This window comes from Ascaphus truei, chromosome 12, assembly GCF_040206685.1.
Source record: "Ascaphus truei isolate aAscTru1 chromosome 12, aAscTru1.hap1, whole genome shotgun sequence".
Taxonomy (NCBI): Eukaryota; Metazoa; Chordata; class Amphibia; order Anura; family Ascaphidae; genus Ascaphus; species Ascaphus truei.
The window spans coordinates 18,112,881-18,184,969 of NC_134494.1; the positions used below are offsets into that span (position 1 = coordinate 18,112,881).

General features: G+C 41.8%; 1 protein-coding gene across 1 annotated transcript; it reads right to left on the bottom strand.

Annotated features, from left to right (window-relative positions):
- Window positions 1-36,693: 36,693 nt before the first annotated feature.
- On the bottom strand, window positions 36,694-42,224 carry LOC142463956 (uncharacterized). Its single transcript, XM_075566872.1, has 3 exons — window positions 41,311-42,224; window positions 41,120-41,215; window positions 36,694-39,681 (listed from the first exon to the last, which is right to left on the bottom strand). Exon 3 carries the CDS (start codon window positions 38,292-38,294, stop codon window positions 37,014-37,016), a length of 1,281 nt encoding a protein of 426 aa, XP_075422987.1. The 5' UTR covers window positions 38,295-39,681; window positions 41,120-41,215; window positions 41,311-42,224; the 3' UTR covers window positions 36,694-37,013.
- Window positions 42,225-72,089: the final 29,865 nt, after the last annotated feature.

Genomic DNA, 72,089 nt, shown 5'->3' on the forward strand with positions numbered 1-72,089 from the left:
GATGATATGTGCAGGGTAAAGCCAGATGACTAATTCAACCACTGGGGTCTGTGTCAGCTATTTTCAAGCTACAGATATAGGAACCTGTCACAAGTATATTGTCACAAAGACAGGTAACAATGAGTGGTGTATGTTGCCTGCTCATATAGGATAACAAGATGGATAATCCAGGTAAGTATCCGCAGTGGTGTACTAACACAGGAACATAAATCAATGTTATTAATAGCCAGTAGTAAGGCAAAACAGATAGGTTGATCACTGCTAATATCCCCAAAAGGAAGGGGACTGCTGCTATGGAGGAACACGGTTACAGCAGTGAACAGGTTACACACACTCAATCAGCTTGGCAGCGAAGTAGATACCCTGGAGGGGTGTATCCACTCTGCATACACAGACCAGATGTCTGCTATTCCCTTGAATTGCAAAAATAGGACAGTGGTACACAAGTAGTGTCCACTTACACTTGAAAAATGATAAAAACAGCATGAGAGCCTGGTAGAATAAAAATGGCAGGAACCGTGGTGGTGCTTAATAGCCCTACACCTACTTGCTAATGCCTGGTGTAACAGATATAGCCACAGTTGCTGCTCGAGATACTAGTTGCAAGCTTAATGCTTGTATCTGGCTCCGTGTAAGGTAGCTAGTGTGGGCCGGGACGCGCTCCGATCACGAGCGTTGGTCCCGCCCCCTTGACGTAATGACGTCACTGCCGACGTACGTTTCGCTATGGCAAAGCTTTCTCAAGGCTGGGCGGGGCATGTGTACTGCCCCCACCTTTTATGGAGGAGCGTGAGCTCTGATAGGTTAGTCAGTTCCCTATTCTTGTACTCTGGTTAAGTAATTAGCGTGCGTGTGGTATAAGGTAAGATCATAATGCTAAGTAAAGGCATGCCTGAGCCCCTGGTGTCCAATCTCAGTGCTGTCATTGGTCAGAGTGAATACTAGCCACAGTACTATGCGTGCTCAACGCATAGGGAAGGCACAACACTGATAGTGATGCATAGTAAGAAATGGGCAGATAATATATATATACCCATCTCAGTGCTGCAATAAATACACATGATTACATTAATTACAATGGACTGCGTGGGTAGCGCATAGGGATGGCATGGTACTGATAATAAATGCACAATAGGGAATGGGCAGATAATATGTAAGCATACAGAGAGGGAAATGTTAATAGTAATTAACGGAGTGGGTAAACCCAAGGTCAAATGGATGCTTAACTGAGGTATGTGATATGGCTACAATAGCGGGCTAAATAAAGGGACTGAAGACAAAGCCTTCATTCAGACCTTTTGGGCTCAGGGTTTGCAGTGTATATATCCACCGGGACTCTATTTTTAGTAGTTCCTGGTCCCAGTTACCCTTCCTGATGGCCCATGGAAAGCTGGTCTATGCCCTTGAAGGTAAGTACTGTGTGGTCACCCCGGTTGTGTTCGTTGATGTGCCTAGCCACCGGAGTGTCCACACCATTCCTGATGTTTCCCAGGTGTTCAAGGACCTGAACCCTAAAGGGTCGCCTGGTTTTCCCTATGTATTTGATGGTGCATACACATTCTGTCATGTAGATGACTCCTGGGGTTTTGCAGTTAATAAACTTTCGTATATTAAACGTGCGTGTGTTGTCCCAGTTATTAAACGTTTTCGCGTTTATTATGACAGAGCATGCTTTGCAGTTTTTACAGCTAAAACTGCCTGATGGTCTATTGGGAAGCCAGGTTTTGTTGACGGGGGCCTCAAAGTGTCTCTTAACCAACCGATCTCGTAGGTTCTTGGACCTACGGCTGGTCATTTCTGGATACCGTTTGAGCAATTCATTGAGGTCCTCGTCAGCCCTAAGGATGTGCCAGTGTTTGTTAAAGGCACTCCTTGCTTGGTTCCATTGCTCATTGTATGTGCCTATGAACCTAATAGTGTGAGTGGATCTGTTCTCCATTTTATTTTTTAATAGGTCCAGCCTTGGTGTGTTTTTGGCTCTCTTGTATGCTTTTTGAACCATATTTCTTGAGTACCCACATTCCAAGAATCTCTCATCAGTGAGGCTTGTTTCTCGAACTCTGTGTTGTCTGTGCAGTTCCGTTTAATTCGTAGGAACTGTCCTACAGGGATACCTTTAATAAGGTTGGGTGGATGGTGACTGGTAGCCCTCAGAATACTGTTTGTCGCAGTACTCTTTCTGTAAATGGTGCTACTAATCGTCCCTGTTTCTCGAATTTGTACAGTGAGGTCGAGAAAATTAATTCTATCTGGACCAATTTCATAAGTGAGTTTCAAGTTATTCGAGTTCTGGTTCAGTCCATCGATGAATGTCTTGAGGAGGTCAGTGGATCCCCTCCACATCATCGATGAATCTGTACCACATCTCGATATGGTCCGTGAATGCCTCATTAGACTCACCAAAAACCACTTCTGCCTCCAACCAGCCCAGGTACAGATTGGCATAGGATGGGGCACATTTAGTCCCCATCGCTGTGCCCTGGGTCTGGTGGTACAGTTTGTTGTTGAATAGGAAGTAGTTCTTGGTGAGTACAAAATCTAGGAGTGTGACCAGAAAGGTGCTGTGATCCTTAAATGACCCCCCCCCCCCCCTTGCTCTCAGAAAGTACGATACAGCCTCTAAACCTTTGGAGTGTGGAATAGAGGTGTACAGTCCCTCCACATCAAGTGACACTAAGATAGTGTCTGCCGTCACCGTGATGTCATTGAGTTTATTAAGGATATCCTTCGTATCCCTAAGGTGAGATGGGAGGGCTGTTACAAACGGTCTTAGTATTTGGTCAATGTAATTGCTGGCATTTTCTGTAAGGTTCCCAATGCAAGAGACAATGGGACGTCCCGGGGGGTACCTGTTTTTTATGTATTTTGGGTAGCGAGTAGAAGGTCGCAATTTTGGGGAACTGAACATAGATGAAATCCATCTCACTTTTAGTGATAAGGTTACCATGGAAAGCATCTGAGAGAGTGCTGTGAAGTATTTTCTGATACTCTAGAGTGGGATCACTCGTAAGGACCTCGTAACAGGCCCTGTCGGAGAGAAGGCGTATGTTTTCTGCCACATAGTCCACACTCCTCAGGATAACAAGGTTACCCCCCTTATCCGAGGGTTTGATGGTTATTTCCCTGTCTTGTTCAAGTTCCTTGAGGGCTATTTCCTCAGCTTTTGTCAAATTGCGATGGTCAGTATTCTGGGTATGTCTGAATGACTCTAATTCTCTCGTCACTAAATTGACGAATACCGCTATGTTAGAATTTGCTTGTAAAGGTGGCATGAATCTAGATTTAGGTCTAAGGGAGGTAAAAGGCCCCTCACCCTCTATCCTTTCAGATTCTTCTGCTAGGTCTGTAAGTAATCTCAAATTTTCCACATCAAGTTCAGTCAAGGGGTCTATGCCCAAATTGGTTGTAATGCTAAGATCCCGTCTCTTGAATAGTTTGTGTAGTAATAATTTCCTTGCGAAAAGGTTCAGATCTTTAACCCATTCAAAGGTGTCTAGTTTTGATGTGGGAGAGAATGACAGGCCTTTTAGCAATACACTGATATGATCTGTGTTGAATGAACGATTGGATAGGTTAATAATCTGGCCTTGGTTCATGCCGCCTGTCATGTTACTTGCGGTGTCAGACTGATGGGTAGGGGTTAATTGCATTTGTACCCTCTCGATCTCCTGTACTCCCCAGCGCTTCTTCCTCTTCCCTGACCTCTTTTTGCCCCTTCTGGTCGGCCTCTTCCTCCCTGATAATACGCTGTCCTTTGTTCCTCTAAAAAAGGAAGTGGAGGTCCCTGAGTGCGCGTAAGCATGTGATGTTTCTTGTGAGTTTTTGTCTGTTCCTCCTCTAAGTCTGAGTTTTCATACTCTGTTGAAGACTCAATAACCTTCTGTTGTAGATTAGGTTTTCTGAGGTGAAATTTGTATATTTTGCCCTCATCAAAGTCTTTTCTATCTCTAAGGTATTTACGATGCTTTCGTTCCTTGAGTTCCTTTTTAAATTTATTGATGTTAGTTTGTAGGAGGGTTTCTAAATTTTGAAATTCAGTCTATTCCACTTCTCCACTTCAATCAAAAGTACATCAATGTTATCACTCTGTAATTGGCAGTGAGTGGTCTGATAATCAGATGTTTCATTAGGTCCCTGGAGCACTGGCTGATTATATTTTCCCAGGTTTTAATAAACCCCTCATCTAGGATGTTATGAACTGGGGCTAGGTTGCTCCTAAGGCCACGTGGGATTAATTTTTCTTTCGTGTAGGTTTCTAGACTAAAGACTTCCCAATACAGTTTGATACTGTATATTTTTATAATTGGCATTAAGGTCATTAAAAAAAAGTCCTGTACTTTAATTGTAGGTGCTACATCAGTTATCAGTGTGATTGCGCTGTTGGTAAAACATTCCTGGGCTTCAGTTTGCCAGTCATCTAAATTAGGCTTTCTACTGTAGATAGAAAGCTGACCATCATATGGTAGCGTGCAGAGGGTAGCAGGAGCAGGAGACACTCCAATTAGGCACAACAAACTCTAGGGAAAAAAGGGAGGGGGGACAGGGAGGGGAGGGGGAGGGAAGGAGAGTACCCTCGCGACTGCTATACAATAAGGTCTGTGGTGCTACTATCTGGGGTGAACAAGAACTAGCACTGGGAGAGAGAAAGAACCCACGCAGTCCATTGTAATTAATGTAATCATGTGTATTTATTGCAGTACTGAGATGGGTATATATTATCTGCCCATTTCTTACTATGCATCACTATCAGTGTTGTGCCATCCCTATGCGTTGAGCACGCAGTCTACTGTGGCTAGTATTCACTCTGACCAATGACAGCACTGAGATTGGACACCAGGGGCTCAGGCATGCCTTTACTTAGCATTATGATTTTACCTTATACCACACGCACGCTAATTACTTAACCAGAGTACAAGAATAGGGAACTGACTAACCTATCAGAGCTCAGCTCACGCTCCTCCATAAAAGGTGGGGGCAGTACATATGCCCCGCCCAGCCTTGAGAAAGCTTTGCCATAGCGAAACGTACGTCGGCAGTGACGTCATTACGTCAAGGGGGCGGGACCAACGCTCGTGATCGGAGCGCGTCCCGGCCCACACTAGCTACCTTACACGGAGCCAGATACAAGCATTAAGCTTGCAACTAGTATCTCGAGCAGCAACTGTGGCTATATCTGTTACACCAGGCATTAGCAAGTAGGTGTAGGGCTATTAAGCACCACCACGGTTCCTGCCATTTTTATTCTACCAGGCTCTCATGCTGTTTTTATCATTTTTCAAGTGTAAGTGGACACTACTTGTGTACTACTGTCCTATTTTTGCAATTCAAGGGAATAGCAGACATCTGGTCTGTGTATGCAGAGTGGATACATCCCTCCAGGGTATCTACTTCGCTGCCAAGCTGATTGAGTGTGTGTAACCTGTTCACTGCTGTAACCGTGTTCCTCCATAGCAGCAGTCCCCTTCCTTTTGGGGATATTAGCAGTGATCAACCTATCTGTTTTGCCTTACTACTGGCTATTAATAAGATTGATTTATGTTCCTGTGTTAGTACACCACTGCGGATACTTACCTGGATTATCCATCTTGTTATCCTATATGAGCAGGCAACATACACCACTCATTATTACCTGTCTTTGTGACAATATACTTGTGACAGGTTGCTATATCTGTAGCTTGAAAATAGCTGACACAAACCCCAGTGGTTGAATTAGTCATCTGGCTTTACCCTGCACATATCATCAAGGGTATTAGCGAACACTCTACACATGAGATCTGGTATATTTTATTTTTGCTGCACTTTTTGGCTCACTATGAGTCTAATTCACTCTGGCAACCTAGCGTTCCATTTATTTTAGTTGAGTTAATACTCCAAATAAACTATTATTTTAAACACATTCACTCCTCATATCATTGCATTTATTCCCCTTCCAATTAAATTGTGTATTGTGCATCTGTTTGAGTGCTCTCCATTGGGGTTCTTTCTCTCTCCCAGTGCTAGTTCTTGTTCACCCCAGATAGTAGCACCACAGACCTTATTGTATAGCAGTCGCGAGGGTACTCTCCTTCCCTCCCCCTCCCCTCCCTGTCCCCCCTCCCTGTCCCCCCTCCCTTTTTTCCCTAGAGTTCTTAGAGCCCAAAGCCTTGTTTTTAGCATTGATGGCCACAAGAGAGAGTGTCTGTGTTGTCGACTACTGGAACTATATTCTGGTATAGAAAATGTAGACCAAAAAACAATTCTGCATTCACCATGTTTTTACCCCCTTGTTCAACTCCTAAGTAAACAATGTTTCTTTTTATTGGATTAAGGCGATTACCCCAAAATAACTGAAAGAACACACTGCTAACCTGTGTCATTATTCTATCTGTTGGTGGGAATACCACATTGACGTAAACAAAAAGTGGTAATAAAAAGGTCTTTAAGGCTCGCACTCTATTTTCAAAGCTCATTTTCCACTTCTTCCACCTTTGGACTTTCCAATTACAAATATCCAGTTTTGGCTGCCAGTTTTGCTCACTCATGTCCTCTTTCCCCAATGTCATTTTGCGGTTCAGGAAACCCACCAGCTAACTGGAAATCAGGATCAGGAGACCCTAATCAACAGGAGACACATTTCAGCCTATCTCTGTGGTTAATCACAGTATACAGGCTGGTCACATCACAAGTGACCAGTATGTATCCTTCTTTCCATTCGATCCCTTCATGTATGCTGAGAATCTGTGTAGTATCTCTGATAGGATAGGATCTCATGACAGTCACATTCCTCTGCAGAAACACATCTACAGTATGTATTTATGAATCTTGGGCAGATAATAGAATACTGTCACGATTGAATGTGCAACATTGAGGTATTTGTATTCCTTCATTTCCAGGATACCTTGGTCTCTCCCCCTCATGAGGAAGATATTCAGTTCTTCTTTAAATTTAGCATTATGATTGGTATTCAAATTCTCTTAAGCTTTTTGATCTGATAACATCCTATCCGCCTCTAGTAGATATGATGTGGTGTCTAAAACCACTACCACCCCACCTTTATCGGCCTGTTTAATGGTGATAGTATGATCATCCATTAACGATTTTAACGCCTCCTTTTCTTTGATACTCAGGTTATGGTTAAATTTGTTGTTAGTATTACTGATACAGTACGATCCAAATCCTTCATAATCGCCTGTTGGTACACTTCTAGGAATTGTCCCTTTGCCCCACTAGGGTAAAATGTAGACTTCTTCAGATTTGAGTGTCTGAACTCGCTACTTTGTGTATTGTTAATTTGTGATTCTAGGTTAGTTCCTGTAGTCATCTGTATAAGATTGTTCTCTATACTCAAGGCATCTTTGTTAATAAAGAACCTTTTTAGTGTAAGTTGTCTTATAAATTTACTAGCATCGATAAATTAATTAAAACCATTTGCTCCCAATGTTGGTGCAAAATTTAGGCCTTTCGCAATCAGTGTATTTTCTGAGGGTGTTAAAATAATTTTGCTCAAATTAAAAACTGTGTTTACAGGTGTCTTTTGGCTCGCCTGTTTTCTCCTTCCTCTTTTTCCTCTCTTTGTCTTTTCTTGCTTCCTGTGTATGACCCCTCCTCGTCTACTGTGTCTTTCAGGATGGTGAAGCGATTGTGTGTATGGATTGGAGGAGGGCCCTTCTCTAAAAAAAAAAATAGAGACCGTGTTTTGATTATGAGTATGTCTGCTCCTGGAAGGGCTGTCTCTACGAGGACTTATTCTCAAACCTGGACTATGTTCCCTTCTGGTCTGATTCCTTTCTTTAGGGCTCCTATCCCTCCTTCTAGGGCTTCTCTGTTTCCTATCGTATGATGTGGAACGGTGTCTATCCCTCCAATCCTCTTTGTTGGGGTTTCTGATAACCGCTCCTGTCCCCACCATTGTATCTTCTATCACTTCTATGTGTATCATAAGAGCATTTTGGTTGTTCTCGGTCATTAAGTTTAGTGTTGTGTGAATCTGTTTTGTTCTGCTGGGAATGTACCTTTTCTGTTTGTTGATGCCGTGGTGTGTCCCTGTGCCGTGGTGTATCAGTATAAATCTTATCATCAACCTCATTGATACTAGAGGTGGATGTCTTCCTGTTGATGTTTGGATTAATGTTATAATTAAATCTGTTGACTTTTTGCTGTGTAAATCTATTGTTTGTGTTTTTCTGCCACTTGCGATGGTTGCCCTCTCTATAGTCCTGTTCGTCTCGTCGAAACGTTTTATTTTTTGTTTCTTTGATATTACTTTCTAATGAGTCTAGTTCCTCTGTCAGGGTTTTATCACGTGGGGTGAATGTAGGTTAATCCATAAATGGTTCAAGTTTGTCTTTGATGGCATTGACCTCTATATCTGTGCCCACTAGTGTCATAGTGTGGTGTTGTATAATTAAATGAATTAATTCATTCGAGCAAGCATCTAGAACTCATTCCCAAGCTATATTGAATTCTATTTCCTCTAAATCGAAGGTTGCCTTTTTAAATACCCTTAGGCCTCTAGATATCCTCTTGCTAGAAATATATTTCTCCAGATACATTTGGTTTAGCAGTTTTTTTAGTTTCTCTTTTCAATAATTTCTCTAGTTTATCGAATTCAAGATTAATAATCTCGGTATCATCAAGGGGAGGAATGTTGTGGATCATCGTAGTGATTTCCGAATCTTTTTCTCTTTGCAACATTCTAATTGTCACGGGTTCTCACCACAAACCAGGACCGGACCGCGAGGCTGAAGTGGGGATATGAAAACACCGACCTGGGCCGCGAAGCCGGGTCCGGGTTGCGCAGCTCGTGGTCGTGGGTTGCTGGGTCAGGGCAGGAGAGGGTAGGATCGTAGGAAGTACTTGCCGTATCAGGGTTGGAGATTTCGTGAGTAGTCAGAGTCCGAAGCCAGGGTCGTGGGCAGGAGAGAGTAGAAGTCCGATGGGAGAGCCGAGATCCAAGGATGCCAGAGGTCAGGAGTCTGGATACAATGCCAGTGAGGAGCCAATGGGGATGGTAGGAGGTAGGAGTGGATGGTAGGAGGTGAGGTCACAAGTAAGTGAACCGCTGATAGGCCGAGGTTGGGTGCCGGGCAGGTGCTGAGGATTCCAAGAGATTGGTATGGGCAGCCATATATATGCTCGCGCGTGACTGGGGCTCAGAGCTGGAGCGGCTGCCGGCAGGTGCTGGTGTGCGTGGCGGTATGCCCCGGCGGTGCACGCAACCCATAGCTGGAGAGCAGGTCACCCCTGAGCAGGAGGAGATGGCGTTCCGGGCGTTCACGCGCCTCTGCAATGGGAAGTGCCGGCATGCAAGGAGCGCAGGACGAGAGGAGTAACGTGGAAGGTAAGGGACGCGGCACCTTTACAGTAACCCCCCTTTCAGGGTCGACCTCCGGGCGATCCATACAAGGCTTAAGAGGAAATTTCAGATGAAATGCTCGGGTCAACCTGGGAGCATGTACCTGGTCTTGCGGAATCCAAAACCCCTGCAATGCACCAAATATTGGAGTCCTCCTCTCGAGAAACGAGAGTCCAAGATGGACTGAACCTCGGCTAATTTAGGAGCACTGGGTAAACCCTTGAGGGGAATAAAGGGTGCCTGTTTAGTGCAGGCACTACTAATATCGTATCCATCACCTTGGATTTAGGAAGGTCGACTATAAAGTCCATCGCGAGGTGTTCCCATGTTCGATCAGGAATGGGAAGAGGTTGCAGAAGTCCCGGAATCTTACTGCGCGGTGCTTTATTTTGTGTGCAGATGGAACATGCTTCGACAAAGTCCCGACTGTATTTGCGTATGCCAGGCCACCAGAAGGTTCACTGTAAGAGATCTATCGTCCTTTTAGTCCCTGGGTGACCTGCAGTCTTGGAGGCATGCCTCCACTGCATAACCTTGTGGTGAAGAGTCGGGGATGTATTGTATTGTATGTCTTTATTTATATAGCGCCAAAAGTGTACTCAGCGCTTCACAAAGAATACAGTACAGGGAATTATAATTATACAATAAGTGCAGCAAAATCAGACAATAGGAAAGGAAATCCCTGTGTGAATAAGGATCCGTCTGGCACCCTAAGACCTTGAGAGATCTGGTCTTGAACCTTGGCAATCTCTGACAGGGCGTCGAAGGTGTTGGCCAAAAGGACACAGTTGGGGGGAAGGATATTGAAGTCTCTTGGTGGTCCTCAGTTATATCCTCCACTGCAAACTGCCGTGAAAGTCCATCCGCTTTCACATTTTTAGAGCCTGGGAGATAGGATATGAGAAAATTGAACCGGGTAAAGAAGAGAGACCAACGTGCTTGCCGGGAATTTAAGCGACGGGCAGTCTCAATATACAGCAGGTTCTTATGATCCGTAAGAATGGTGATGGGGATCTCCGCTCCTTCCAGGAGATGACGCCATTCCTCCAAGGTCATCTTGATTGCGAGAAGCTCATGGTTACCTGCATCATAATTACGTTCTGCCGCTGAGAATTTTCTAGAGAAGAATGCACACGGATGCAGTCTGGCCTGTGGGTTCCTCCTCTGGGACAAAATAGCTCCAGCTCCTACATCCGAAGCATCCACCTCAAGAGTGAAGGGCAGTTCGGGATCAGGATGCACTAAGATAGGAGCTGAGACAAAAGATTTCTTAAGGACTTCGAACGCCATGATAGCTTCGGAGGACCATTGTGCTGGGTTAGCTTTCTTCTGGGTAAGGGCTGTGATGGGCGAGACTACGGCAGAGAAATTCTTTAGAAACCTGCGATAATAATTGGGTAAGCCTAAGAACCTCTATACCGCTCTCAGGGAGGCAGGACAGGGCCAGTTTATGACTGCTTCTACTTTAGCTGGGTCCATGGCAAGGCCTGTGTCCGAGATGATGTATCCCAAAAATGAAGTAGATGACTGGTGGAACTGGCACTTTTCCAGCTTTGCAAACAAATGGTTCCTTCGCAACCTCTGAAGTATCTGTGTGCCTTGTGTGTTCCAGGGTGTTCTTGGAGAAAATGAGGTCAAGGTAGACCACCACGTGCTGATCTAGCAGATCTCTGAAGAAGTCATTCACAAAGTCTTGGAAGACTGCGGGGGCATTACAAAGACCGAAGGGCATTACCAGATACTCATAGTGCCCATCTTGCGTGTTGAAAGCCGTCTTCCATTCATCCCCCTGATGAATCCGAACTAGGTTGTAGGCCCCCCCCCCAAAGGTCGAGCTTGGAGAAGATAGTGGCTCCTTGTAACCTGTCAAAGTTCTGCAATCAGGGGTAGTGGGTACCGGTTCTTAATGGTCACCTTGTTCAGTCTGCGGTAATTGATACATGGACGCAAAGTACCATCCTTCTTTTTCACAAAAAAAACCCCTGCCCCTGCTAGAGATGAGGACTTGCGAATGAAGCCCCTCTGTAAATTTTCTTGTATATAATCTCTCATGGCCTTGGTCTCGGGAAGGGACAGAGGGTAACATCAGCCTCTGGGAGGGATAGCATCTGGGAGAAGATCTATGGGCAATCGTAGGCGCGATGGGGTGGCAACTCTTCGGCTTGGGTCTTGTCAAAGACGTCCCTGAAGTCACTATAGATCTCCGGAAGTTGGGACTTACTTGGTTCCGGAACCAAGGCCCCTACTAGAGCTTTGGGAGCATCTAGACAAGTCTCTTGACATCGATCTCCCCAAGTGATGGGCTGTGACTGGAGCCAATCAATCTGGGGGTTGTGGAGCTGGAGCCAGGGGAGACCCAAGATCACATCTACCGCTGGCGTGTGGATGGCGTCTAACTGTATCCATTCGGAATGGCCACCGATCATCTTGAGACGGAGAGTGACGGTCTGAACGGATATGAAAGTGGGCTGTAAAGGGCCTACCGTCAATGGCCTCGAGGGCTATGGGACAATCCTTGGTTATCAGCGGAATATGATTCCTTCCTGCAAACCCCTGATTGATAAAGTTTCCGCCGGAGCCTGAATCCAGGAAGGCCTGTGTGATGGTGTTTCCGAAGTCTCCCGCTAATGTGATGGGGATGGGAGAAGACGGAGAGGTGACCATGTCCAGTGTAGTCCTCCCGATACTCACTCACTGAAAAGGAAAGGAGAATACACTCCAATAGAACCCAGATCAGAATATACAAAGCAAAACACAGGTAGTGAGAGATAATGCAATGAATGCAGCTATGCACGAAGAGCCAGCAGTGAATGGATATACTCAGCTCAGACAGGTGAATGTCAGTAGATGGATGAAATGTCCTGCTTTGGGTCAGCAATAACAAAGTGCAACTAATGGAAAAAATCCAACAGCAAAGTCCTGATAATATCTGAAGTCCAAAAAAAACCAGTGGTACGGCAGTCAGATTGAAACCACTGATGCGTTTCGGCCCGACAGCCTTCTTCCCTGAGTGGTAAAAGTGCTAATGAACAGTCCTGTCTTTAAAGAGGCTCCTTCCCATGACGTCAACTTCGCGCCAAAAAGCCCTCCAATCATCAGATGAAGCACGTAGTTGCGCATGCTCGCAGAGGGGAGCGCATCACTCAATATCTCCTCTGCACAGCTGAAAGCCTGCGGTAAATACAGCTATGCTTGTTGTAGATGCGCATTATTCCTTTGTCTCCGTGACATGCGCAGTTCTGTGCAGCAACAATAATTGCAAATTGCAATGATGAGAGTAGTAAACCCACATGATACTGTACTTCAGAAGGCAACTGTGTATCACAGGCAAAAGAAGCAAAATAACATTTTAAGATGATTATCCTGCACAGCTACAGTGCTCATCGGATATTATTCATAACAAAGAATATGAAGGCTTCTCCCTCGTGACAGATGGATCTAGAGCCATTTCCAGGAGCACCACACTCCCTCTTTGCATACAGATGTCCTCTTAATCAAAAATCAAACAGATTAGATGTATTTCTTACAGAGAATATTAGCAGAGTAATGACCAAAAAAAAACCCCTATAATGAGAGCACTGAACGGCTGATGATACTGCTGACCTGAGAACCTGATGGAGACGAGTGGATCAAATTCTAACATGTAATGATGAATTACTTAAAATCAATTTTAATCGGAGAAATCCTCAAATAAAATATAATTATATGGATAACCCTCTATATGAGGTAACCCTATACAAATGGCGAAAATTAAAAAGGAGCATGGGGGTAGGGATAAATAGTCCTATTAAATGCAATATGTACTCTCTAAACCCCTACACTTGCCAAAATAAGTAAACATATGTTCAGTGACAGGATCTGCTGGTAATCCCAAAAGCTGATGGGATGTTATATGTGTAAGTGATAATGCTGTAGTTGAGCCTTAAAACCTTAGCTGCAGACAATAGATGAGGTCTACATGAACATACACAGCAAAAGGAGGTATAGGAGACTCAAAAGCCAGACAGGATTGTCCGGACCGTACAGACTGCACACAATAAGAATTACCAGTTGGTAAAGGACCCTAGAGCTATGTGTATTCTATAATTCCAGAGCTGCGAGTCCGACAAGTTGGCAGGCTAGTAGTGTCTGTCAAGGTGTCTTAATGACAACGTCTTGTGCCCGGAGCCCTATCTGGTACTAATGGTACAAAATTTGTGAGTTTAAAGTTGAACTAAATATACTCCTTTCAAAGGTAAATGAACCTGTGTAATCTTAGTTGAGATTCAGTTATTTCCCCTGATTGTAGCACCTGTGTCCAGGCAGTAGCGAGGGTTACCTCTTCCCTTTCCCCTCCCCTCCCCCTTACCCTGGTTATATACGATTTTGGAGTGTCTTTTGCTCCTTCTTCCCTCTGCACGCCCAATTACTATGACAGGCTTCTTATCCACTAAACTGAATCTGACTAGTTGGTAAACTGAGACCAAAGATTTTTTCAACACCCATTCAGGTGATACTGATGTTCCAGGCCAGACTCCTGTAGTAAATATTAAAGATTTCTTCCAAGATCTAGATTTCCATTTTAAAAAACAAATTAAACTGTGGTGGGACGTCTTCAGTTTTGAGACATAAATCTCAGAAGATCTGATTCCACATGGACTTAGAAGTAACTTAGCACCAGCAAACAACATCATAGATGAACACTTTATGAAAGAATGGGATACCATTCTGAGTAAATGTTCTATATCACTCATGCAGTTACTTATAGATTATCAAACAACACAATTACAACAACAGAACACGAAAGTTGATTTATTGTTGGTTGAAGCTGAACAGTGGACGACACATTTGGAATTCATAGATTTGGAGAAAAAACTACAATTTAATGTAGACAAATTTACACGGGACCTGAAAGAGAGAAAATATAAAAATATCAGAGGGACAAAAAAGATTTCAAGGAAGGACATGTTTATAAATATCATTCCAAAAAAACAAACACCGTTACCACACCTCAAGATACAGTAGAAACCTCAACTGAGTACGAGATCTCAGACATTGAAGAAACCCCCAAACATACTAAACATCATATGCAAATTCAGGAATCGAATCCTTTTTTTAGAGGCAATTGGGCCTCAGAGCTCTTACAGAGGCCGAGGAAGACCAGGAGGGGGCACAAGAGGCCAAGGAAAAAACAGAGGAGACTGGCAAACCAGGAAGTACAGGAGCAGGAGACGTTACTAATTGAGCCAGATATGATAAGAGCTGACCGTATATCTGATGAAAGCCAAATTATTAATCTTTCAGACTTCAAGCTAAACACAAACCATCTCAGTGGTTTATCAAAGGGATTATCATTTTCACCCTCAGGTCGCTTTGATATATTTGAATGGGTCAAAGACCTAAATTTATTCGCAAGAAAGCTACTCTTGCATAAGATGTTTAGCGAAGAGATAATAGAATCACAGATGATCTACTGTAGGTCTTGACCCAATGGACCTGATGAGCAGGCAAAACTTAGATACCCTGATGGAACTTATGGCAATGTCAGATATACCACTAGGTGAGGGCCCTTTCACAACTTTACAACCGAAATCTAAATTCATGCCCTCCCTCGATTCAAGCTTGAGTATAGCAGTATTTGTTAACTTGGTCACCAAAGACCTTGAACTTCTTAACAAGCCTGCTCGAATCATATATGACAACCTTGATAACTGTGAAAGATTGGCCCTCAAAGAACTCAGACAGGATAAAACTATCACCATCATGCCCTCAGACAAAGGGGGAAACGTGGTTATCCTTAAGAGCAAAGATTAGGTTACCGAAAATGAGAGGATATTATCAGGCAGGGCTTGTTACTCAATCCTCAAAACTGACCCCACTGCCAGTTACAACCTGGAACTCAATGAGATACATAATAACGGTATACTAGACAAAGTGATTACTGACTGTCAAACATCCCAAAATTGCCACTTTGTACAGTCTACCCAAAATACATAAGGGGAAGACACCACCACCGGGACGACCCATTGTCTCGGGCATAGGGAGTTTGACTGAAAATGCCAGTGATTACATCGACTGTATATTAAGACCATTTGTCGTAGCCCTCCCATCGCATCTTAGGGACACCAAAGATATCCTCTGTAAAATAGAGGATATCAATGTTACTGCAGATACTATCTTGGTGTCCCTAGATATTGAAGGGCTATATACAAGCATACTCCATACAGTCGGTATATCAGCAGTATCATACTTTCTTAAAACTCGAGGTACTCATCTCTCAAAACACAATGAGTTTGTTCTTAAGCTGTTACATTTTGTTTTAACCAAGAACTACTTCTGGTTTAACAAAATACTCTACCACCAGACCCAGGGTACAGCAATGGGCACTAAATGTGTCCCATCATATGCTGATTTGTAGAATACACAAAAACACAGCGCACAACGCTCATAGTGCATTAAAAGATATATTAATAATAACAAACAGTAATGGTAAGTATTGTGCGTACATCAAAAAGAAAATAAACAGGCATGTCAGGGGTTAATGTTACCCATGCACCAGACAGATCGCCAGATAGGATGTCATCAGTGGTGGTACAGTACAAGCAGTTCCCCGTCTCTAGATCTTTCGGTCCCAAGCCAGAGTATAAGGATCCTGGATAGTCCCACACCTATAGGTGGAATGTCCAGAAAACTCGTGATAGACACGGATAGTGTCGTTGTATCAGGTAAGTTCTTACAGCGGCTGGATACACGCTCACAGCCCTCCGATCCTGCACTTCCGGGTCTGTGACGTCACTGGGAAGCGACACCGCAGCTTGCGTCGCGATCTTATCTCCAGTAGCCGAGTGAGCCCGCAATAGTGGGGTGAAAAGTTCAATAGAAAATAGCACATAGAACCTTTCCAACGCGTTTCGAAACCTCACGGTTTCTTCATCAGGGAATAATGAAAGGTTAAAGCATACGGCATTGAAATACCCCACGCTATCATCTGATTGACCCACCAATCGGGTCCTCCAGCCAATACAGAGAAAGCGGGGAGGAGTCAATAACCCCAAGTATCACAACATACTGTACGGTTGCTATGAGCAACATTGACAACAATATAAACTTTAATCAAACAGACAACAATGCAATATTACATGTATGAAAAAACGGCTCTAAAATAAAAGAGAAAGAAAGTGTTAAAATATAAATGCACAGAAATAAACTGCCTGTATAAAATTAAAATTACAAATAAACCTGGAAAAAGAAGCACGACGCATGATACTTAAAACATAAATATATATAAAAAAGAACAAATGACAATATTATTCTAAAAAAGGCACAAATTAATTGCAGAGGGAATTCATCCCTAGCTTAGAAGATCACAATGATCAAAATGAATCATCAGTACAGGGACCAAATGTCAATGTCCTCATTTAGACCCCCCGGATACAAAGTTCTCAACTTATGTATCCAGAAGGTCTCTTGTACGGATAATTATTTTACCCTATCACCGCCCCTTCTATTTCTAGGGACATATTTGATACCCTTGAAAAGCAAGGAGGATGGATCCCCATTATGATGCAGAGCATAATGTTTGGAGAGACTATGTTTAACAAAGCCAATTTTGATGTTGCGTATATGTTCTAGAATGCGCACCTTAAGGGGACGCTTAGTGCGCCCCACATACTGTAGGCCACAGGGGCATTCTATTAGATAAACAATATGGTCTGAATTACAATAAATGAAGTCAGAGACCTCAAAAGCTTCTCGTGTAGAATTGCACGTAAATGATTTTTTATTTGGATGCAGATGTTTCACACACTGAGCATTTACCACATTTAAAATTTCCAACCGGTTTGGTGTTAAACCATCTTTTTTCCCCAACACAGTTCTCTTTGGTGTTGTAAAACAAATATAATCACTGCGCTTCTCCATGTAAAGAGCATGCAGCTAGTGAAGGAAATGGCCATACAAATGTGCAAAACAGAAAGTGAATCCCTGCGCTTCTCCCATAGGGATAGCAATCAATGGGGAATATATATATATATATCATATGAGAGAAAAAAGGACCCAGTCTTCCAGCACTCTGTCACAACAAATGTAGAATTGTAAATTTAAAATACTTTATTAATAACCAAGAATAAAAAATTGGGTGTTAAAACGTAATTAAACGGTGTATTATAACAGCACTTGACTGTATCCTTCATAACCCATCCGAGGTAAGGTGGGTAGATATAGTAATAAGATCCCTTATAGATGTTCGGGATCAAGGCGCTATCTGTTATAGCTTCCTAAAAGATATAGGAGATGGGTCTATTGGAGCTCACTTAGAGGTTGATCTCAGTATTGGTGTATCAGTGCATGTGTTACGCACTCAAATGATATACCAATAATGTAAGCGTTTTATGGCATAGTAAGCGACAGGTTAGACCATATCTGCCCCCGCTTGAAATAGCGCTGCTCGCTTGATAATCTCGCTAACATTAAAGGTGCTAGGTCTATGGTGGAATCATATTGTGCCCACAAATGAAAAGCGCAGGCTAATAAGCAAACAAAGGTAAGGTATAATTCCGTTGGCATTAATCAGGTGTGTATTTGATGGACACCTATACTGCAGGAAAGTAATTGATGCAGACCACCATATGTGCTGCTGATATGTCGTAGGATTTATGGGTGTGCTCTTAATCCACAGGGCTCACCTATATTATCAGTTGAGTATGGCTGCATCAATATTGAGCTTAATGGTACAATGTGATTACCAGTCATACATTAGCCATACTGTTTAAAGCCACATAAATACACCTAGTGCACATTCATAGTCACTGATTACAGGGCTGGGTGATATGGTGCATAAAGGAGGCGGCTAATGTTAAAGCAACCTCCACTGTATTTGTGGTGGCTAGAGCTGGTATCAACGCTGTTAACTGCTCAAAAGTAAGTCTGCCAGTATCCGGTGAGTACACTGACAAAATGCCAACAGTGTCAACCGGTAGGTAAAGCGGGTGTATGTGGGGTTGCTGATGGGATGAAAAACACACTGTAAGATCACCCCACCCCCCCTTATTTGCCCTTGATGACAGATAAATACCTAATACCAGTTTGTGGGGGGGCGCGGTCTATCTGTGAATCGCATGGTCCCCTATATCAGCGCTGATCTTGGTTATATCAGCGCTGATATGCTCGAGGACCTGCCTGTCTGTGAGTGAATAGACCCTGTGAGGTAGTAGGATCCCGCGGTACAGTGACACAGCGCGATCCTCGGTAAACATACACGCCGGGGGAAACCGCAAGTCTAACAACGCGGATCAATATGCCATTAGGCATTTTCTCTCCTGCACACGCGGGAAACCTGTTGATTTGAACACAACAGCTGATGGATATTGATCCGCGTTGTTAGACTTGCGGTTTCCCCCGGCGTGTATGTTTACCGCTCAATAAGCAGTTGCAGGTGATTGGCTAAATATATTCAATTACACCATACTAGTGTTACCCTCTAGGAGCGTGCTGCAAAGGATTAAAATCGGCCCAACAAATAATGTAAAACAAATATAATCACTGCGCTTCTCCATGTAAAGAGCATGCAGCTAGTGAAGGAAATGGCCATACAAATGTGCAAAACAGAAAGTGAATCCCTGCGCTTCTCCCATAGGGATAGCAATCAATGGGGAATATATATATATGTATGGTGTAAATATCTATAAGAAAAAAGGAGACTTTTGGTATACATCCTTTGATCAAATAATGCCAAGCCTGCTAACCACGTCAAGGTAAGTCTCTTTAGCAGGTCCCTACGCTAAATGCATACTAGTGTTATGTGAAATAAGCCCAGAAGGGGTTAAAATATCAAAGCATATGCTTGTATAACCTAGTGCAATTAAAAACTGGTATATACCAGTACAGATACTCACATGTAAGTGAAGTGAAATAAGGGGACCTTGCTAGGAGATTATATACCTAGAAGAGGAGGGGCTGGCCTGCCACAAACTGCTCAATAAGCAGTTGCAGGTGATTGGCTAAATATATTCAATTACACCATACTAGTGTTGCCCTCTAGGAGCGTGCTGCAAAGGATTAAAATCGGCCCAACAAATAATGTAAAACAAATATAATCACTGCGCTTCTCCATGTAAAGAGCATGCAGCTAGTGAAGGAAATGGCCATACAAATGTGCAAAACAGAAAGTGAATCCCTGCGCTTCTCCCATAGGGATAGCAATCAATGGGGAATATATATATATGTATGGTGTAAATATCTATAAGAAAAAAGGAGACTTTTGGTATACATCCTTTGATCAAATAATGCCAAGCCTGCTAACCACGTCAAGGTAAGTCTCTTTAGCAGGTCCCTACGCTAAATGCATACTAGTGTTATGTGAAATAAGCCCAGAAGGGGTTAAAATATCAAAGCATATGCTTGTATAACCTAGTGCAATTAAAAACTGGTATATACCAGTACAGATACTCACATGTAAGTGAAGTGAAATAAGGGGACCTTGCTAGGAGATTATATACCTAGAAGAGGAGGGGCTGGCCTGCCACAAACTGCTCAATAAGCAGTTGCAGGTGATTGGCTAAATATATTCAATTACACCATACTAGTGTTGCCCTCTAGGAGCGTGCTGCAAAGGATTAAAATCGGCCCAACAAATAATGTAAAACAAATATAATCACTGCGCTTCTCCATGTAAAGAGCATGCAGCTAGTGAAGGAAATGGCCATACAAATGTGCAAAACAGAAAGTGAATCCCTGCGCTTCTCCCATAGGGATAGCAATCAATGGGGAATATATATATATGTACTGTATGGTGTAAATATCTATAAGAAAAAAGGAGACTTTTGGTATACATCCTTTGATAGAGTGTTTTTAAGATTTTTCGCTTTCCTATATATAAATTTTGGAAATTTTGAAATGTGAGCCCCGAATATTGGGTCACTTGATAAAATTGCCCAGTGTTTTTTGACAATTCTTTCAATTTGCATCGTCATAGATTTGAAATTGGTGATGAATGCAACATTACATTTGCCCTCATTACCCTCTAGGTTTTTTTGTTTTTTTTACCTTTGGAATTAACATTTGACTCCTATCAAGTTTTCTCACCTTACAGTATCTAGATCACTGTTTAATTTTTTCAAAGAATAGCCTCTCTCTAGAAATCTAGATAGAAGGTAATTCGCCTGGGTTTCAAAATCTTTATCCGAACTGCAATTTTTTCTTAACTTATAAAACTGGCCACCTGGGATATTTTGAATCCATGTTTTTTTATGATTGCTAGTGGCCAGCAGTAAGTTATTTGAGTCCACATCCTTAAAGTGTGTTTTAGTTATCAACTTCCCTTCATCCGTAGCTATCAATCTTAAATCCAGAAAACTAATTTCCCTTTCATTATCCAAATGAGTAAAGGACAGATTTCTGTTGTTACTATTAATGTATTGTACAAATTGACCTACAGAGCATTGGTCACTATCCCATATACATAGAATGTCGTCTATGAAACGACGCCAAATAATAATATTATTTTTAAATGGATTATTATTTAAAATGTATTGGAATTCCCATTTTCCCATGTACAGGTTTGCAAAAAAGGGGCCAATTTTGTGCCCATAGCAGTTCCGCAAACCTGCAGGAAGAATTTGTCTAGAAACATAAAATAATTGTGTTTCAAAATGAATTGGATAGAATCCAAAATAAACCTGCTATTTAAAGGATGTAATTCCAAATCACCTGATAGAAAAAAGTTGACAGCTGCTATACCTTCCATGTGTGGTATATTCGTATAGAGGGCCTGCACATCACATGTAAGCCATCTATACGAATCTTTCCATTTGAGATCTTGTAGCAGGTTTAATACCGAGGTAGAATCCCTTAGATGGGAGGGGAGTTTAATCACATAGGGCTGAAGGAAATGGTCAACATATTGTGATAGATTTGCAGTTAAACTTTGAATTCCCGATATAATCGGTCTACCAGGTGGATTAATTAGTGATTTATGCGTTTTGGGAAGGTGATAGAATATTGGAATTTTTGGGCAGTTTGAATAAAGGAAATCAAATTCATTTTTTGTAATAACACAGGTGTTTAGGGCTTGATCTAAAAGACCTTTAAGACTAATCAGAAAATCGCTGGTAGGGTCTTTTTTAAGTCTCATGTAGGAGGAGGTGTCATTCAAGAGTCGAAGTGCCTCTCCTTCATAGTCTTTACAATCTTGTAAAATGACACCTCCTCCCTTATCAGCCTGTCTAATGATAAGATTATTATTTTCTTTCAAAAACTTCAAAGCCAAAGTTTCTTTTTTATTGAGGTTAATTTTTATATCACCAGATTTCACACTACTTGTTAAAGAATTGAATTCATTATTGACCATATTAAAAAATTCATTATTGACCATTGAATGTGCGGGATAGAATTTAGATTTTCCCCTGAAATGAGTATGCCTACATAATAATTCATTATTCGCAATCTCAGTCTGGATAACCACAGGTTGATCCATCGGGGTTACTATCTCACCTTGCCCCTTATTGCCTTCCAGATCAGTTTTGATAAAGTGTCTTTTCAGAGTGAGAATGCGCATACATTTCTGGAGATCCATATACAATTGGAAGGAGCTTGGTCCGCAAGAGCGAGAGAACGTCAAGCCCCTATCCAAAACTCTTTTTTGATCATTAGTTAAAATGACCGTAGATAGGTTAAATATCCCTCTAGAGGGTGATGTTATATATCCTTCTCGTAGTCCCTTTTCTTTTGCTCTGCCCCCCCCCCCTCTCTAGTTCCTCTTCTGGTAGAGTTCTTTTCTTTTTTTCTAATAGGGGTTTCTGTACAGATCCCCAAATCTCCTCCTTCCTGTGTGGGTCTAGATGTCTGTGTTTGACTAGATCTAAAAAAGAAGATGGGGAGGGTTGGGCTGGTGACCGATATCTGGGGCTAGGTTTATTTGATCTGTAGTTCATATTCGGATCATGTCTTTCGTATTCTTTCTGTCCATACCTAAAGTTTGGGATATAGTGCCTTCCTTTATAGTTGGGGTTCCTATATTGCCCTTCTTGCCTAGGAGGGGGAAAGTGCCCGTCATATTGTGGAAACCCCCTTCTGTCTTCATAAACCTGATGTTCCCACCCCCTCTCATTAGATTGGGTATAGGGTTTAAAGTATCTCTGTTGGTCATTAGATCTATTTTTTGATTGGAAGGAATCCCTACCCCCCCTCCCTGAGAATTGGCTTTAGAAGATCTACCTCTATCAGGGTCTTTTGCCCAACTCCTCTGCCTATTATTATCATAATCAGATTTGTCCCTATAACATTTCTCATGCTTCTTTTTCAATATTTCCTCCTCCGCATGCTCGAGCTTCATACGGAGGTCATGCTCCATTTCAGAGCAATGAAATTCAATTACAAGCAGCTCAAGTAGTTTAATAACACCTGTAACCTCTTTATCAATAATCTTCAAGGATTTGGTTCTCTCATATATAATTAATTTCATAAGAGCTACAGAGCAGACATCTAGGATTCTGTTCCATTCCTTCATAAAATGTTGATTATCCTTACCGAAAGAAGGTAATTTGCGAATGCGTAGGCCCATGGGGACTCTGTCTCAATCTACATACTTTTGTATTGTTCTTTTCTCAAGGTATATTTTACTTTCGGTAAGGAGTAATTGTTCTAATTGTTCTAAAACCTTAAAATGATAGGACATTGACACTTGGTCCCTGTACTGATGATTCATTTTGATCATTGTGATCTTCTGTCTAAGCTAGGGATGAATTCCCTCTGCAATTAATTTGTGCCTTTTTTAGAATAATATTGTCATTTGTTCTTTTTTATATATATTTATGTTTTAAGTATCATGCGTCGTGCTTCTTTTTCCAGGTTTATTTGTAATTTTCATTTTTTCATGCTTAGTTGATTTTATACAGGCAGTTTATTTCTGTGCATTTATATTTTAACACTTTCTTTCTCTTTTATTTTAGAGCCGTTTTTTCATACATGTAATATTGCATTGTTGTATGTTTGATTAAAGTTTATATTGTTGTCAATGTTGCTCATAGCAACCGTATGTTGTGATACTTGGGGTTATTGACTCCTCCCCGCTTTCTCTGTATTGGCTGGAGGACCCGATTGGTGGGCCAATCAGATGATAGCGTGGGGTATTTCAATGCCGTATGCTTTAACCTTTCATTATTCCCTGATGAAGAAACCGTGAGGTTTCGAAACGCGTTGGAAAGGTTCTATGTGCTATTTTCTATTGAACTTTTCACCCCACTATTGCGGGCTCACTCGGCTACTGGAGAAAAGATCGCGACGCAAGCTGCGGTGTCGCTTCCCAGTGACGTCACAGATCCGGAAGTGCAGGATCGGAGGGCTGTGAGCATGTATCCAGCCGCTGTAAGAACTTACCTGATACAACGATACTATCCGTGTCTATCACGAGTTTTCTGGACTTTCTGCCTATAGGAGTGGGACTATCCAGGATCCTTATACTCTGGCTTGGGACCGAGAGATCTAGAGACGGGGAACTGCTTGTACCACCACTGATGACATCCTATCTGGCGATCTGTCTGGTGCAAGGGTAACATTAACCCCTGACATGCCTGTTTATTTTCTTTTTGATGTACGCACAATACTTACCATTACTGTTTGTTATTATTAATATATCTTTTAATGCACTATGAGCGTTGTGCGCTGTGTTTTTGTGTATTCTGTCTAAACGTTTAGGGGGTATTTTGAGCCATCCCTGGTTTCACAGCTGCAGATGCTCCATTATTCCAGTGTGCACAAGGTCACGTATTGATTATATTTATCACTGTAGATCACCTCACGCTTGTGTATTGATTGTAGTTGCGCACTTTATTTCACTTCCTTTTACACATATGCTAATTTGTACCTGGGCTGGTGGGAAGCTGAAGTAGTTTTCTCTGAATACCTGGAACATTACACCAACCACATTCAAATGTTGTACATGTATATAGACGAGATTATCTTACTCTGGAATGGCACAGAGAAACAACAACTAGAGTTCAAAACCCTATTGAACACCAACACTAACAACTTGAGACTTACCTTTGAAATTGGTCCGACTGAGATTTCTTTTCTTGACCTGAAAATTTCAATTAAAGAAAATGGGCACCTACCTTTAGAAAGATAACTGCTACCAACAGTATCCTTAGAGCCAACAGTCATCACCCCCCCCAATCTCATTACGAATATCCCTGTTGGTCAGTTCCTTCGCATCAGAAGAAACTGTACCACATCCTCAGAGTTTGAAAAACAAGCTGTCCTTATGAAGGAAAGTTTTCTTGCCCGTGGTTATAGCAGGAACAGTGTTAAGAGGGCTTACAAAAGAGCTAAAAGTACTCCTAGGGAACTTTACTCAGAGATAAAATCCATGAACCCATACCAAATTCTATTAGGTTCATTGGAACATACAACTCGAAATGGGAACAGGCCAAAAGAATTTTCCAGACACACTGCATATCTTACAAGCAGATTCTGACTTGAATTACATACTCAAAGCATACCCAGAAATGACACCTAGAAGAGCAAAAAACCTACGTGATCATCTAGTTAATAGTCATTTCGAAGGGGATAAGAATCTTAGCACCTGGCTACCAGAAAAACCAGTTGGTTGCTTCAGTTGCCACAACTGTAAGGCATGCAAATCAATAAAAAGCTCAAAGACCTTCCAAAATTGGAACAACACTAGGAAATTTGATATCAGGAGATTTATTAACTGTAGATCCTCTGGTGTTATCTATCTAGTGACTTGCATTTGCCAAAAGAAATACGTAGGAAAAACAAGACGTCCTTTCAGGCTCCGCGTACTAGAACACCTGGGCACTATCCGCAACCAGCAGGACACACCTGTAGCCAGACACGTTCTGGAACAACATAATGGGGATAGCAATGTCCTGACATTTGTAGGCATAGATCAATATTCACTTGGCCCTAGAAAAGGGGATTGGGATGAGATCCTACTACAAAAAGAATCCAGATGGATATATACACTAGGCACACTCTCCCCCCAAGGTCTTAATGAGGGATTTGTATTTTATCCCTTTATTTGACCTATGCCCTCTATCTACAGTCACTGTTTGTCTATGCTGCCCCATTTACATTCTTTTGGGTTCCTTATTTCCACCACTAGAGGCCCTCAGAGACTATTCCCTCAATATATACACACATTCATTCATAAAACCTTGTCCAATTAGGCCCATTGGCGCCAACGTGTACTCACTCAAGTATCAACCAATCAGGTAGCTGCATACTACCTTAAATAGCGGGGATTTGGAGGGTTTCCCTTCAGCCTCGACAAAGCTTTCCAGCGAAACATACATCGGCAGTAGGCGTAGTGATGTCATAGGTGACGGCTTCCGAGACTCTCCGGTCCGTCACTTCCGCATACCGCTGTAAACTTTACCACTCCTTCCCTTGTGGAGGGATTGCTCGGTACACAGACTTCCATTGTCTGTGCTTCTAGGAGGGGGGATTTGAGTGCAATATATGCCGGAAGGGCCAACGATCTACTTTGTATCTAGTGACAGCACAGTGTAAGATGTGACAGTCTGAGACATTGTTGCAGACAAAATCAGTCTGCTACATTGTCCAGTCACGCAGTGTGTATGTGCTATCTGCTCTCTATGCCATCACTGCCTCATTTGTTTAGTGATTACACAGGTTCATTTACCTTTGAAAGGAGTATGTTTAATTCAACTTAAACCTCACAGATTTTGTACCATTAGTACCAGATAGGGCTCCGGGCACAAGAAGTTGTCATTAAGACACCTTGACAGACACTACTAGCCTGCCAACTTGTCTGACTCGCAGCTCTGGAATTATAGAATACACATAGCTCTAGGGTCCTATACCAACTGGTAATTCTTATTGTGTGCAGTCTGTACGGTCCGGACAATCCTGTCTGACTTTTGAGTCTCCTATACCTCCTTTTGCTGTGTATGTTCATGTAGACCTCATCTATTGTCTGCAGCTAAGGTTTTAAGGCTCAACTACAGCATTATCACTTACACATATAACATCCCATCAGCTTTTGGGATTACCAGCAGATCATGTCACTGAACATATGTTTACTTATTTTGGCAAGTGTAGTGGTTTAGAGAGTACCTATTGCATTTAATAGGACTATTTATCCCTACCCCCATGCTCCTTTTTAATTTTCGCCATTTGTATAGGGTTACCTCACATAGAGGGTTATCCATATAATTATATTTTATTTGAGGATTTCTCCGATTTAAAATTGATTTTAAGTAATTCATCATTACATGTTAGAATTTGATCCACTCGTCTCCATCAGGTTCTCAGGTCAGCAGAATCATCAGCCGTTGAGTGCTCTCATTATAGGGGTTCTTTTTTCTTCTTAGTTGATATTCAGTTATTTCCCCTGATTGTAGCACCTGTGTCCAGGCAGTAGCGAGGGTTCCCTCTTCCCTTTCCCCTCCCCCTTACACTGGTTATATATATATATATATATATATATATATATATATATATATATATATGAATATATATATAGATATACATACATACATACATACATACATACAAAAAAGAGGAAAGATAGGGAAATTGGAGGTGCATAACTGTCGAGGGCTGAAAATAAATAATTATTAAACAATAAAAATTAGCCGACAACCTAAACCCACCAGCATAAACCTATGATAAAAATATAAATGAACTGGGACTGACAAACCAAATCAATTTACAAAAACATTGAGAACCCCAAGTAATCATTCAAACCTAGGGGCAGCATAGATGCCAGCTGTACAATCCACCGACATTCTTTCCGCAAAAGGGTTCTTTCAAGATCGCCACCTCGTATCCCCAAAGACACACGTTTAATAGCGAGTGCAGAAAGTGCTGAATTATCTGCCCCATGTTTCTGCAAGAAATGTTTAGCAACTGAGGAAATCTTTTTAAAGGAATCCAAATCCCTTTGTGCAAATTTAATATTACGACAATGTTCCAAAATCCTAAAACGGACTTCCCTAGTGATCATGCCGACATATATCAAATTACAAGGGCAGGTGAGATAATAAATGACCCCTTAAAGTGACAGTTCAGAAACTGATAGATCTTAACATGTTTAGTTCCTGTACTATCAGAAATCACTGCTGTTTGGCCCATGTGTTTAAAGGCTGAACAGCCACTACATTTGTGAAATCCCTTCCAATCAAATGAAGATAAAAACGTGGGATTCACATGTGAAATGTAGTGGCTGTGAACCAATTTATCTTTAAGGTTCGGGGATCTCCTACTCGTCAGCTCCACTCTGGGCCCCAATACTGACTTAAGATCAGGGTTTTCGTCATCAAAATTGGCCAATGTTGTTGCAGAATTCTCCTAAGTTGTGACCATTGTTGATTAAAGGTCCCTATAAGCCTAATTTTATTTGGGTTACCTATGTTCTTATCTTTAGGTTTCAACAAAGGAATTCTGCTCACATTTTTACTGCACTCATAGCCTTGTTTAATTGCGCCTTGACTATAGCCCCTTGATCTAAATCTGGATTTCATTTCCACTACTCTATCTTCAAATAGTTTATCGCTAGAGCAGCTAGTAGCATGTAAAATAGAGTTGGTTGCCATATCTTTTGTAAAGATATCTGTACTAAGATTGCCTGAAGTATCAATACTAATACGCAGATCCAATAAATCAATAGAGACGGAACTGCACATAGATGTTAGTTTGATATTAAGGTCATTGTGGTGGAGTACATCGACAAAATCCCCAAATCCCTCCGCAGATCCCTGCCAGAGGATGAGGATATCGTCGATGTATCTCAACCACAACACCTGATCTGTCATACTCTTGTTAATTTCAATAAAAACTACCTCTCATTCCAAACCAACCCAAAAATAGGTTGGCGTATGAGGGAGCACAAGTGGCTCCCATGGCAGTACCTCTTTGTTCGATATAAAATTTATTTTTGAAAACAAAATAATTGTGTTAAAATAAAGGTCAGTAACTCCATAAGTAGATCAATTAGTTCTCGTGAAAGATTCATCGTGGACAAGAAGAAATGGGAGGCTCTATGACCATCCTGATGGTGAATAAAGGTATATAGCGATTCCACATCACAGGTAGCAAGAATGACATTCCCCTCTAACACAATGTCATTCAATCTAGATAGTGTCCATAGTATCGCGGAGATAGGTTGGAAGTGTTTCCACCGCAGGACGCATGAATGCATCTACCAACTGGTAACTAGGTTCACTTAGACCCCCAATCCCGGCCACAATAGGCCTGCCAGGGGGATTAAGGGGGTTCTTGTGAACCTTGGGCAGGAGATAAAAAATAGGGATGATTGGAAATCTAGACATCCGCCCATCACAAATCTTGGTTGTAATTGTACCCTGTAAGCTGGCATCTTCTAGGATATGATCTAACTCAATCTTAAATTTAACTGTGGGGTCTGATCCAGCTACAGAATAAGATTCTATATCCCTAAGTTGACTAAAAACCTCTTTCTCATATTGATTTTTAGGCCAGATAACAATATTACCCCCTTTATCTGCCAGTTTGATTTCTACAGTCGTCATTTTGCGCAAGTCCGCAATTGCCCTCCACTGCAGTCTGGACAGGTTATTAAAACCTGTAGATGTAGGTAACCTCAAGATGTCTTCTGTAACTAGACTAGCAAAGACCTCAATGGAGGAATTAGTTTGAATGGGGGGGCAAAATGTCGACTTGGGTCTAAAATGTGACACTGGTCCCAATTCATTATTATTATCCACTGCAGAGACTGCAAGTAAGGAATTTGAGTCTTGAATTAACTGCAACTCCTGTGTAATCCAATCAAAATCTTCCTCTACCAAGGTATCTTGATCTAATGGGTTTTTTTTTAAGTGCTTAGTGAGGAGTAATTTTCGGCAAAAAAGGTTGAGATCATTCACCCAATCAAATTTATCAACAAAATGAGTGGGTGAAAACGATAAACCCTTCTGAAGGACAAATTTTTGTTCCTCGGAAAAAGCAATATCTGATAAATTTATAATGGTTGGTTCATCTGTTACCATTTGGCATGTTTGCCCTTTCCTCCCCTGTAGCCGTGCTACTTTCTGTCTCTCAGTTGCCTTGGCTCCACGTCTCGTCCTCGTGGTGGATGGTTTCGCTTGTCGCTGTTTCCTAAAAAAAGACTTCAGCCGAATGTCTAGATTAATGATCTGATGAGTCAATATGCGTTGATATCGCACCTGAGGAGGCAGCTGATACATTGGTACGGGGAGCCCTTGTGATTTTAGCAGTTCTCATACCTTTCTGCTACTTATATACTGAATCTGTCTGATAATCCGCTGAATCACGGGCAAATTTAGATTTTTTAAATTCCATAATTTCTTCCTCATAATTTTCAAGATCCTTCGCCACAATGGCAATATGTTCTAAATCGCCAGGTTCAAGGCTTAACCTTAATGCCTCAGTTTGTAGGGAGACCTCCTTGAAAGTATTGGTATCGTGAGCAATGTGTGCTCATTAACTCAAATGCGCAAACATTCAAAGCGGTCTCCCACCTGATCTTGTGGGTTGCGTCATTGAATTGAAAAGCAGGGAATGTTTGCAGCCTGAGACCTCTTGAGATCAACTTATGATCAATATACCTTTCTAAAGCCGTTTTATTCCACCATGTACGTGCGCGTTTGCGCATCAAAGATTTTAATATTTTAATATTATCCTTCCCTGTAACTGATGTAGCCTGGGATGCCTGTATATGATTAACATCTGCCATAAAGAAAATAGCATCAGCATTCTTAAGTCGTTGCTGTTCATTAGAGTTAAAATCCATGTTCAAAGAAAAATATATAATTGACCCAAAATATCAAAATAAGAACAAAATCGGTGGAGCAGGTATTCAGGAACACTGAAAAACAATAAATATTAACATAAAACACAAAGAATACCGCAACGAATCAGACCGATAATAATAAAGTCAAAGCCAGAACAGAATGTCCCCGGATGAAGCAGGTGGCGAAACGTACACGTCGGGGCTCATCTCCTTGTGTGTGCTGCAGTGTCGCTGACCATGTCATTCATCTTTCTGCTGCAGAGACGTGTGTGATGCTCCTTGGCTACAAGCGGAGCTCTTGCAGTGGATGTTGCAACCTCAGCTGATTTCTGATTAAGGACATTGCTTTCTGGACACTTGCTATGTATTTCAGCAATCACTTACAGAGGCCACATATCTGCCTCCATCTGGTTGTGTAGACATTGTATGTTTATTACCTCTGTTTGTATTGGTCTGTGAACGCTGCTTAATTTTGTTGATCGTGGACTCAGATTTTTTTGCATTGTCTTATCAGAGTGTGTTTTTGCCTCTTAGGGTATCTGGACGGTCTGGGTGGTGGGAGGCTATATACTTGCCACCACACCCCTGGGTTAGCTCACACATGCATATCCATTGAGGCAATTTGTGGTTATATGATTGCTTGCTCACAGGATACTATATATTGTATTAGATCACTAATCACTTTACACTTAATCAGTGAGGTTTCACACTTGTTACTTTGTCTCAAGGACACTGTGGATCATCATTTTTAATATTTATATGTTGTATGTGATGCTTTAAATAAATTTAACTTTTGTGTACGCTAGAGTGCTTGTATTGGGATGCTTTTTTCTCCTTGTTTATATATAAATATATATATATATATATATTTAAATTGAACACACAAAAGACTAAGACAATCCCCGAAAGCAGCACTCTAAATATACCACAAAATAACTGATAACATAATACCAAAAGACCAGGAAACTAAAGTCAAAATAGAAAATGAATAGATTTTAATAGCGAGCAAAAAGAACACTAACATTTAAAAAACATATACACACTAAGGGCAGCAAAAAAATACAAAAAGACTGTGACTGACTAAAATTTACAAAAATCAATAATGCTGAAAAATAAATCAAAAGCAAAAAATGTGTCTACACAATAAGCCTGATAACTATATAAAGCGACACAAAGAAAGCAGAATATTTAAAAAAAACCCTGGTAAAGACCTAAGTTAAAAAGGTAGATAACTAAGCTAAGGGCATAAAGAAAGGTATGGCATAAATAAACCTATATACAAAAATTATGTACATAAGAAAAATAATAACTTAAACCAAGGGGGAGGCACAGGGGAGACAAAGTGAAACAAAGACTCAAACCCTGAACAGCAATACAAAATATCAAAATCAAAAAAAGATGCATACAATGCCTGTGGTGGCTGCACAAAAGCAAGTAAGACACATGGCTGTAGAATCACAAAAAGCCAGTGCTGTTTGCACATATGAAACAACCTAGAGTAAGGGTTCCATGGGAGATAATGACTCCAGATAGCAGAGAAAATGATACTCAGCTGCCATATAGTGATGATGGAGTCATTCCCACGGAGTTAAACTCCAGGATGTGTGGAAATAAGTCATACAGTCCACAGGATAAGCACCAAGAGTCACGCCAGCAAAATAATGAATAGCTGCCTAGAGTGGACACTCAACGCGTTTCAGCCAAGGGGGCCTTCTTCCCGGAGTGGTAAAAGAGTAGTGGAGGCTTGCTGAGCTATATACTGTGTTTAATAAGTATCAGCGATGCCCTTTCCTTTTGGTGATCAGTAACGATGACGTCACTGGGGGGCAGCGTTGCCTGCACAGGTGCTGTAAGATAAGGCATTCAGAGCTGTGACATCCTTGGATACTGCAATCCCAGCTGATCACATAGCAACTCAGCTGCACATGGGCATATGCTGCAGACTGAAGCGTCTGAGTGCAGGAGTCTTAGTGAAGTCATCCAAACATTGAAAACAGATAGAAGCAGGGTTCATTAAGTTCTGATCTGTATCATGAAATTCAAATATAAAAGCACAAAGATGTTAGACTACACATAGAGGGTTCTGCCTAACAAAATATAAGGCATGTATAAAAGAGTAGCAGATACAAACAGAATAACATATTGAGCATCTAAAAAATAGCCAATTGTTAAGAGAATAAATAGTAAAACAGAAAGAAGGAAAGTATAATATAAAGGCAGGGGCAGAGAGAATACCGTGGGATGTACTTGTAATAGCAACAAATGTATAAGTTGCTAAGTCTCACAGTTACACTAAGATATATGGTACAAATCACTAAGTAAAGTTATAAAAACATGGCAAAGCCCAGAGAGTCATTAATTCCCCTGGGTTGCATAGTATTAAGTAGAACAATCCAACGACATTCTTTTTTAAGAAGGGCTTTTTCCAAGTCCCCACTTCTAATACCCAGTGACACCCTATCAAGAGCAAAAGCTGAAATAAATGTACTATCAGCAGCATGGCACTGTAAAAAATGACTTGCTACTGAAGTAATTTTTTTTAAAGGCATCCAAATCCCGCTGGGCTGATCTAATATTCTTAGAATGTTTTAAAATTCTGAACCGAAGTTCGCAGATCGTCCTACCTATATATTTAAGTTTACAGGGACAGGTGAGACAGTAAATGACTCCTTTAGATTTACAATTTAAAGTATAGCCAATATTGTAGGTTTTAGTGTTGTCACTATTGGAAAACCTGTCAGTCTGTGTCATAAATTTACAGGCCGAACAATTACTGCATTTCGAGAATCCTTTTTTCCTAATGGTAAGGAAAGTCTCACTGGTATGGGGAGTGTAATGGCTATGTACCAGACGGTCTTGTAAGTTAGGTGAACGGCGACTTGTTAAATTAACCCTGTCACCTAGTGTATCCCTAAGTTCCCCATCGGTACATAAAACAGGCCAGTGTTTTTGGAGAATGGATTTAAGTTCTCCCCATATGTCATTGTAAGTTCCAATAAAGCGAATTTTGTAATCTGTTGTTTTTTTTTTTGGATGTAACAATGTTGTATGTTCATTTATTACACTGTGTTGGTACCCTTCATGGATATTTTTTCTACTATATCCTCTAGATATGAACCTCTTTTTCATCTCAGCTGCCCTACGTACAAAACATTCCTCTGTAGAACAATTGCGTTTTAACCTAATAAATTCACTACGAGGAATGCACTTAATCTGATGCTGCTGGTGGAAGCTGGAAGCGTGTAAAATAGAATTAGTAGAAGTCGACTTCCTGAATATATCAGTCCCCACATCGCCACTGGCATCAATAGAGATCTGAAGATCCAAAAAATCAATCGATGTGGGGCTACATCTGTAGGTAAGTCAAATATTGTGTTCATTGTGGTTGAGCACATCGATGAAACTCCTAAACTCAGCGGCAGTGCCCTGCCAGAGGATAAGAATGTCATCGATGTATCTCAACCACAACAGAACATGCGAGGTCAAATGGATATCATCCTCACAAAACACCACTTCCCTCTCCCACCAGCCCAAAAATAAATTTGCATATGAGGGGGCACAAGTGGCCCCCATCGCTGTCCCTCTTGTCTGCAGATAAAAACGATTCTTAAAAACAAAAAAGTTATGGTGTAAGATAAAGGACAAAAGTTGTAGGAGTAGATCAATGAGATTAGGGCTGAATTGTGACATTCTAAGGAAGAACTCAGCAGCAGATAAACCGTCCTTGTGGCTTATAGACGTGTACAGAGCTTCCACGTCACATGTGGCAATAATTGTATTTGCAGCCACTGTGACACCATCGAGTCTGGATAGGATATCCATGGTGTCACGGAGATACGATGGCAATGCTTCAACCGCTGGACGTAAAAAGGGGTCCAGGAATTTACTAATAGGTTCACATAAGCTACCGATACCGGCCACTATTGGCCTTCCTGGTGTATTAGTTAAGCTTTTATGTATCTTGGGTAATAAATAGAATGTAGCAGTCGTCGGATGTTTCGTGACCAGACTGTCTCTATTTTTCGTTGTTATTGTACCCAAGGCACATGCTTCACTGAGAATTGTGTCAAGTTCAATTTTGAACTTGTCTGTCGGATCAGGAGCCAATCCCTTATAGTAAGTTCGGTCCCTTAACTGTTTGAAGGCTTCGCGTTCATACTGTGATTTAGGCCATACCACAACGTTGCCTCCCTTGTCCGCTGGCTTGAATTCAACTGATGTCATTTTTCCAAGTTCCTTAACGGCAAGCCATTCTTGGAAAGTAAGGTTCTTCGCCCCTGGTTGTTCAGATAATTTGAGAATATCATTGGTCACAAGGGAAACGAAGACCTCTATTTGCGGACAGGTTTGAAAGGGTGGGCAAAATGATGATTTTGGTCGGAAGTGTGAGAGGACCTTAGTTTCACTCTGTACAGATTCCGGATCTGAGTCCACTATCAACAAAATTAAAATCTATTCATTTTCTATTTTGACTTTAGTTTCCTGGTCTTTTGGTATTATGTTATCAGTTATTTTGTGGTATATTTAGAGTGCTGCTTTCGGGGATTGTCTTAGTCTTTTGTGTGTTCAATATTATTGTTATCCCCTAGCACCTACAGTTTCCCATTTACTCTAGGCTTACTTGGTTTATCTTTTATTCCAAGATAGTCAATATTACTTATTGGGTCTGGTTTTTCCACATATATATGTAGTGTGAGCAACATTCTTTTTGTGTGTTTGATATATATATATATATATATATATATATATATATATATATTTTTTTCCCCCATGTTCACCAGAATGTATCTGGCAAAAAGAGACCGCACACTGAGTATTAAAGGAGTAATTTGTATTAAAACATAGGCACCGCAACCAACCAACGTTTCGATCCTCAAGATGGACATTCTTCTAGGTAATGCATTACCTAGAAGAATGTCCCATCTTGAGGATCGAAACGTTGGTTGGTTGCGGTGCCTATGTTTTAATACATATTACTTCTTTAATACTCAGTGTGCTGTCTCTTTTTGCCAGATACATTCTGGTGAACATTGAATATGGAAAATATATGGGACTAATATATGGGACTAGCATTTGCCTCTTTTGATACTGATGGTGTTGTGCATTGCTGGACATATATATATATATATATATATATATATATATATATATATATATATATATATAAACAGAAAAAGAGAGAGAGCGCACGCCCCATAGCATAATACTGCATATGATTTATTAAAAATGGGGGAAGGGGGGTGGGGGGTAGAGGGGTAGGAATCGCACTCACAAGATAAAAATATATAAAAGGCAGTTTGTGAATTGTATCACCACCATCCGGTTCTGTATACTGGAAAACGTCTCCGTGGACTCCTTCAGGACTGCCAGACACGATCACCAAGAACCAGGTGTACAGGGCTCCGTTCGCTATCTGTATGATGTCCAGATTTCAGCTCTCGCTTCCAATGGCCGCCGATGGTATTCCCGCGCTTGGTGTGGCCTCCTGCGCGTGCGCAGCGTCGTCGTGATGTAATCGCGCTATCAGTTCCCTGACGCGTTTTGTCACCTGATGGGCGACTTTCTCAAAGGGCTGATGATGTATAGAATCAAGTCCTGCCCTCTTATAGCTAGTCCGTTGCCAGGCAACCCGTGATCGGGTGATTAAATGAACCTGTATTATGCTAAATGAGGCTGGTGTTTGTTAAAAACGCTAATCAAATACAAAACTAGCTATACAAAGACTATTTGGGACTAATACACTTAAGGAAAGGACAAAGAATAAATAAATAAATAAATGAATGAAATATCTCAAAAACAACAGTATTGGAACAGGATAGATATGCTAAGACAAATATAAAATTCAAATATACATACACAGTCACTCCATATATATTAGTAATTCATTGTAGTGCAATATATAATTTCAAACAGATGTCAATGATTCCCCATTAGGAAAGACCAGCATGGTAAACTAATTATATGAGATTTGTATATACTCTCACTAGATGTAAAAAATTATATCATACATTGCACTACATGATAACCACTTAAAAAAGGAGACATAGAATTGTACAGGGAAATCAGATACATGACAACAGATCTCAATAATAATTAGAGCAATATCACCCATAAATTCCAATTCCATATCAATTTCATATATATAGAAAGGTTCAGGACCTAATGGTCTTGTATATAACATGAGTTTAGACCTGGACAAGAGTATCTGCAAATATAATGGATTCCCATATGGGATAATATAATATATCTGTATATCAGTATTGGTGTCTAATGATGATACAAATATATTCGAACTGTATATATTGCTAGGGGGCTTAATATATTATACATCATACCTCAGATATTGTCTGACATAAAAATTAAATTAAATTTATACTTATTTCCACAGAGACAAGAAAAAGATTAAAGGATATGTCTAAAAATATTATAAAAAAGAATAATAAAATTATATGATATGAATATATAAAGGCAAAATAAATGCCTACAATAGTCATACTCATATATACAGTATATACAAATGTATGTATTGTGAGAGAAAAGAAGAGAGGAAGTCTAAGGTATTAATGATTTTGAATGAATATAGTGGTTTGCAATATGACTAATATTCGCCTAATTCGAATATCTAAAATACCTTCAATAAAAATAAAACTAAAAATATAGTAAAAAAACCCACTAAGGAAATATATGAATATGGGATAGGGAAGGGGGGAGGGAGGGAGGGGGTAAAGGGGAAAAAGGGAATGGGGAAAGGAAGGGAAGGGTGGGGAAGGGAGAGGGGGGGAGGGAGGGAGGGGGGGGAAATGGAAAAGGGGGGGCTGGGGGATGGAGAACTACTAGATTGAGAGGAGTGTGGGAAAAAGAGGACCGCAGGAGAGAACTGATGACTAAGTTCCCTTGAGGAGAGTGACGAGAGTCCAAGAGGTCAGGAGATCAGACCAGTGTACTAGCATCCAGACACTCATTGAGTCCACCAGGGGTGAGAGTCCCCAGCTGGTGGATCCAATAAGTCTCCTTTCTGCACAGAATTTTATATCGATCGCCTCCCAGAGCACAAGGGGAAATATATTCCAGGCCCATAATTGTCATACATTTTGGGTCCTGGTTATGTATAGTTTTATAGTGTCGGGAGATACTATTGATAATTAATCCCTTTATGACACTCCTTCTGTGCTCTAGGAAACGGGTGCAGAGGGATCTGGTGGTGCGTCCAATATAGCGTAATCCGCAACCACACTGAATGCAGTATACCACAAATGAACTAAGGCAATTAATATAATTCCTAACCTGATAGATAATATCTCTATTGGAAGAGCTGAAATCGGACCGTACCATCAAATGTCTACAGGTAATGCATCTACCTCGTCCACATTTATGATTTCCTTTAAGGCCATTTAGAGCTGTTTTCTCAGAGTTATTTGCTGATTTTAATTTTGTTGGAGCTATAATACTCTTCATACTTCTGGCCTTTCTGTAGACAATTGATGCCCGATCCGGAAGAATGCCTTTCAAATGAGGATCACATCTGAGAACTCCCCAGTGATTGCTCATAATATTTTGAATAGCTTTATGAGACTGATTATAGGTAGTAATAAATCTTAAACTAGATGTCACAGTTTTGTCTACAATCACTGGTGAGTTATAGCCCAGACGAGATGTGACCTGTCTATTTTTAGATGTCTGTAACATAGTGGATCTATCCATGGAGCTGACTTTCTTAAAGGACTCATTTATTAGTTGTTTATCATACCCCTTATGTTTAAATTTTAAACTGAGTTCTCCTGACTGCTGGACAAAATCTGTATCTCTTGAACAGTTTCTCCTGATTCGGTGAAACTGCCCAAGAGGAATGTTCTGTAACCACTGCTTATGATGGTTACTGGACGCATGTACATAATTATTGACTGAGACTTCTTTAAAATGAGTGGCTGTGATGATATCTAGATTATCATCAAACGTGAGTAATAAATCCAAAAAGACTATAGAGGTGGCATCTATATTAAATGTGAATTTTAATCCTAAAGGGTTCTCATCAAATGATTTAAGGATCTCCTGTAATTCTGCCTCCTCTCCATCCCAGATGAAAATCATATCATCTATGAAACGGCCATAGTACACGAGGCCCGCTCCAAGATGTAAATTTTGCCACACAAATCTCTCCTCCCAAAAACCCATGAAGAGATTTGCATAGCTGGGAGCGAACCTCGTGCCCATAGCCGTTCCACAGATTTGCAGATGAAAGATCTCTTCAAACAGAAAATAATTGTGATTTAAAATAAATTTAACACACTCTAAAATAAATAACTTGTGTTTTAGGCATGCACAAGTCCTTGTCAAGCCAATAAGTTAATGCTTTAATACCCCTGGCATGGTCAATACATGTATATAAAGAGGCCACATCACATGTGGCCCATAGATAGGTGGACTTCCACGTGATGCCCGAGGTGGCCTCGATGACATGGAGCATGTCCCTAATATGTGACCTAAGCTTGGCCACAAATGGTTGGAGATGGTAATCCACATACTGGGACAGGCTCGACGTCATCGACTCCACCCCAGACACAATGGGCCTGCCAGGGGGGGTTGTCAAGGACTTGTGCACTTTGGGTAAGTGATAAAAAATGGGTGTGCGTGGATGTGAATTGAATAAAAACTTAAACTCTGTCTTAGAAATAATATCCTTAGTGAGTGCGGAAAAAAGAAGCTCTTTAAGACTATTTTGATACCCTATGACTGTGTCAGATTCAAGGGTAATGTAGGATGACTGGTCACCCAGGAGTCTGCGAGCCTCCTGTAGATAAGCAGAAGTATCCTGGATGACCACTCCACCCCCCTTGTCTGCCTGCCTGATAACAATAGAGGGATTTTCCTTCAGTTGTTTTAGTGCGTCCAGTTCACCCTGGCTGAGATTTTTATTTATCTTAGGTTTTTTAGAGCATAATGCCTCAAAGTCCTGCAGTACCAAACTATAGAAGGCCTCAATGAATCCTCCCTTGGACTGGTAGGGAAAGAAAATGGATTTGGGTTTCAAAGGTGAATGTACGATATTTAAGTCATCCTCTATATTACAATCAATTTGAGTGGGATGTATGGATAGCTCCAGAGAATCCATACAATCCTGTGATACACTCAAAATACCCTCTGATTCTCCTAACAGTGAAGTGAGGTCCTCTAAATGGGCTAGAGCCTGTGCATTAATTAAATCAGCCTCCTTGTTGTGTTTAATATTAGTTTCCTGTATACTATAGTGTCTTTTTAAAGTAATTTTTCTAATGAAACTATTAAGGTCCACAAACAGTTGAAAGGCATTGGAGCCTGTATTCGGAGCGAATGACAGTCCCCTCTCCAACAGAGATATATCATAAATGGATAATAATTTCGTAGATAAATTGAATATGGAAATATTACCCTCACTGGGGGTTACTAGTCGTCCTCTGTTCTCCTTCTTCCTCTGTTGGACTCTCCCCGCTCTAACTCCTCTGCTCCTCTTTTTCCTAGACTCTGGGATTTGTTGGGAGCCTCGTGGTCCCATAACGGATACTGTTTCTCCTTGTCTCTCTCTCCTTTTCTCTGGACTTCTTTTCTTGTCTCGGTGCTTTGTCTAAAAAATGATGAGGAGATGAGTTAATCATTTTAGCTTCTTTTGGTCTAGTAGCCTTTCCTATGTCAGTGTTTGGAGGGAGATGGGACTGTCCATTAGATGGTACACTATTGGCCTCTTCTGCCGGCAGTGGCTCTACCTCAAGGGCCGAGAAACGACTGCCGGGAGCTGAGGCCAACCTGGATCCCTCTGAGGTGTAGGGGGAATTAGTCCTGTTGTCCCTGGGGACATGATGTTGCCCCTCCCTTCCTCTAGGGGTATGGGAATGTATCTGGCAAAAAGAGACAGCACACTGAGTATTAAAGGAGTAATTTGTATTAAAACATAGGCACCGCAACCAACCAACGTTTCGATCCTCAAGATGGACATTCTTCTAGGTAATGCATTACCTAGAAGAATGTCCCATCTTGAGGATCGAAACGTTGGTTGGTTGCGGTGCCTATGTTTTAATACATATTACTTCTTTAATACTCAGTGTGCTGTCTCTTTTTGCCAGATACATTCTGGTGAACATTGAATATGGAAAATATATGGGACTAGCATTTGCCTCTTTTGATACTGATGGTGTTGTGCATTGCTGGACATATATATATATATATATATATATATATATATATATATATATATATATATATAACAGAAAAAGAGAGAGAGCGCACGCCCCATAGCATACTGCACCGACACACTTTATTCGAGCAAATACCCAGTATGTACCTGGCAGATACCTGGAATGCGCCGCTCCTCACCTCTGACAAGCCCCGTTGCGTTTGCCTTCCCAGCCTGGGTTCATGCCTGGCTGACGGGCGGCTGATCTGTTAAATGATAATGATTAGGATTTAATAGGCTGCAATGCTTCGCGTGTCTACCAGATGGCATAAATTCATGAATTGTAATGCAGTATATATATATATACTGTGCAGTATTGCAGCCAGCGGGAATAAAATGCTTCAATCCCTGCCTGGAAAATACCTCAATGCACTCGGGCAGAAAACAGTCACAAACCTCAATACACCCGGGTATACCCGAATTCGTGGGACTAGCCGAGCTCGAATAAAGTGTGTCGCCAGTGTAATACTGCATATGATTTATATGATTGATATATATATATATATATATATATATATATATATATATATATATATATATATATATATATATATATATATATATATATATATATATATATATATATATATATGAGAACAAAGATTGTAGCGCCAGAGTAGGACTGCAAGTGTTGTACCTATTGGTAGACTATAGTAAATAAAATTGATTTTGTGTATATAGTGCAAGAAATACATTAAATGTGATAATATTAAAATGGAAAATACAATTAAAAATACATAATATATCAATAAACTGTATAGTGAAACACAAACAACTTAAGTGAAAAAAGGGGGTGCAAAAGTGCAAAAAAGAAAAATAAATAAAGTCTAACCAGTCCTTTAAATGTTAGTCCATGAATGGAGGTAAATGATGCTGACAAGGGGGTCTCCGGCTGCTCTCACATGGGATAAACCACATCCAGGGATATCTACAAACAGAAAAATAGAGAGTGCTCACGTCCCATAGCATAACACTGTGTATTTATTATGAAAAAAGGGAGGGGGATGGAGGAATCACACTCACAGGATAAAAATGGTTAAAAGGCAATTTGTGATTATATCACCACCATCCGGTTCTGTGCTGCGGAATTGCGTCTATGTGGGCTCCTTCAGGACTGCCAGTAGAAGTCACCGCTCACCGTATTCCTGGGGTGCCGTTTGCCATCAGATTGCCGTCCAAGAACTCAGCTCTCCACTCCGAATGGCCGCCGTATGGATCCCACGCTGGATGTGGCTTCGTGCGCATGCGCAGCGTCGTAGTGACGTAATCAGAGTCCCTGACGTGTTTCGTCACCGCTGGGCGACTTTCTCAAAGGGCTGATAGAGAACGGAATGAAGTCCTGCACATTTATAGCCAGTCCATCGATTAGCAACCCATAATAGGGTAATTGTTTAACCCGTGGTAAGCTGGTGAAGTAGGGCGTAACTAGATGTACTGCACCCTCATTAAACACATGATTTAAACGACTGACTTAATAAATGGCAGATCATGGAAAAAATATATATATACACTGGCGACACGTTTTATTGAAGTACGGCTAGCACCGCAAGCCGGGGGATGCCCCGGCGTGCTAGCCGCACTCCCTCAGCGGTGATGCGGTCACGCGTCATCGGGTGCCTGCGCCCGCTGCACGCGCGTCCAGGGCTCCCCGAGGGAGCCCTGGTGTCCCGCGATGTGGGGGACGGCGGCAGGGGGTTCCGGGGGACCCGGCGGACCCGGCAGTGGGAGGAAGAAAGCCCCGATCGGAGGGCGCTCCTCCGCTGCTTCGGCGCACGCCCGGCACCCTCCGGCGCGCGCCAGGTTACTGCTGCGGCCGAGAACGGGCAAATGCTCGAATAAACTCGGCCGCAGCAGTATTGACACATATTGTGGGAAAGATCTACAAAAACATTATACACATATATGTAACACACTAGATACTCAAATTCATTGCTGATATTATGTAAAATCATTAAACATGATTCAAATAGATGATCTGAACCAATGGATAAAACGAAAAAGCAAAGTTAAAAATAAAATTAAGTAAATTATCCCCTGTTGTATAATAAACATTAAATAATGAAATATATACAAAATTATTTAAAATGAAATCATACACATAAAAAACACACAGGGGTGGCAGTATATTGAGATCTAATAATCATATTTTAAATAAAAGATATTAAGAACTATTAATTCCTCATCAGAACACCATGCACATATAGACAAAATTATGTACACATACATAATGAGCAACCGAAAATTCAATAGATCTACACTACTAGACAAGTAAAAGTAAATAGATATTACACGTACTTTTTGCTGGAAAGATAATATATATGTGTATATATAACATAAGCTAAGAGCAACCTTATGACTCAAATGGGCTTATATACTACCCAGATACTTGTTCTATATACACATATATATTATATTCCTTCCCCCCCCCTTCCCTTTCCTTTTTTCATAATAAATACACAGTGTTATGCTATGGGGCGTGCGCTCTCTTTTTCTGTTTATATATATATATATATATATATATATATATAATGAAAAAACACACAAAAAAGTAGCGCTAATAAGTATAGTAATAACTGAATAATTAATATAAACACTTAAAGTATATGCAAATTAATAAAAATAACCAACAAATAGATAGTGTCCAAAGAAAAAAAGGATAAGTCCAAATGTCTCCACTTGGTGGTGGTCTGGAGGAGGAGAGAGTCCCAACGATTCACTGACCACAGGAGCTCCTTGCTGCTTCAAAAGAAAGTGGTGTAGCCACCCACCATAGATCTAGAAAAACAAAACACAACAAAGCGTAAGCTCCATAGCGCGTAACTGTGTGCAAATGAGGGTTAATTTATTAAGAAAAGTGTCCCTAGGAGATACACTTACAAAAAGTTAGAATAAAATATACATTGGAGAGAATCTGTATGGGGCGTCATCTACAGGAGTGGGGGAGAGGGATTTCGTCCGTGATACTGAGCACCTGGTTTGACTGCTTCAGACTCCTGCCACGAGTCCTGCAGCAGCAATTCAGCGTCTCTGATGTTAAAGCTTCTTTTGAAGGTGCAATAGTGGAAGCACAAGCAGAATAGCTGGAAAAGTGCCGAAGAACACAGGACCTCCTCCCACACGACCTTTCACCCTTGACCTGCGCATGCGCAGTTAGTGCGTTTCATCACACGGGCGGATCCCTGCATTCCAGACAACGCTGGGCGGTTCACAGGTATGGGAGAGTCTTTCATAATGTATACCATGTATGGTTTGATTATAAGTATGTGCTGCACCTGTTTGTTAGGGGTTTTGAGGGAATTTATATGTGTTCTATTTCTCTCTGTATGCACATCACCCTGAGAAAGGTGCCGCACTAAGGACCGAAACGTTGGAAATTATGTCTTGTTAATACAATATTCTTTTGACAACCATTTGGAGTGCTGCCTCTGATATTCGTTCTCACACAGTATCGAATTGCCTATTTCTACCATACAGGATTTGCACCCATCACATTGATTCACCCGACGGAGTGCCTATTGTTCTTTATTTCTTTGCTATATATATATATATAATGTAAACACACAAGTGAATACCGCATCACTTCCAAAAAAAATAAATGCAATGTCAAATGAACCTACCTAAATCAGAAAAATATAACTGATATAGTTGTAACAGAAATAAAGTATAAGCTGTAGGTGGTGCTAGAGGAAAAGTATAGATATATAAACACAGAAGAAAAAGAAACCTCTAAAGTAGCACTCAGACCATAATTTGCAAAAATAAAAAGGGTACTTTAATTAAATCCAAAAGATAACAGAAATACAAACAACTGACTGATGAGCCTGCCTGTCTAAAAAATAAATTGGTGGACACAGAAAATTAATCAAAATCACAGTATAATAAACCCAGAAAAAATAAAACTAAAAAATCAATGCCCTAAGAAAAACCTTGCTCACTGAGGGAAAGGATTGATTCCCGCAGTGCAGCAGTACAGACCGGCCGGTCACCAAAGATGTTAATGGCTAATAGACATAGAGAATCAAAAGAAAGAAGAAAAAAAAAAAAAAAATTTCAGGCTGAGAAAATATACACAGAAAAAAGTATATGTGCTGTACTGATAGCAGTGAGAGTGTCAGATACACAAGGGTAAGCCTAATACAATTATATAATACTATAACAAGGAATATATGTCAAATAATACATTTAGTGACCCAACTACACAAATATAAACAGATGGGAAAAACAAAGGGAGAGATGAATGAACAAAGATACTCAGCTCCTTCAGAATGAAACACTGCAGTCATCAATCAGCACAGCACAGTCCACAAATAAAGTCCAGAATATTGGACAATGTTAATAGTCCCAAATAAGACTGAAGGCAGGCAGGGTCAGCAACAGCAAAAATTAAAATTAGCCCACTAACGCGTTTCGCCCACAAAGGCTTCCTCACGAGTGGTACTAAGGCTATGTGACAGGAGCATTTAAATAGCTAGCAGATAGTCAAGAGATTCGCGCCAAAAAAACATATTGAACAGGTGTTTTAGATTCCCTATGTGATTAGGGCTAAACATGGAGTCTCTGTAAGGTCCACAGCCGTGTGTAATCCCGCGAGATTTGGATATTACACACCACACATGTGCATTGGCAGGTTAAAGATCAAGTCCGCCATCTTGGTTGTGGTTTTTGCCTATTTTGCCCTTAGTGACGTCACACTCTTATTCAGATCGCATGAGAAGTTTCCCATGCTTCTCGCACATGCTCAGTAGGATTTGCGGGCTGCGGTCGCCATCTTTGAATAGGCAAATTGCCCTCAAATGGGTTCTGATCATAATCGATCAGTTTTTACAGAGAAAGTTCCTCACACATGGGCAAATAGTAGTAGAGATGCCCATAGACATATAATATTCCATAGCAGTCCATGGATTCACTTTGTAAAAGTAGAGATAGTATCCTTAATCACATTTTTGGTCCATTAAATCCCATCATGGTAATCACCCAATGAGTTTTAGGTACATATGCAAGGCGAATTTCATCCTGGAGAATATCCCCTGTAGCCGAAGAATATTTTTTGTAGGTAAATTCCTATACATGGAAGGAGAGTAGTGCCATATTGAGACAGTGGTTTTGGCATTCCCAGCAGGAACAGGATATAACCAGCAAGAATATTAGATATAACTTGATCTATGATAATAGAGGAAAGAAGACAAGGATTAAAACAAATCTTCCAAAGCATCTCAAAACCCAATTCGACAAAATCAGTAACACTGCATATGGGAAACAATAAAGCAACAGATGAAATAAAAATAAAAAAATGAATAAAAAATAAATCTGCATAATTAACTAAAAAGAGGTCTGTATAAAGGGAAAACTGTCAAAACTGTTAATAATTTACTGATAAAAAACAATCAAAACCTAATTCCCATAAACCTAAGACCCCCATAAAAAAAAAAAAAAAAATATAAAAGAAAATATTCAGATATAAATTGTTACTTCATTGTTTCCATGCAGACTCTGCAGTATCACCTATAATGGAAAAACAAAATAGTATTTAAAAATACATTTAAAGCAGAAACATTTGATAATGAAGAGATGTCAGATTATATCATAGGAACATAGAAAAACCCAGATAGTCATTAAGACCACCAGGGATCATTGAACCTAGTGTGACAATCCACCTGCATTCGTGTTGTAGGAGTGTTTTCTCAAAATCTCCCCCGCGTATCCCCAGGGAGACACGCTCTATGGCAAATGCAGAAAGAAGTGAATTGTCCGCTTCATGTTCCTGCAAAAAATGTTTAGCCACCATGGTGATTTTTTTTAAAGATTCTAAGTCCCTCTTCGCATTTTTAATATTTCTACTATGCTCCATTATTCTAAAGCGTACTTCCCTTGTTGTCATACCAACATATATTTTGTTACAGGGACACATTAAGCAGTAGATAACTCCTTTTGATCTACAATTAAGAAATTGTTTGATGGTGGCCTTTACTATCCTTAAAAGTGGATGTTGGTTTTGTAAACTTACAAGCTGGACAGCCACCACATTTAAAAAAAACCTTTTTGTCAAAAGTAGACAAAAATGTTGTTGTACTGGGTATGGTGTAGTGGCTGTGCACCAACTTATCTCTTAGGTTTGGTGCTCTTCTGCTAGTAAGTTCCACTTTTGGACCCAATTTGTGTTTTAGATCAGGGTCGATCATCAGAATAGACCAATGTTTTTGAAGGATTTCCCGCACTTGATTCCACTGTTGATTGTACGTGCCTATAAATCTTATTTTATTGGAATCCTATTGTTTTAATTTGGGTTTCAAAAGGGATACCCGGCTCATACATTTGCTGCGTTCATATCCTTTCTTAATAGTAGATTGGCTGTAGCCTCGATTTCGGAATCTGTGTTTCATCTCTACTGCTCGTGATTCAAAAGTAAGGGGATCGGAGCAATTACGCTTTAGGCGAATAAATTCACCAGTCGGGACTCCTGCAATTTGATGGAAAGGGTGCGAACTAGAGGCGTGCAGGATAGCATTTGTGGCAGTCTCCTTCCTGAAAATATCAGTACTGAGGTGCCCATTACTCTCAATCTTGATACAAAGATCCAGAAAATCGATTGAGGTGTGACTTAGTTTAGATGTTAACTTGATATTGAGACTGTTGTGGTTGAGTACAGCAACAAAATGCTCAAAATCCTCCGCACTGCCCTGCCAGAGGATCAGAACATCATCGATGTATCTCAACCACAACATTACCCGATCTGTCATAACACTATTCGCCTCCGAGAAAACCACCTCTCTTTCCCACCAGCCTAAAAATAGATTTGCATATGATAGATTTCCAAAACTACAGCGCTTAACCTATAAATAGCTAGTGCTAAACTGTGCCTACAATTAAATAATGTGCACATACAAAACCATATAAAAGTGATTGTGCAAAAAACACGATTAAAGCAGCCTAAGGTGCCCCGCAGTGCAGGTTATCTCATCAACCTACACACAAACTAATCCAAAAACCATATGGGATACATGGCGCTTAATACAGATGAAAGTGTGCATACAGTGCAGTCCTTTAAATGTCCAAATGATATTCCCAACAAAGAAAAACCGGTTGCTGTTGATTCCGATAGTCCCCCCCTAATAAAGGGTTAAATGAGACAAAAACACACAAATTGTGCAGCATGTCTGGACAGGTACATTTAAGACAATAAGACCACAGTGTAACTACTTACAAGATGAATCTTGTAACTTTCAGTTGAGAGGATCTGTGCTTTAACTTCTTCTTCCCTGCTTTGATCACGAATCCCACGTGAGTCTTCCCAATCCTCTTTCTCTTTAGCCTCTCCCAGATTGATTATTGGATGGCAAGATATAGGAGAGAATACAGCAAGATAGTGTGGAAAGTACAAAACAATTTATTAAAATTATAAAAACAGCCAAATGCAAACTCATATAAGTATGCAGTAAAAGTGCAATACTAGGATGCCGTCCGCAGCTTGCTAAGATGTCCCTTTGCTTGCCGCAACTCAGATAAAGCGATATGGCTCCTCTCTGTAGCAACTCAATGCCCAGGACTCTCCTCGCCCTCCGTGGTATGTTCCGGCGCTGGTCCCGCTGACGTCACTACCTGTGCGCCGTCCAAACGACTGGGAACCTCCTCTGCAGACGGTGCCTCTAGAACTCTTCCCCCCTAACGCGTTTCGTGACGTGGGGACGTCACTTTTTCAAAGGATAAGGAGCTACTGCCGATATGCGCTATTTATACCCTCTAGGAGTGATTAACCCCTTGGCACCAATCACAGTGCATCTAGACATAATACATATTACAACACAATAAAATTTCTTAATACAAATGCCATACATTAATACAAATCAAAAAAGATTAAACCCTGGGATTCATTGACTTGTAGAATGGAACAGATTATTTATAAAGAAGGTTAATATAAAGACATTAAATGCACAGTGGATTTAGAGTGATTTAATCCCTTAGGAAGGAGGCTAGATCGAACTCTATATTTTAGCCTTTAGGTGTCGGTGTCCTCAGTGTGTATATCCAGAAGCTTTCCCTTCTGGATAGACTCCTGAGCCTGTCACCTCCCCTCCAGTTAATTTTAGGGCACTCTATCCCTTTACATATTAATCCTTCAGGGTTCTGGCTGTGAACTAGTTTAAAATGGTTAGAGACACTGTGGTTTTCGAACCCTCTTTTAATATTATACACGTGCTCGGCTAGCCTACGTTTGAGGGGTCTCCCTGTTCTCCCCACGTATTGGAGACCGCAGGGACATTGTAATAAATAAACACAATACGTGCTTCTACAGCTAATGAAAGTATTAATTTCATATATTTTGTTGGTGACTATGGACTGGAACTTGTCACCTTTTCTACTGTGTTTACATCCAATAAACTTGCCGCATGTAAAGTACCCTTTCATTTCCCAACCATGTACTGTTACCCTGTTTGGGTCCACCCAAGGGACAACTAGGTGCAAGAGAATCTTTTAAGTTCCTAGCCTTCTTATACACAATTTGCGGGTGAGATGGTAGTACAGATTTCAAAATGGGATCTCGCTGGAGAATTCCCCAATGTTTTTTTGAAAGTTTTCATTATCTCAGGAGCCATACTATTATACCTAGTAATGAAAGGTATAAACTCTCCCTCTTTGTCTTTCTTATTTTCCTTACCCATACTAACTAATGCGGTTCTATCTACATTATTAACCCTTGCAATAGCTTTATTGACCTTCAATGGATTGTAATCACGCTCTCGAAATTTCATCTTGTAAGTAGTTACACTGTGGTCTTATTGTCTTAAATGTACCTGTCCAGACATACTGCGCAATTTGTGTGTTTTTGTCTCATTTAACCCTTTATTAGGGGGGACTATCGGAATCAACTGCAACCGGTTTTTCTTTGTTGGGAATATCATTTGGACATTTAAAGGACTGCACTGTATGGACACTTTCATCTGTATTAAGCGCCACGTATCCCATATGGTTTTTGTAGTACATAATCAGGACCCACGATCTTTGACCATTTTGGGTCCTTGAGTACATACCTCCATGTGCTCTGGGAGGTGATCATTTTAAATCCCTCTGTTGTCGAGACATTCTGGATCACCGGTTGGGTACTATTACCCCCGGTGGATTAAATGAGTGTTTAGATACTAGCACTCTGGTCTAGTCTCATTCTTCCGTGTCTGACACTACTTGGTTCTAATGTGAATTTAAAAAAATCTCCTCTATATATAAGCATATATATATATATGTGCATTGTGTTTATATGAGCATTTATCCCTCTTCTATTTATTTCTATAGACAATTGTAGTAACATAGTGCTGACTTATGCATAGTCATTTATCCGCTAGCATTGGGCTACCCCACATAATGTTTACTAAGCATTGAGTGTTTTATATATGTATATTATGAGGTATTTTGGGGCCTTAGCGCAGGTATATAACAGATTCAAAAGTTCCTTTCTTTTTATTATAGCATTATAGTTGCACTTTAAATTATGTTAATGTTTGTGTTTTATTATTGGCTTATATATATATATATATATATATATATATATATATATATATATATATATATATATATATATATATATATACCATAATACTGAGTTAAGTTATGGTGAGTAAAAAAAGTGACAAAAACCCTCCACAGGAAAGCAAATATGCAAATACAACTGTATGCTCATCTGCATGTCTTAGGCAGGTCTGCAACCCCGCCTTTCCCCATTATCACCCTTCCACTGCAGCAAGGGAGCCTATAGGGAACCATGTTAAAAATGGTTTTTGAGGCAAAAAGTGACACTGTGTGCTCATTTGCATGTCATTTCCCAGAATCCCTTGCTGCAGTGGAAGTGCTGTATGCTGGGTGATAATGGGGAAAGGCGGGGTTGCAGACCTGCCTAAGACATGCAGATGAGCATACAGTTGTATTTGCATATATATATATATATATATATATATATATGTGCAATATTTGCTATTATTAATTGGTTTTATCTGTTTAGTTTTATTGAGATGTTTTTGTGGTTAATACCCAGTTTATCTTTTTATCTTTCCAGCTAGTATATACCCGTTATGTATTTTATGCATCTTTTATGTATTTTCAGGTATATTTTCTTTAGCCTATTATCTATATAGAGTTGTATTTAAAAGATTATGTTGTTTATTGTATAATCATATACCCTGAGGCTACACTATTAGTGTGTTATTATGTTTTGACCAATCAACAAATGAGTAACGGGTTGCTAGGTAACCTATGTGGCTTAAATAAGCAGCCAATGGACATTCACCATAATCCTTTTGAGAAAGTCGCCCGTGTGCGCCGAAATACGTCGGGGAGCATCTACACAAGCGACATTACATCATCACGCAGCGCGTGATCGAGCACGTGGAGCAAGACCGGTGGTTGCATTATCCAGGAAGCTGCTTTGAAGCTCCTTACAGACGACCTGCGGATATCCAAAAGGCGTATCCAGCCCTCCAGTGTACCGTGGTGTCTCTTATTATATCCATGAAGTGAGACTTTGACTGTGGATTGACATGGAGACATTTGGCTAGTGGTGAATTAATTCACAAATTGCCTAATTTTTACTTACCTTTGTGAGTGAGATTCCTTCCCCTTCCCTTACTTACCTTACCCATCAATAAATTTACTTTTTTACGCTATGGGGCGTGCACTCTCTCTTCTCTTTTTTTCCTAGGTCTTATTAGGATTTGGTTGATCCTTCTGAGAGCTGCCTGAGACCCCCCCTTACTGGACCCAATTATCTAGAATCTGATGGACTTTAACTTAAGGACTGGTTTCTATACCTTTTCTTTCATTTATATTTGTTTGTATGTTTAAATATTGGGATTTGAAGTTGGAAGTATTTACACTAATCATTGATTGCACAAAGTATATTTATTTGTATATCTAGTACATTCACTCTAGTTTATAATACCTTATCTAATTAGTATTTCAGCAGGATCTAATATCACACAGTGTTTGGCGCTAGTGTGTGTGTGTGTGTGTGTGTGTGTGTGTGTGTGTGTGTGTGTGTGTGTGTGTGTGTGTGTGTGTGTGTCCGGTCCTAGTTTAATATTGTTGATAAAAATGTAATGGTCTTGAACATAGATAATTTAAAACTCACAAACATCAGAAGTTTTAGTTCGTGTTATGAGAATACTCATGCCCCAACATGAACCAGGAAGCTGCTCCGCTTGTCCTCCTCTGCTCAAATGGTTACGAGGTCACCTCCTCACGAGTCCTCCCAGTAAGTTTGATCTGTTTGAGAGTCCTCCGGCAACCCGAAGCAGGTACGCAGCGTTCCGGTCAGGGGAACTCCCAATCAGCGTCCAGTCAGGGGAACTCTCAATCCTCAGGGCAGAATACACACTCCTCCAGGGGGTTGTGATATAAAGTTGTAACCCACACTGGTTCTCAGCAGCACACCGCCCTACGCGTTTCCTTAGTCAAGCTGAATTAATTAGGGGAGATATATATATATATAATCAAAGGCTCCTTACCAGGCAGACCAGAGAATCCAGGGAATCCAAAGTAGGCACAGCAAGGAAGAGACAGCACACTTATTGGCAAAAAGAATTGTATTGGTAAAGCAGGCACAAAACACCAACGTTTCTGTCCTAAAAACAGGACCTTTATCAAGGGAGTGCTTGATAAAGGTCCTGTTTTTAGGACCGAAACGTTGGTGTTTTGTGTCTGCTTTACCAATACAATTCTTTTTGCCAATAAGTGTGCTGTCTCTTCCTTGCTGTGCCTACTTTGGATTCCCTGGATTCTCTGGTCTGCCTGGTAAGGAGCCTTTGATTATATTCATTCATATGGGACTAAGCACCTGTCTTCATCTGTATTTGTGTGCCATCTGCTCTGTTACCTATATATATATATATATATATATATATGGGAAAGAAAAGAAAAAGCACACCCCTTAGTGCATTATATTCAAAGTAACGAAGATAAATATGTAATGATGAAAAGGTTGAAGGCAATGCACACTTGCAAAATGAACATAAAGAAATTACACAGCCCTACGTGTTTCGTCCGCGACAGCGAATTTCGTCAGGGGATTATGACGGCCTAGTGGGCACTGTAATTATATACAAAGTGGCTCGAATTCTTTTGGACCGTGAAAAATCATTATCAGGAACACGATTAACATAATTGGCAACATGGCATGTGAAATAAGCATCAATAATAAACAGACTGTTAGCATAATTGATAACAGAAATTAGTAGCAAGAACAACACAAAGGGGAGAGAAATATATGAACCTAATCAATTAAAATAATAAATAGATATATAATGGAGCACCTCAAGTATAAGGACAGATATTAACCCCTTGATTACAACAGAAAGCAGAAATGAATAAAACCATAACATATGTAGACCTGCTACAAAATGGAATGGGTAATGTCACTAAAGGACTAAAAAAAGTCACACATATAGTGATAGGATACCATAAAAAGAAAAATATGTATTATATAGTTCACGCAAAAAGGATGATGTCTAAGAATTAGAGAGCCCCACATCTAAACAATTGTACTAATATCAAGACTCTCATTTAGACCAAAGGGGACCAGACAATTTAACTTAAAGATCCAAAAACATTTCCTCCTAGAGAGGAGTTTGAATCGTTCCCCTGCCAATACAGAGGGAAGAATGACCTCAAGACCCATAATACGCAAACTAGCTAGTGACTTGTTATGAACCAGAAGGAAAGGTTTAGAAACAGTGATTCTCTACACCATTAATAATGTTCCTTCTTTGTTCAAGAAAGCGAGTACTCAAAGGCCTTGTGGTCCTCCCAACATAATGGAGACCACAACCACAAGTTAGCAGGTAGACCACATGAGTAGTGAGGCAGTTGATAAAACCCCTTACCTTAAAGGGCAAGCCATCCTGGATTACCAAGGGAAATTCCCTCCTACAATCCAAAAAGGTACACGTGATACACCTGCCCCTACCACACCTATAGGCACACCCTACGCGTTTCCTCAGTGAAGCTGAATTCATTAGGATATATATATATATATATATATATATATATATAAACAACTGCTATCACCAAAGCGACAGCAAAGAAACAGCACTCAAAGTTCAGCCAAAGCAAACATTGTATTAGACAAAAAACATTAGCACATAGACAACCAAGGATTCGGTCCTCTAAGGACCTTCCTCAGGGTGGTGCTGAGGGGTACTGGTACCCAGAAGACCTATATACCCATAAACACCCTATGTCAATAATTGGGGATCCACTAATTAACCAGCCAGAGGAGTCCACAGCGTGATTCTCCAGTGCTGACAGGCGGCGGCCATCTTGGATTTTGGAGCAAGTGAAGGTATAGCTACTGCGCATGCGTCAGCAAGGACAGCCCTCCTTATGAGTCTGTAATGCATAGGCGTCCTCACGTAGCCTAGCAATGCGTCTTGCAGCAACTACTGTGTAGCTAGGCAACGTTGTTTAAGTCCGACTGCGCATGCATGGGCTTCCGTTTCTCCATAGATGGAATTGGCCTGCCAGTTCACAGTAACAAGTCTAACATCATCGCGTGGACTCCCTGTGGAGATAAAAACATAAGTAAAGACAAGTGAGGGAACACATAGTGAAATGAGACACAAGGATGATTAAAAGCAATACTAATCGGATATGTGGGAGGCTAAATGACACAACCACTGATGTCTACCAATTGGTAGTATTTGTTAAATGAAATTGTAAAGCCAAGTAGACTAAATATATAGAAATACACCATGCCTCGATCAGCAAATGTAAACACCAAACTGGTGAGCTGAAGGCTAAATGGACACTAAGATAACTGCATTTAGTATCGGCATGAGTGTGCATATGGTGACATGAATATATAATAACAGCAGCAAAACCGGGTCATAAAAAGAAATATTATGAGCCCCTGATCTATAAGAAGCAACTCAGCTTAAAGTCTTCGTTCAAACCACGGGGGGCTAAGGTATCCAACTCAAAAATCGTTCGCATTTCAAGTTGCAAAAGTAATTTGCCCCTATCACTTCCTCTGGGCCGTGGATGCGCCTGTATTATGGGCATGCACCCCAGGGTGGCCAAGCTGTGTTTACATAGTTTAACGTGCCTTGCTACCGGCTGCATTTTGAGATCATCCATACTACTGGCATCTGTCAATGCCTTTCTGATGGCTGAGCGGTGCAAGGCCATACGTTCTTTGAACATCCATGTGGTCTTATCCACATAGTGGAGACCACACGGACAGCGAATTAAATATATTACAAATTTACTCTCGCAGTTCAGATCATTTCTGATTTTTATACTTTTACCACTGTGAGGGTGGTGAAACATTTTACCTAGAATTAAATGTTGGCAGTTAATGCATCCCTGACACCTATGCACTCCCGGCGTTCTAGTCAGCCAATTAGTGGAACTACTGTATTTCGACACAGGGTCTCCCTGTGTCAGTACGTCCCCGATGCTGGAGCCTCTTCTATAACAGAAGAGGGTGGTTTATTAAGCAATTTGCCGATCTTTTTATCAACTGCCAGGATGTGCCAATGTCTAAGGATGCTTTGTTTGGCCCCCGATGCAGTACTGAAGGTGGTGTTAATGTTAAAACGATCAACAGAGTCCATCCTGGAAACAGGTTTAAGGAGTGTATATATATATATATATATATATATATATATATATATATATATATATATATATATATATATATATATATATATATATATATATATATAACAAAAACAAGCAGCTGGCACTCTATATAGTGAGAAACAATGGTGGTGCTAGTCCCATAAAAATAATAATAAACAAAACATATTACCATCCTTGCATCAGGCAAAAAAGAGGCAGCACTCACATCCAGAGAATAAAATGTGTATTCAGGCATGTGTAGACAGACAACCAATCCCGACGTTTCGGCCCCGGAACGGAACCTTTCTCAAGGGGGGTGCAACATACAAAGGACAGACAGGACATATATACCAAGAAAACATACATAAAATCACCTGTGCATAATTACCTAAACGTGGTAAGCCCGCGAAAATCAAAGATAGTTCGGTGTATGTGCCGATCCGCCATCTTGGAGGAGCAACCGCACTGCGCATGTGCAGTAAAGCAATGGACAATTGAAGACGCCATCTTGAGTGTGGCATATCTATCGCGCATGTCCAACTCTGGTATATGACGTCAGCATACCAAAACGGCACAGGAGGAGTCAGAGGAAAGTGTGACCATACCCTCTGTTCAAAGCTAGTACTCAGCACATGCGCAGAACCATTAATCCCTCCGTGACGGCTGCATATATTGTATAGATACAATAATAATATGACACTTGTGCACTATAATGAAAAGAGAGACGATAATAAAGACAATAATAAAAACATAAAGACTTATAATAAAGATACTAGCCATTCCAAATATATAAAGGATATTAAAAACACTTCATAGGCTATTAGTATCTATCCATATGTCACCAATAAATGTTAAAATAAAGTCCATCGCTCCTAACATGGCATTTCTGGTAAATATCCACAAATAATCTAATATCCCCCATCAACTACTAAGGCACATACAAACCCAGCCAATGAGTACCTGAATGGAACCATAGCCATAAACAGCAGTATCTAGAGAGATCACCTATATGTAATAGATGGTTGATAAAAGCATTAGTTTGGATAGCTAACCAGTAAACACTAACAAAACCGAAATCAAGGGGGCAAACCACTAGACAAAAAAGTGAGGACAGGGAGTGAGAAAACACGAGGAAAGAAGAAATATCAGTGGAAAATATCCACCCAGGAGTTATAAACATGCAACGTCTGTGTTCTAGTATCAACCAAACACCTATAATACCTTTTAGCTATAGGCTGTAATATATATATATATAGGAATCAAACACCATATTGTCAGTTATCAAATGAGTAAGGAAAAAAGCAAGATCATACACATTATTCTTTATTAATATTATAAGAAGCATCCTAAACTCAGGTCCTCATTCAGACCCCTTGAGGTCATGGTGTTCAGATTGAAAATGAATCTTGCTTCCATCTGTAACAAAATCTTGTTTCTATTTCCTCCTCTACTTGAAACATGAGCTTGTGCTATTGGCATACATCGAAAAGTCGCCAGGGTGTGTTTTAAGTTCTTAAAGTGCCTTGCAACTGGTAAATGTCTCAATTCGTCTTGGTCCGTGGTATGTAACAGAGCCTTTCTGATAGACAACCTGTGAAGAGCAATCCGTTCCTTTAGCATCCTTGATGTTTTGCCCACGTAGTATAAGCCACATGGGCATTTGATGATGTACACTACATATCTTGATTCGCAATTCAAAAAGTTATTAATCTTGATAGAAGTTCTACTATGTGGATGAGTAAAGTTTTTTCCCAGCAGAAGATACTGGCAGTTAATACAGCCCTTACATTTATGCACCCCATGATGTTGTGTCAACCATGTTCTTGGTGACATATATTTATCCACAGGATCTGATGATGTTAGCGTGTCTCCCAGGCTTGGTCCACTTTTATAACAAAACAGAGGTGGTGTTTTAAAATGTCTCCCAATCCTTTTGTCGTTGGCTAGAATATGCCAGTTCTCCCTGATACTCTGTTGTATCAATCCCGATGATGTGCTGTAAGTGGAGACTACATTAAACCGATCCATTTCCGATTTTTTGGTGGATGGCTTCAGGAGTTTCTCCCGAGTGGGAATTCTTGCCTTTGCCAAGGCCTGTAGTATTTCTTCTTCTTGGTATCCTCTTTCTCTGGATCGCTCTGCCATCTTTGTTAAAGCAGTGTTCACCTCTAGTGTGTTGCTAGTAATACATCTTGCTCTCAACATTTGAGAGTATGGGAGGCCTCTCTTCAATGTTACTGGATGATGACTCTTAGCATCCAGTAAGGTATTTCGGTCTGTTGGTTTATGAATAACACGTGTACCAAGTGTACAATTATTGACAAATACCACTGTATCCAGAAATTGTATTGTATGTCTTTATTTATATAGCGCCATTAATGTACATAGCGCTTCACAGCAGTAATACATGTGGTAATCCAATAAATAACAGATAATATAAATAATAGATCATGGGAATAAGTGCTTTAGACATTAAGGAAGAGGAGTCCCTGTTCCGAGGAGCTTACAGTCTAATTGGTAGGTAGGGAGAACGTACAGAGACAGTAGGAGGGAGTTCTGGTAAGTGCATCTGCAGGGGGCCAAGCTTTATGTATCATGTGTTCAGAATAGCCACAGTGCTATTCATATGCTTCTTTAAGCAAGTGTGTCTTAAGGTGGGTCTTAAAGGTGGATAGAGAGGGTGCTAGTCGGGTACTGAGGGGAAGGGCATTCCAGAGGTGAGGGGCATTCAATGAAAAAGGTTTAAGGCGGGAGAGGGCTTTAGATACAAAGGGGGTAGAAAGAAGACATCCTTGAGAAGAACGCAAGAGTCCGGATGGTGCATAACGAGAAATTAGGGCTGAGATGTAAGGAGGGGCAGAAGAGTGTAAAGCTTTAAAAGTGAGAAGAATGGAGTGTGAGATGCGGGATTTGATCGGAAGCCAGGAGAGGGATTTCATGAGGGGAGATGCTGAGACAGATCTAGGAAAGAGTAAAGTGATTCTGGCAGCAGCGTTAAGGATAGATTGTAGGGGAGACAGGTGAGAGGCAGGAAGGCCGGACAGCAGGAGGTTACAGTAATCAAGACAGGAGAGAATGAGGGCCTGAGTCAGGGTTTTAGCAGTCGAGCAACAGAGGAAAGGGCGTATCTTTGTTATATTGCGGAGGAAAAAGCGACAGGTTTTAGAAATGTTTTGAATGTGAGGGGCGAATGTGAGAGAGGAGTCGAGTGTGACCCCAAGGCAGCGTGCTTGGGCTACTGGGTGGATGATCGTAGTTCCAACAGTAATGTGGAAGGAGGTAGTAGGGCCAGGTTTGGGAGGAAGTATGAGGAGCTCTGTTTTAGCCATGTTGAGTTTAAGGTGGCGGAGGGCCATATGCAATTTGTGTATCACTGTGGCATTCCGTGAACCTAATAGTAGACGGTATCTCATTAATATGAGCCACGAATTGTATCAGATCTTCCTCCGATCCTTCCCAGAGTATAAAGATGTCATCAATGTATCTTTTATAATGTATGATACAGTACATTCAGAGTGTGGAGCATCAGTGAGAAGGTGGATCTTTTCGTATGCATCCATATAGAGATTTGCGTAAGATGGGGCCATATTAGACCCCATCGCCGTTCCCATTAGTTGAAGGTAATATGACCTTTCAAACTTAAAAAAGTTCTTATGTAAAATTAATTCAATTAGAACCATAAGAAATTCTGCTGGTGGTCCACATGGAATAGGGTATCTTGCCAATAAATCTCTAATAACATCAACTCCGTCCTGATGAGGAATGTTAGTATACAGACTAGAGACGTCTAGAGAAACCAACAGAACACCTTTCAAATCATGTTTGATCTCAGCCAGTTGGTTAATGAAACTGGTGGAATCTTGTACATACGAAGACATTTGCTGTACTAAGGGCTGGAAAAAATAATCTACATACTGCGAGAGTGGGTGGCAAAGGGATCCCCGTGCCGAAATTATGGGTCTCCCTGGTGGCGAAGTTAGAGACTTGTGTATTTTAGGTAGTGAGTACATCACAGGTATTACAGGAAACTCCTGAGTTAGAAATTTAGCAGTGTCATCCGAGATCCAACCATTGTTGAGACCCATATGAAGGATGGAATCTACTTCTTTCTTGTAAGTAAGGGTAGGATCTGCAGGCAATTTTTTATAATGCTTAATGTTATTTAACTGCATTAAAATTTCATCTCTGTAATATTTATAAGACATCACTACTATTCCACCCCCCTTGTCAGCAGCCTTAATAATAATGTCAGTATTAGATTTAAGGGATTTTAAAGCATTCTTTTCGTCTTTAGACAAATTGTAAAAGCTGGTCTTATGACTCTTGACCACCTGTCTAGTGTCCTTCTCAAGTAAGCCCATGAAAGTAGTAATGCTATGATTGACCACATGTGGGTCAAAAGAGCTAGATGGTTTAAATTTAATAGTAGATACCAGCTCAAGCTGATTCGGAAATTCCAACCTTGCATCAGTGTTGCTAAAGAAATCTTTAAGCCGCAGACGTCGGTTTAGCTTAAACATATCCACCTCCCAATTGAAGAAATTTTGTAAGTGAGTGGGAACATATGACAGGCCTTTGTTGAGTACTGACATTTCTGCTGGTGTCAGTATATATGAGGAGATGTTGTGTATTACTGTTTGTGACCCTTTGCTGGCATGGGCCCCATCTTTTCTTTGCTCGCACGTGGCAGAAATCTTTGGTTTGCACCCCCCCCCCCCCCACCCTCCTGGTTTGTCTCGTGCACTTGAATCGTGTAATGGAGGTTTTAAGTGAGGGGCACTGGCGGGTCCTAAAAAATCACTAGTGGTGGCGATGTTCTCCTGAGAATTAGATAAATCTGTATCGCTAGTATTGCAACTAGTGCCACCTGTCGCAGCTTTCTTATAACGTGTACATTTCCTCCTGTCTGGATCCACCTGATGTAGTCTCATTAATACCCAAAACCCCTTGGAGGAAGAAAAGTGATTTTCCTCAATCTCGTAGATTTGGTAGATCACATTCTGGTTATAGGGACAGTAGTAGTAGTAGTCTTCCTCCAATTTCTAACTTTATCATTCGCGTAATCATCTTTATCGCGTGCAAGTTTATTTGTTTTCCTTTCAATTATTCCTTTTTCAAATTCTATGACCCTCTTGTGCACCATTTCATCTAATATAATAAATTCTTCTGTACCTTCAAATGGTTTAATGACGTCCTGCATATGCGCTATCTCTCCCCTCAACACCTCCAATCTATCTTGTCTATAAGTGATTAGAAGTTTGATGAGAGAGAGCATGTTTCCAAGGCATCATTCCAACTGGTTGTGAATGCCTCATTAGTTTCAAATGTTTTTTTTATTTTTAATACGTCTCAACCCTCTTGGAACTAACTTACAGTAGCATCCAAATAATTTTGAAGTGAAAGCAGGTCCAGCCAGTTTCTCATTTCATCCTTTGTTAGTTTTTCAATCTCCTGAAAATTAGTAGTTACATTTATATCTTTTTCTAGAATCATACCTGGGTCCTCATTTACAATTTGTGCAAATTTACTTCACCTAGCTAGACATTCCTCACAGCTTTGCATCATAATGATATATATATAAATATATATATATATATATATATATATATATATATATATAAAACAAAATGTATAATACAATATATATATACTGTTATTAAGCACACTAGTACTGCAAGAATAGGGATAAGACTGGTTGCTAACTTCTACTAGTGATACATATATACAACAAAAAGAAACTATGAAGTAGCGCCTAGTATGTCCCTAAATATGAAGCTGGTATTGTGTAAAGATCTGTCTAAAAAATATAGGCTAAATAAATAATATTAATACCTAACTAATATAACAAAGATAATCCAAGGGTTAATGTATATAATGTGACTGTACTAACCACTAGTCTCTAAAACCTAAAATATCAAATAAAAATATTTTAAAACTCAATGCATTTAATAAAATTGAAAATAAATTAATAAAATGATAAGATAAGACCAATCGATGAGTGTCCAGTTCAGTCCCAAAGTGTAGTCCACCGAAGTGTCTGCAGCCTGAATAAGGGATCACCAGTCCCTGACAGGAATCTATATAGAGAAAAAACACAGGCGCACACCTAGTGTATTACCGTAAAAAATATGTATTTATGGGACATAAACTCAGACAAATGCCCACTCACAAAAATAGCAATAATTTGAGCATGTCTGAGAAATATCTCAATCGCCAACCATGCGGTCCTCTCGGTACACCTTGAGATCTCGGCGTTCTCCGCGTTCTCCGACGTCGCTTCTCCACGGAAGCAGAACTTGCTCCCCTCGGCACCCAGAAAAATTGTCCCTCTGGATACAAACAGTCCAAAGTTCGTGCTAGCAAATGCAGGCCTGTCAGCACTGGATCATTGGGAACCTCGGGAGCTCATACACAGCCTCTATATCATCTGCTTTGCGAGTGTAAGCCACACAATTAAACCACGCCCTACGCGTTTCGTCATAACAATGACTTCATCAGGGGTTGCTTGTTCGGTATAACCTCCCAGTATATATAGGGAGAATTGACTCGTTAATTAGTCATGCACATGTAATATATCAGAAACAAATTGACATTGTAAATTTGATTTGATGAGAGCCCAGCATGAAAGTAGCTATTAAATAATTCATTCATACCACATATCACAATTCTAGAATTAAATTTTTTTTTGCGAACAACAGATTCCTCCAAATTTTCATGTAAACATTTAATTCAATACACACAACCCAATACACCAGTGTATATAAACATTGTATTGTATGTAATGATTCTCTTTGAATAGAAAAACATCAAATTATATATATATATATATATATATATATATATATATATATATATATATATATATATATATATATATATATATATTGTGACATAGTCCAAAGATGTTAGGCAGCTTTCTGCCCCATTTTAGGTCAGAAAGTGCAGGAATAGTTACAAATGATCCGTTCCACAGCTTCCCATTAACTCAGGCAGCTGGATGGAAAATCCAGACCACAGATTACAATGGCTCTAGTTCTCCCTCACCTGCTCTTCTAATCACATGCACAGGTATTTAGAGCAGAGAGGTTTTGCATTTCACTCTCTCTCCTTAGAGCCTGGAGGCTGGGGGTATCGCTGCTCCCCGGTATCCAGTTTCGGGGTGGACGGCCCCTCCAAGTATCACAGTACCAGAGGATTTGCCTGGACACTTGGGACCGAGTTCCCACCACGAACAGATAAGACAAAACAAATGTTTATTGCTGTTGCTAAAAGACTGTGCTGTATCTAGTGACCCTAATTAAGAGAGCATTGTTTTAAGCTGGGGAACCAGGTTAGTTGGCCAGCAGCTGTTAGAGAGACTGATTCTGATGTGTAGTTAGATCCCTGAAAGGGATAGGATTTTGTTTATATGATTTTGGTTTTATTTCTTAAAAATAACAGTGTGGGAAATACTGTAACACTGAAATGAGTGAACTGCTGAATGAAAGTATCTGAGTACCTCTAATCTACACTTGTTAAAGCTGCAGTACCTTACTTGGATGAAAATAAAGCAGGCAGAAGCCTGAGTTAAGCAGCATAATACTTTGCATGATCCTGTTTTTTGTATAAATAACCCTAGAAGACTGTGTTGGGAAGAACCCAGACAGACGTCAGCGCTACAAAAGAGGGGCGTTTGTCACAATAAATATATATATATATATATATATATATATATATATATATACGTATATGTGTGTAACAGGTTTCCCCCCCCCCAATCGCAGATAGGGCCCCCTAGGGAAATACTACTCTGGTTACACATGGCTATAGTGTTGTGCACCTGCTGGCTGACAGGACTCCTGATTCTCCCGCTTGATGGTATTAAGGGGAATGGCATCAGGACTAGCTTTTGAGGTAATGCTGAGTTATACTCACTCATGGTACAACGCCTCCATCTCTTCCAGACGCCCAGTGTAGCAGGGAGGAGTCTCTGAAAGAGAACCTCTATGTGCACCTTCTTCCCAACTGACTCCACAATCAGGATAGAAGCGTTCTTTCTCTTTGGCATCCTTTATTAACAGCAGACATGGACAGCCGCCCATCATAGTGGCTGGTCGTCTAGCCACTCATTCTCAGGTTGCCAACCCAAAGGAAGTCCCTGACCTTACACTCCCAGTCGGACACTGAAATCAGGTCTAGCTCTTCCCTTACTCCCTAATGAAGTAAGAGGTATAGTCTTCCACACCACTCCCTAGAGGGAGGGCCACAAACACTGCCAGAGCCCTGACAGGTTGCTGGATAGACTCACCTCACTCAGATGGTGAGGCACACACCTAAATTCAGGAAGTCTGCATATGATATAGCTTCAGTAGGCATCACCCCTGTGTCACTGTTAGTGGACACAGAGCCTGATGTCACTTCATTCACTAAATAATACACAGCATATAAGGTGAGGGCAAACCCCATGATTACTCCTGGCAAACCTGCCCTTTAACAGGGATTATTGCACAGGAGGAGAAAGACATGTAACCCCAAAATTACACAGGGCTACAATCTCCCTCTGGTGGATCCAATGGTCCCCACTTGGTTCTAAATTTGCTGGGTCTTCCTTCAAACAGACAACCTGCAACATAACAATACAAAATTTACATTAATACAACAATACAGATACAACACAAGTGCATTACTGTAATACAGAGCATATTCATTTCACCCTCCCATCTCTAGGATTACTCCCTAGGAGAATCCACTCAGTAATAGTGCCTGAGATCAGGTTTCTTAACCTCTCGTCCGTTGTGATCGATAATGGTGATACAAAATGATCTAGGCGGCCCACTTTCTGGTCTGTATTCTAACTTGTGCTTGTAAGTGTTTCTGCCCACACTCCAAATACAGTACGCATGAGATAACATATCCTTTCCTCTGTGCGGTACTCAGAACGGCTAGACTTGGACTTAAGATAGTCCTCCACCGCTTCCCTTAACCAGGTATCCCGATTGTCCTCAATTTCCTGCATTATGGGCTCAGGAACATATGGATACTCAAAGCCATGAGACTGCTTATATCTAGCCACTATGGCTCTCTCAGCCCTGCTTACTCTCACCAGCTTTTTATTCCCTGCTTTACCTGGCAGTACCCAGGACAGTGGTTCTTCAGGGGCAATAACGTCATACAAAATAGAGGACCCTTTTGGTGTGATTATCCCCCTTTGGATCTCATCCCACCTCCTCACGAGCTCCTCTTGGCCTTCCTCAGCCGAGTACACGCCCACATCCCACCAGTGATCAATCACATCTCCTCGCATCAGGATGAATCTAGTGCGGTCCAACCATTCAGAGTAACACTCATATAATGGAGCCCACCACTTAGTGCTATGATCCCTCAATTGGTTTCGCACCACCAGGGCAGTCTCATGCCCTTCTGAGTCCCCTCCTGACGAGACCCCAGATGTGATACTAGAATATGTAGAGGCCCCATAACGCTTATGCCTCCCTCTAACAATGTGGGTGTAGATAGTAGGATTCATCTTGGGTGGTTTCACATACGATACTACCTCCTTCCCCGATCCCTCATCTGAAGGATTACAGTCCCCCCAGTCCATGGCCCACACAGGCCGCTCCTCAGATGTGTCCCGTGACTCCCCAGACCACCCTTGGCTCGAACGTGACCCCAAAGGTGACATGGTAGGGATAGGGGCAGGGGCATTGGCACTGGGCAAGGGGAATGGGGAAGTGTTCTTACGCTGTGGCAGATAAATCAGCAGCTTGGCGATGCCACGACCCGTCGTGGCCTTGGGGGTAGCAGAGTCATCAAACCGCTGTCCTCCATGGCCTCGCATAGCCTGCCGATATTTCTCTCCATCCTGCTGTACTAGACATTTGCTGCTCAGCGCTGCTGCCGGATGCTCCCAGTCGGTTCCGCTGCTAAACCCAGAAGTGACGTCATCTTCTCGCAAGGTGGTGCCATCTTGGGTAGAGTCTTCCCACCCCGGAACTTCCTCCTCTATTTCGACGTCCGGCGCCGGATGTCCCGCAATGCTTCTGGGCTCATCTTGGGCCTTAGTTGGGGCCTTTACTACGGCCGCCTCCATTGGAGCCTGTGGGGAGTAAGGAGGTTCCTCACCACTCCGCCGGCTTGCAATGGTCTCCTCTTCCTCCTGTCCCGTCTCTGGATGTTCCTCTGCTGCACTGGGAGTCGCCATGGTCGTGGGACTCTTCCGCTGCTCCGGTCGCACCAGCGCTTGTTGGCGAGGGATGTCGATCTGTAGCGGGCCCAAATCACAGGTAAGCCGCTCTTCTTCCACAGCACCGCTGCAGTGGTCTGCCGGTAGGCGCATCACCACCGATGCACTGCTCCCATGGTCGTCGACCGACGAGGATGATGAGGGTAAGGGTACCTCCACAGGGGACCGACATTGAGGCTCCTTTTTCGCGCTACAGTCACAGGCCTCTCTCTTTCTCCGGCGCCACCATCAGGAGCGATCCCCATTCTCCGGGATCTCTCTTCTCTGTCTTGATCTTTGGCGGTTCTACTGCCGTCAGCAAGGCTGTAGTTCCTCCCACCTCTACGTGCCCAGGTACGAATGGCTCCACGGCCCACAAGTAGTGGATACCTCATTGAGGGCATCTCACCGTCGTACTGGCTTCTCCGCCCGGTAGTCTACACTGCATGCATAGACACCGGAGAATCTCTCGATCACCCGTCTTCACTACCAGGAAGCCTCCTGGAAGTTGGTAGGGGTGTATAGCAAAGTCCGCCATGGCACAGTCAGTAGTTGCACTTGATAAGGGGGACACACGACACAACAGTCTCTCTTGCTCGCCAGTTCTTCGCAACTGAAGGATAGAAAGCTCACATCCGGCTCCTCCTTTACTCAAATCAGCTTTCCATTGGTGGGTGCAGGGACCCCTCCCGCTGGTGGAGATTAGTGGAGGGTCCCACAGTGGCACATCATGACTCAGAATCGGCTCTGAGCCTCTCACAGTATAGGGGGACGGGTCCACGGCTTTCGCGCCACTTCCCGGCCAAGTCCCTGCAGAATTTCTCTCTGCACTCTGCCCACGCAGTTTCCCAGGGTGGCGGGAACCGCCATCTTGGATTACTCTACAGTCCACACTCACCGCAGCTTTGACTTGCGTGGTAATCACCGATTTGCAGTCAGGCACGTCATCCGACATTTCACATGTAATTGCAATGTCCTCACTGATCTCCTGTTCTGATACACTCAGGGAATTCAGACAGGATAGAAAGGGTGCGGCCACAGCTTTCCTCGCCATTCCACAGCCTACTCATTATTGGCGTCTCCGTACACACTTCCTCCACTGTCCACACAGCACGTGCGCCTCTCATCTCTGGCACGAATCGCCATTTTGGGCTCTCCGCACAGCGCGGGACCACATCACACATAGTTGCCATCTTTACTTTTTTCTGAAATCGCACATGGTGCTTCTCTGCTGGGCAGCCGCCATGCTGATGCAATAAAGTAAGTCAGCGTGCACATCTATATGTATCTCAAGTGTATATGCCTCAGTTGTAATGCACTACCTCAGGCTAGAAGAGAAAAAAACGGCGCCTTACAAGTCTATATCAGTGAATGTTCTGGAAATTCAATACGAATTGGGAGAAATGTCCAAAGAGAGGTTCCTTCAATTCCTTGACCAGATACAGATTCCTCCGTGTGTTCGTGATATGAAAAAAAAACAAAGGGAGAAATATAGTGCAACAATGCTAGTAAGTGATAAGCTAACACTGTCTGTGAACATAAAACAATAACTCACATGACTATACAAAAACACATAACAAGCCAGACATGGGACAAACAATGACAAGGCTGTAAAAATAAAAGAGCTAATTTAATGACAAAATAAAACAATAATAAAATGATGAAAGATGGACAAGAACGATCGCTGGTCCGGTGGGTTAAAACCGAAACCCTACTCACAGAATAGGTGATATAGTCAGGCAATGAATAACGGCCAAAAGCATACAGTCCTCTTCACGTTGTATGTTCAACCTGCAGATGTGTGACATTAAGCAGTGAAACAGGACATTGCGCAGTATATTTGATTGCCAATGTTGCACTTAATTTCTAAGCTCAATAGATTGCCTACTTACTAGAAGTAGATGAAATACATGCAGGGGAGAGAATCTGTGCTTGGAGCCTTCTGTGTCTCGGTCGCCTTCAGTAAATCACGAACCCCTTGTGGTATCCTCCGCTACCGTGGATGTTTAGGAAGGTCTCCCTTTCAGGAACGTAGTCTCCTGGATCAGTCTTAGGGTCCCTGCGGTCTTTTATTCTCCAGTTGGGATAAAAGAGGGCAAAGGATTGCGCAGAAATAAAAACTTTTATTGGACGCCTACCTAAAACAGTTAAAATACTCACAAAAGTCGGTGAGTGTAAAATCAAAGAAGTGCCCGACCCAGCACACCCAAAACGCTGCACTCTGTCTCTGAATGTCCGCCTCAGTGCCGCGTGTACCTCACGAGATTCTGGCGCGGTTCGGATGACGTCACTGTCTCCTCTCAGTGACTGGCAGCTTGAGTGTGGGGGGCAATACCTCTTAGGCTCCTCCCTACACGTTTCGTGATGGGGAACGTCACTTCGTCAGGGGATTGTGGAGCCTCAGCATTCCTGTGTGCAATATATAGCCCCAGTTAACCCCTAGCTTACAGGAGCCACTAGAAACCAATCATGTCAGAGTGATTAGACTTCCTGATAATTGCAATCAGATGGGTTAAAGTTAATCACCTCTGAGGCGACTCCCAGGTTCATCTTGGAAACATGGGATCACATATTATGCATAAACAATGTCATTGTATAAAAACAGTATCAAAATCACATAATATAAAAATTCCATTGGATGAGAGAATGAATAATTAATTCAAAGGAAAGATGCTAAATCGAAATCGATGTTTAACCCTTTAGGGGAGAGGGTCTTGAGAGTATAGATCCAGAAGGTCTCTTGCTGTGAGACCCTCTGTAATCTATCCCCCCCTCTGACACCCACCTTGGGGCTATCTATGCCGATACATGTAAGCCCTTCTGGAGACTGGTTGTGATACAATTTAAAAAGGTTGGACACACTGTGTGTCTCCAAACCATTTTTAATATTGTACACATGTTCGGCGAATCTTCTTTTCAGGGGTCTCCCCGTCCTGCCCACATATTGTAATTTGCAGGGACATTCTAAAAGGTAAACACAGAAATTAGATTTGCAGTTAATAAACGTGCGAATTTCAAAACTCTTTCCGGTGACATTGGATTTAAATTCTTTACATTTGGATCCATAACTACAACCAATACACTTCTTACAGGGGAAATAGCCTTTGAGTTCTGTTAACCACATGGTTTGTCCCAAACCCTGATGCTTCTTGGGGCAACTAGGGGCAACTAGGGGCCAATTGGGATTTTAAATTTTGAGCTTTTCTATACACAATTTGTGGTTTGTCAGGTAATATGGATTGTAAAATAGGGTCTCTTTGTAGGATCCCCAGTGTTTATTAAACACTTTGGATATTTCCCTAGACATACCATTGAACTGTGTAATGAAAGGGAGAAATGCTTTACTTGTATGTGCATCTACTTTTTTGACAGGATGGATCAAGGATGCTCTTTCTATATTATTAGCTTGATCAATAGCATTTTTAACAGCCTTCCCATTATATTTCCTGTCTTTAAACTTGTTACCCAGGTCCTCAATTTGTTCTTTGTACACTTCCACCTGTGAGCAGTTTCTTTTTACTCTAAGTGCTTGTCCTTTTGGAATGTTTTTTATCCATTGAGGATGATGGTGGCTGGATGCTAAGACATAGGAGTTGGCATTCACCTCTTTATAATACGTTTTTGTATGTATCTCATTGTTGTCAGTATAAAGAGTGAGATCTAGGAAGTTTATAGAGTGTGGACTTGAGTTGAACGTGAATTGGATGTTATACTCATTTGTATTAAGGTGTTCTTTGAAGGCCTCTAGTTCCTCTTTGGTGCCCCTCCAGACGCATAGCACATCATCGATGTAGCGTTTCCAAAGTACCAGGTTTGCTCCATATGGGTTGTGGTTTTGGATGTGATTGTCCTCCCACATACCCATAAAGATGTTTGCGTAACTTGGAGCAAACCTGGTACCCATCGCGGTGCCACACGTCTGGAGGTAATAGCAACCATCATGTGAAAAATAATTGTGTGTAAGTATGTACCTAATGGCCTCTATAATGAATATTCTAACTGAGGAATCCATATTGACATCTTTATTCAAAACCCACTCTATGGCCTTCAGACCTATTTCATGGTCTATAATGGTGTAAAGCAGGCCTGCCCAACTCGTAAAGTGAGAAGGGCCGAACTGCTCCAAGGAAAAAAATTTTGGGCCGCACGGGTTAAATCATCATCATCATCATCATCTCTCCTCCAGCACCTCTCCATCATCATCATCCTCATCTCCCCCAGAACCCCTCACTATCAACCTTTATGATACTCCCCATCTATCTCTCATACACCCATCTCTCCCCCTCACCCACACAATACCCCCCTCCACATCAAAAACATAATACCCCCTCCACATCCCCCCAGCCCATTCCATGTCAGCAGCCCCCCCCCAAGTAAGCATCCCATGTCAGCATCCCCCCCATGTCTCTCTTCCCTCAATATAATACTCTCTCCCCCTCCCCTAAATCACACCCTCTCCCCCTCCTCTCAATGACACTCTCCCCCTCCCCTCAATATGACACACTCGCCCCCTCCCCTCAATATGACACACTCTGCCCCTCCCCTCAATATGACACTCTTCCCCTCCCCTCAATATGGCACTCTCTCCCCCTCCCCTCAATATGACACTCTCCCCCTCCCCTCAATATGACACACTCTCCCCCTCCCCTAAATCACACCCTCTCCCCCTCCTCTCAATATGACACTCTTCCCCTCCCCTCAATATGACACTCTTCCCCTCCCCTCAATATGACACTCTTCCCCTCCCCTCAATATGACACTCTTCCCCTCCCCTCAATATGACACTCTTCCCCTCCCCTCAATATGACACTCTTCCCCTCCCCTCAATATGACACTCTTCCCCTCCCCTCAATATGACACTCTTCCCCTCCCCTCAATATGACACTCTTCCCCTCCCCTCAATATGACACTCTTCCCCTCCCCTCAATATGACACTCTTCCCCTCCCCTCAATATGACACTCTCCCCCACCCCTCAATATGACACTCTCTCTCCCTCCCCTCAATATAACACTCTCTCCCTCCCCTCAATATGACACACTCCCCCTCCCCTAAATGACACGCTCTACCCCTCCCCTCAATATGACACTCTCTCCCCCTCCCCTCAATATGACACACTGTCCCCCTCCCCTCAATATGACACTCTCTCTCCCCTCAATATGACTCTCTCTCTCCCCTCAATATGACACTCTCTCTCTCCCCTCAATATGACTCTCTCTCCCCTCAATTTGACACTCTTCCCCTCCCCTCTATATGACACTCTCCCCCTCCCCTCAATATGACACTCTCTCTCTCCCTCCCCTCAATATGACACTCTCTCCCTCCCCTCAATATAACACTCTCTCCCTCCCCTCAATATGACACTCTTCCCCTCCCCTCAATATGACACACTCTCCCCCTCCCCTCAATATGACACTCTCTCTCTCCCTCCCCTCAATATGACACTCTCTCTCTCCCCTCAATATGACACTCTTCCCCTCCCCTCAATATGACAAACTCTCCCCCTCCCCTCAATATGACACTCTCTCTCTCCCTCCCCTCAATATGACACTCTTCCCCTCCCCTCAATATGACACTCTTCCCCTCCCCTCAATATGACACACTCTCCCCCTCCCCTCAATATGACACTCTCTCTCTCCCTCCCCTCAATATGACACTCTCTCCCTCCCCTCAATATGACACACTCCCCCTCCCCTAAATGACACGCTCTCCCCCTCCCCTCAATATGACACTCTCTCCCCCTCCACTCAATATGACTCTCTCCCCCTCCCCTCAATATGACTCTCTCCCTCCCCTCAATATGACACACTCTCCCCCTCCCCTCAATATGACACTCTCCCCCTCCCCTCAATATGACACTCTCTCCCCCTCCCCTCAATATGACTCTCTCTCCTCAATATGACTCTCTATCTCCCTCTCTTCAATATGGCACTCTCCCCCTCCCCTAAATGACACTCTCTCCCCCTCCTCTCAATATAACACTCTTTCCCCCTCTCCTCAATATGACACTCTCTCCCCCCCTGCAACTCACATCATACCCCCCTGCACCTCACATCACTTCCCCCCCCTGCACCTCACATGTCAGCAGCCCCCCCTCACATGTCAGCAGCCCACCCCCCCTCACATGCCAGCAGCCCACCCACCCCTCACATGCCAGCAGTCCACCCACCCCTCACATGCCAGCAGCCCCCCCACCCCTCACATGCCAGCAGCCCCCCCACCCCTCACATGCCAGCAGCCCCCCCTCCCTCACATGTCAGCAGCCCCCCCCTCCCTCACATGTCAGCAGCCCACCCCCCCTCACATGTCAGCAGCCCACCCCCCCTCACATGTCAGCAGCCCACCCCCCCTCACATGTCAGCAGCCCACCCCCCCTCACATGTCAGCAGCCCACCCCCCTCACATGTCAGCAGCCCACCCCCCCTCACATGTCAGCAGCCCACCCCCCCTCACATGTCAGCAGCCCACCCCCCCTCACATGTCAGCAGCCCACCCCCCCTCACATGTCAGCAGCCCACCCCCCCCCTCACATGTCAGCAGCCCACCCCCCCCTCACATGTCAGCAGCCCACCCCCCCTCACATGTCAGCAGCCCACCCCCCTCACATGTCAGCAGCCCACCCCCCTCACATGTCAGCAGCCCACCCCCCCTCACATGTCAGCAGCCCACCCCCCCCTCACATGTCAGCAGCCCACCCCCCCCTCACATGTCAGCAGCCCACCCCCCCCTCACATGTCAGCAGCCCACCCCCCCCTCACATGTCAGCAGCCCACCCCCCCCTCACATGTCAGCAGCCCACCCCCCCCTCACATGTCAGCACCCCCCCTCACATGTCAGCACCTCCCCCTCACATGTCAGCACCCCCCCCCCCACCTCTGTACCAGCCCGTTTTTCACACCCCCCCCCCCCCACCTCTGTACCAGCCCGTTTTTCACACCCCCCCCCCACACCTCCCCCCCCACACCTCCCCCCCCACACCTCTGTACAGCCCGTTTTTCACAC

Bases quoted from the DNA above. Each gene is read 5' to 3' on its own strand.
- LOC142463956 (XM_075566872.1), bottom strand. From the start codon at position 38,294: ATGGGCACGAGGTTCGCTCCCAGCTATGCAAATCTCTTCATGGGTTTT.